At 39.1% G+C, this 72089-nt stretch overlaps 3 protein-coding genes across 3 annotated transcripts; 2 read left to right on the top strand and 1 right to left on the bottom strand.

Moving 5' to 3' along the window:
- Window positions 1–48092: 48092 nt before the first annotated feature.
- On the top strand, window positions 48093–51768 carry LOC142170416 (uncharacterized). Its single transcript, XM_075232321.1, has 6 exons — window positions 48093–48368; window positions 48426–48482; window positions 48726–48838; window positions 50024–50137; window positions 50319–50325; window positions 51094–51768. Exons 1-6 carry the CDS (start codon window positions 48093–48095, stop codon window positions 51766–51768), a joined length of 1242 nt encoding a protein of 413 aa, XP_075088422.1.
- Window positions 51769–55430: 3662 nt separating this feature from the next.
- On the top strand, window positions 55431–66098 carry LOC107789896 (putative late blight resistance protein homolog R1A-3). Its single transcript, XM_075232320.1, has 10 exons — window positions 55431–55451; window positions 55816–56124; window positions 56222–56358; window positions 56440–56552; window positions 61543–62557; window positions 62648–62793; window positions 62881–63738; window positions 63804–63814; window positions 64536–64632; window positions 65953–66098. The coding sequence occupies exons 1-10, from the start codon at window positions 55431–55433 to the stop codon at window positions 66096–66098; spliced, it is 2853 nt and encodes a 950-aa protein (XP_075088421.1).
- A 110-nt stretch (window positions 66099–66208) lies between these two features.
- Window positions 66209–66742, bottom strand: LOC107789897 (putative late blight resistance protein homolog R1A-3). The gene has a single exon (XM_016611779.1). It carries the CDS (start codon window positions 66740–66742, stop codon window positions 66209–66211), a length of 534 nt encoding a protein of 177 aa, XP_016467265.1.
- Window positions 66743–72089: the final 5347 nt, after the last annotated feature.

The raw sequence follows: 72089 nt of genomic DNA, 5'->3' as shown, positions 1-72089 counted from the left end.
TTCAAATTTCAAGCTACAAACTAAGAACTGTTCTTCCAAATTAAATTCCGATTTCCCTGAAAACCAAAACCAACGATTTACATAAGTCATAATGTATCACACGGCGCAAGTCATACCCGAGAACTGGCGAAAAAAGTGCAAAAGCTCAAAATGACTGGTCGGATTGTTACATTGTTAAGGAGATTTTTATTTGTATGTACTACATTAGAAACTTATTTACCCTTACTGTTTAGGTTTTAACTTAATTACAACTAGATATATAATTTATCAATTATATACATATTACTATAATGATTATCCCTTTTATATTAAGAATTGAATAGATAATATCATTTATTTCCTCTTTTCTCTCTCTCTCTGTTGTTTCCCCAACCCTATATTTCTTCCTTCGATTTCTTAGTTTTCTCTCTTTCTCGTCTATTTTATCCTTTTTTGTTACAACCCAAACCGATGGGCTACGATGGATACTCGATGTCTTATCCAACCGAGTACCAACGTAACATATTTTTTTCTTATCATACCGTCGTGGATAAATGGTCCAGAAGGGTCGTTATGAGATAACCAGAATAAAAATGGGAAACTACCGGCTATGTCCATTTATAAGTAGTTTATTACAAAAATTGACCAATTCTTAAAATATTACTAATATTAGCGAATTATTACGAATATTAGCCAACTAGCTATTTGTAACAAAAAAAGGTCAAAATTTTCCTTTATTTTGAGTGGATGTTATTAGAATAGATTGGGTACATTTTATGGAGCATGAATCTTAGTTTTGGGATGATTTGGTAAAATTTTGAGGTGGTTTGAATTGAAAATTCTAAGTAAAAACTGAACATGAAAAAACAATGATGTGTATCACACTATGTATCATATTTGTATCAATTGTGTATCACATGTATACCTGTGTGTGAGATACATGTGTGATGCATGTTTGATACATGTGTCGCAAAAAAAAAATTTGAACTCGATTTAATTACGATTTTTTATACAAAATTAGTCCAAATCACTTCTAATCTTTCTTAAATTTTGTATATTGACTTATTTATATATTTTCAATGAATATCAACTATATCCATTAAAAAAGTTCCCTTTTTGCTTAGATTTTTGAAATATTGTATTTATTTTTTTGTATTTCATCACCTTATTTGCCACCTCATCCATGGAATTTCTTTTCCGTCTTGCATCTAATGTTGCTAATCACACTTAAGAATATGGAAGGAGATTTTTGCATGTGATTCTTTGAGAGAAAGAATCTTATTTATTTGGTTTTTCAATTTTTATATGTGCTTGGCTAGTTTTGGTAAGTTTATGACTAATGGCTATAGGTTGGTAAGTTGAGACTTATTTGGGATACTAGTGAATTTGCCCGCGCTTCGCGCGGATAAACTTTATTTTCTATAAATTTACTAAATGCAGAAGAAATAAAAAAAATTAAAAATAAATATATATTGTGGGATATTCCCAGAAAATAATTAAAAATCAAATGTATAAGGCAAAAAAACATGTGAAAAGACATCACAAAAATAAATCAAAGTGAAAGCGTCACATACCTTTTTGTAGAACTTAAATAACAAAGTTCTTGAGGTAAAGTCCTCTCTCGGGAAAGAGTCAACAGTTAATTTAAAGAGAAAACAAATGTGTTACATGTGTGGAGAAAATTCTCACACATTTTATGCTCTACAAGGAAAAACCTAACTGAAATCCCTACCCTGTAAGCTGCATGTTGCCGCCGTGACTATATATCTCACCATGTGAAAGCTCTTCTCCACCTTCGCTGCTGCCTGTGACCGCCTGTGAACCCTCCTAAATTCCACCTCTATCTATCAACTAATGGTAAACTGGCACTCACAATTTCACAGAGAATAATATATAGAGTGATAATAGAGTTTCTGAATTAAAAGCAATATTTTGTAACTCCTACGTTACAATCTTTTGGTGTGGCCAATATAATAAGGAAAGAAATTAATTGGAACATTTAAGGATGATGTAAATAAGTTATATCTAAATTTCTGCATTTTTTCCCATGGGAAAACTAAGAGAAAAAAGGCCAAAAAATGAGAGAATAGATAAATAGGAATCCTAGCATTAGAGAGTGCCACATCACTTTTTCTATTTCCTAGCTTTATATATATATATATAGAGAGAGAGAGAGAGAGATTTTTATTTCTCTTTTTTCTAATATTTTTTTATTTTTTGCTATTTTCCTTCATGATATACAAACTTATGCATGTGAGATACGGGCGTATAAAACTGACATGATCATTTGTACACTCAAAACATAGGCCGACAAGTCCATAAAAGTATCCATATACAAGACATTTGTCTACAAGCCTCTAAGAGTACATAAACATCATAAAGGTCGGGACAAGGCCCCATCATACCAATCAATAAATGTCCAAATCATACTGACCAAATAGGCAACTCCGGAGCAAGTGGAGTGCACCAACACCTTCCGCTGAGTTGATAGCCTACTAGGAGGACTGTCAACCTGTCTATCAGAACTTGCGGGCATGAAACACAGCATATCCAAGGAAAAGGAACGTCAATACAAATAAAGTACCGAGTAGGTAAGACATGAAAAACAGTATATAATAGACATTAAAGAAACATGGAGTAAGGACTCAACCTGTAAATCTGAATAGCTCTGTGAATCATGAAACATTTATAATGTCATGCATATGCATATAAATGTCATATCATGGATAAGTATATGCGTACATAAAATCATCAAGCCTTTGAGGGAATCTCATCATATCATCTCGGCCTCTGTGGGCAAAATCATCAATGTATACCAGCTGATCAGGTGGTGGTGCATATATAACGTCATAACCTTTTTCCATATCCCATATATATATATACATAGATATACGTGTATATAACGCTATCTGGTCATGGGTCAATATGCATGTATAAATGAATGCAATGCATAATGAAGTAAGTCAATAAGATCTCTCGGAATGTCATGAGACCCATGAACAGATGTTATGATAGTAAGACACATGAGGAATCAAGAACATAGGCAAACCTAGTACTTCTAAGAATAGAATCATTTGTGAAAGTTACATGCTTGCTTGTTTTGTTGTATCATATGGATCATGCCAAACGAAAGAAGGGATAGCCTCAACATATCTCAAGTCGTCCATGCAACTCAACACCAAGATTATGAAAACTAGCGCACCAACCCTATAATAAGGAAATACATGTACAACTTAGATGGCACTAGTATATCACGTATCTCAAATGATAACTCGATTCTAAAATAAAACGGGCAGCATTTCCCTTGATTTTACTGCTCCCTCAAGCCTAATATAGGAGAGATACAAACACAATACAATCAGAAACTCAAATCCAACCTAATTACAATTCGGGACCTTCAATATAACAAAAATACCAAATATACCATAACACACCCAATCAACAAGTTATCAATTAGCCTGAAACTGCAACGACGAGCGACCAACCAACTACTCTATCATATGTGGAATTTTTACATGCCTTTTTATCCTTCCAAACTCCATAAATCTGCAGCACAATAGGCCAACATGAGTGGACTACAAAACAGTCCACTAAAAGTGAAAAAATCAAACTCGCGGCTTCCGATCACCGTCTCGTGAGTTCTAACTATTAGGAAACCAATTTATCAAACTTTTTTTTATATTTAAACACTTAAATACAGAATTTAGACATTTTCTTAACTATGAAGTACCTTCCAAAACTCAAACTACAATGAAAAAGAGAGGCGTTATAATGATACTTACGTCGTAGTGATCATTCTGATATTATTGCTTCTCAATTTCATATCCAGGATGTTAATCTTCTTTGAAATCCTAATAGAAAGCTTAAGGGTAATTTTATAGGTCTTATTATGGTCGTGGTATGTGGAAAAGTGAAGAAAGAAATGACATAAGGCCCATATATATCCATTTTTGAAAAGTCAAAGAGGTGCTAGTTTGGCACCCTATTATTGGCTCTTCTTCAGACGCTTATATATTTTTATCGGATGTCATATGAACGAATGATTAAGAGAATTGGAAACTAAATTCCAAGACCTTCAATTTGGTATATAATATGTTCATAGAAGACCTTATATAACACACGAAATGTATTGCTCAAAAAGCTTCAGTGCCACACCTACTTGTCACTTATGTAGTCTGCGCAGTCTCGCGAAACTACAACTATATCTCTACTCCAATGTCATATCGAAAAAAGATTTAATGAGTTAAAAACTAGACTCATATATATTCAATTTGATGTGTTGATCATCCCATAATTCCAAGTATATTGGGAGAAATGCTCTGCTACATTTGACCTAATTTTCAGCATATTTATGAATGTAACATGTAATGACCTTTGCTAACTTTTGTTCCACGACTTTCTTGACTTAAAAATATAATACACGACTATCATAAGACTAAAATAACTCATAACATAAAATCATTATCATATTAAGAACCCTAGTATCACCCCAAAGTGCATGTTATAACATTCTAAACTTATCGACTTTCGACAAAACATATTTTCTTCATTTCGTTTAGTTTCTAAGCCTTTCAACACTCTTGATGGTACTTGTTATTCATGATCTCAAATATTTGTAACCTCCAAGGTAACATGATTAAATTACTCTATGTACTTTCAAAGATGATCTCATTTTTGAGCTTGCATCAATTGACTTACAAATACTCTCACGTATGAAGATATGGGGTGTAACATCATTCCCTCCGTTGGAACATTCTTCCTTGAATGTTGATTGATGCGCTTATCATTCTCATAACCCATAGCTCTTACGAATATTTTAATACTTTCCTTGCCATCTAGGCAATTATTCTGTGAATAAATCCCAAGGCTAGAGCATTCCCTCCTTTAGGCCTCTTTCTCACACCACGACTTGTTGTTCGAATCCAATCTCATAACTGTTGCTACCTTCTGTCATGCAGCTTGTATGACTTTTTCCTTGTATATGTGCCTATGCAACTTTTCTCTTCTTTTTCCTCCAGCTTTTAGCCAATCTCTAGGCCTCACTTTGGGAAGATATACAGAACTTGACAAGTTGTCCCTCTAGGCATCTATAGGTGTACTGATGTTCTTTGCTCAGTACTTTTTCGAACTTACGACTATTGATCTATCTTGTTTCATAGCCTCGGTTATCTATGCCTATGGATTTACTACAACTAGGTAGGTCATACTATGCCATAACTCTTACTTCAGTTTATTATTACCGAGGTCTGCTACCTAACTCCAGGTTACTATCTCGCTACTTATCCTATATGTATAAATTTAAGTCCTTTAATGCTTCCTCATTACTGTTTATCTTAATAATGACGGTCTAATCTCCTTTCATACTTTGGAACTTTTATCCATCTATTGTTGATTCACCTTAATGTTGATCTATAATGTACCACTAATAACTTGAAACCTCTTACGTAATACATTATCCCTAGGGCTCATGTCTCATCGGGGAACAGCTGAATTGATTTTCTAGATCCCATAGGGGTGATACTATACTTCAATAACCGTATTTTATAGCATCCCAACGTGATTCATCATATGGTTTCTAATCCCGTACAATTCATGAAATCCATTTTCTCAAAATTGTTACTCCCTGGTAATTTATCAATATATTTCAATCGTTTTATTATACGGTTTTAACATAGCAATTTCCTTTCATGTTGTAAAATTGGTGTTCGAATTAAAATTGTCACCAATAAATTTTTAAGGTGTTTGACTCTCCACCATTCGAAGCTTTAAACTCGATTTTCAGTCCAGCTGGGCTACCTGAACCACTTTGAAATAAGTCTCATTTCTTTATATAATTTGGCCCTCCCTCTTCTAGAAGGATCATCTACAAATCTATTCATTTTATCTGTATTCCAGCGAGAAAAGAAGTATGCATTTTTCCCACTTAAGTTATTACGTAATCCCAAGACGAGGCGGCCTACTTATGTTGTCCTTATTACCACTCATCGGGTAGTTTTTCCGTAACACCACTAGTTGTTATAGCACTAGTACCTTTTGTTCGGCGTTAGGGGGCTCACGAGTCGTCGCTAACGTCATCAGTTGTTTTGAACACAGATCGGTCACAGTACTGGTTATTTGTAACGCTAAGGCCGAAAGACAGGCGGTCAGAATCTGGATTTTAAAATATATTATTTATTTGGATTGAATGTTGTTGCAAACGATTGAAAATATTATTTCGAGGACAAACATTTATTTTAGAGGTGGAGAATATCATGACCTGATAGGTAATTTGAGTTTTAACCTTCATTTCTGTGTTTCGAGACCTCAAATAGCTATGTTTAGCATTCTTCAATTTGTGTGCGCAGTCCGTGTCTTTTTCCAGGAAAATTTTTATGTGAAAATTAAAGAAAATATGAATTTTAACCTTAAAAATGATTTGAGTTGACTACGGTCAATATTTTGTGTAAATGTACTTGGATCAGTGTTTTGACGGTCCATGTAGGTTCGTATCGTGATTTGGGACTGGGGCATATGCTCGGAATTGAATCTGAAAGTCCTAACTTGATTTAATGTGATTTGTTAAAAACCAGTAATTTGAATGTTTAAAGGATTCCTAAGTTTGACCATAGATTGACTTTGTTGCTAGCGGGTTCGGATTTCGGTTATGGATTTGGACTTTTATTTCACTATTTATGACTTGTCTACAAAATTTGATACAAATCGGAGTTGATTAGACGTGATTCAGACGTCCGATTGTGAATTTGAAAGTTATTAAGTTTCTTTGAAAGTTTCATATAGTTTGGTGCCCAATTCGTAGTTCTAGGTGTTATTTAGTATTTTGATCGTGCGAGTAAGTTCTTATGATATTATTACACTTGAATTCATGTTTGGTTTGGAGCTCGAGGGGCTCAGGTGAGTTTTAGATAAGCTACAGAGCGATTTTTGGACTTAGGCATCTACTAGTTTTTCTTGGTATCTGGTGTCACGAACCAAATTCTACTAAGGGTCGTGATGGCGCCGGACACCACTGTCAGGCAAGCCAACCAAAATACTTGATTAAATTCTCGTTTTAATAATTTTGAAAACTATGATTTTCCTTCAATTTTACCAGTAAAAGATAACTGTTTAGAATCAAATATGAATGTTAAGAAGTTAATACAAGATACCTCATAACATCCCAGAACCTGGTGTCACAAGTGCATGAGCATTTACTAGGGAATGATATAAAATACAGTAACTGTCCGGAATACAAAGTGGACAGAAATGAAAAACACAGTAAAATACACTAAAGAGGACTCTGCTAGCTGCGGGTCGTCTCGATAAATGCAGCTCACCTAAGTCTTCGTATCAACCATGCCGCTATGCCACTAAGCCACAAGCCACATATGAACCTGTGCAACAAAAATGCACAGCAAGTGTAATATGAGTACGAAAACAATGTGTACCCAGTGAGTATCCCGTCTAATCTCGAAGAAAAAGAGACGAGAGGTCAACTTCGACACTTACTAATGGTCCAATAATAATATAGTAAAAATGTGAGGAATTCATGGATTTCATAAAGCAAAAAATTAACTCAAAAAGTCGGAACGCAGGTAAACAACTTCTCAAATAATAATGGATTTCCAAGATTTACTTTTCATCATCCTTATCAACTTATCTCCGGCCAGGAAAGGCAAATATCAACATTTATAAACCTCAGGCAAACAGTACAAGCATGCGCATATCATGCCGAGGTCGTACGGCCCGATCCAACATAAATATAAAATGTGCACTGCCGAGGGTCGAACAGTGTGAATCATAGATGCATCTGTTACCCCACTCGCGAATCATACATGCAACACGGTCAACATAAATAAACAAACAGCCCACTCGCGAATCATACATACGACGCGGGCACACATAGATACACACATTCTAACAGCCAATTAAGAATTTATCAGGAAATGTTTATCCAAATAAAAGCCATTTCTCTTTTACTGATTTAAGAAAAATCAAGTTTAGCCCTCTTAGAAATTTATTTACCAATTCGATCGGATTTAAGCAATTCAACTGTCAATAAGATTACAAATATTCCAAGTATAGCATGCTTTTGGGTTCTAGACTACCTGGACTTAAACATAATAGTGGCTACGCACAGACTCTCATCACCTCGTGCGTACGTAGCCCCCAAAAATAGGAGCACATAACCAATTATTTCACCTATGGGGACAATTTCCTCTTACAAGGTTAGAAAGGAGACTCACCTCGCTCCGAAGATCCATAACCGGCATTCCACGCCCTTCAGAAGACTCGAATCGATGCTAAACGCTCCAAAACTAGCCAATAATTATGAAAATCCATTAATATATGTTCAATTACTCATTACAATCCAATTTATAACAATTCCTAACCCCAATCAAAAAGTTAACAAAATTGCTCTCGGCCCCATGTGCCCGGATTTCGAAATATTTTGAAGATAAAGTTTACCCATGAACTCACGAACTCAAATATATGATTTTCTCTTAATTTCATACCCAAAATCGTGGTCAAAATCCAAGAATACAAATTTTCTAGGTTTTCCTCTAACCCCCAAATTTCTACCAATTTACATGCTAAAATCCATACATAATCAATATATTTAACTCAAGATAGGTGGGGTTAGCTTACCTTATCGTTGATGATGAAAAACCCCACTTGAAGCTCACTAAAATCGCCCACACAGAATGAAAATGGGAGAAAAATGACCGTCTCGCAATTTTAAAAAAGAATACACTGCCTCCACCCTTTCCGCACCTGTTGACTCCTCGCTGCTTCTGCGGAGGCCCCATCGCACTTGCGCGAATAACCGCTTTTATGGTCTTTGCAGATGCGGTCAATGCCCCACACCTGTGGCCCTTCACCTGGGTGGTCATGTTCCGCTTCTGCGCCTCCTAGGCCGCTTCTGCGGCTCCACACCTGCAGCCCAAGCCTCGCAGGTTACACCAAAAGGCAGCTGATCGTTTTTTCTTTAACTTCCAACTTTGATTCGTTAACCACTTGAAATCCACTCGAGGCCCTCGGGACCCCAACCAGTCCCGAAACACATTACGGACTTGCTCGAGGCCTTAAATCACATCCAACAACGCTAAAATCATGAATCGACCTCCATTCCAAGTTTAATGAACTTTAGAATTTCAAACTTCAACATTCGATGCCAGAACCTATCAAATCACATTCGATTGACCTCAAATTTTGCACATAAGTCATATTTGACGTTACAGACCTATTCCAATTTCTGGAATCAAATTCCGACCCTGATATCATAAAGTCCACTTCTGGTCAAACTTCTCAAAAACCTTCCAACTTCTATCTTTAGCTAAATGGCTCCAAAATGACTCATGGACCTCCGAATTCACTTCCGATCGCGCTCCCAACACCAGAATCACCATACAGAGCTATTCCAGACTCGGAATCCCAAACGGACATTGATAACACTGAAATGCACCTCAACTCAAACTTATGAAACTCTTCCAAAAATGCTAACTTCCACAATAGGTGCCAAAACGCTCCCGAGTCTTCCAAAACCCGATTCGGACATACGCCTATGTCCGAAATCATCATACGAACCTGCTGGAACCTTCGAATCCCGAATCCGAGGTCGTTTACACAAAAATTCAATCTTAGTTAATTCTTCCAACTTAAAGCTTCTGAAATGAGAATTCTCTTTCTAAATCAACTCCGAATTCCCCAGAATTCAATTTCGACCATGCGTACAAGTCATGATACCTGAAGTGAAGCTGCTCATGGCCTCAAACTACTGAACGACGTGCTAGAGCTCAAAACGACTAGTCGGGTAGTTACATTCTCTCCCACTTAAACATACGTTCGTCCTCGAACGTGCTAAGAACTGCGATAGAGCTGTCCAAAATCACTGCTTAATACCTCGTGCACCTACCCATGCTACCACAACTCGGTTGAGCACATTAGCCCGAGTGAATCTGAAGATGTTCTCTTTTATTCAAGCAAATAAGCTTAGAGCCCAATTCCAACATCCGGAATTCTCTGCCAGGACTATTTCCAACATACGATCCCTATATCAATCACTACACGCAGCACCAAAACATGACTGCATACCTTTGCTGAATTCACACCTTGCACCACTTTACTCATAGGGCCACAATAACATTCTCTGATCAAATTAGTCAAAATTCCATGAATCTGATGCTCCCATTGCACCTCTTGACATACATAGGTCTTGATCTAACTCTTACAATACCGCCGCAACAGAAAGATGTGTAGAAATTCATAACCAATTGCTGAATCAACGAATCATTGGGTTTATACTCCTGACAAGAACTATCACCTCATTTTGAACCAAATAATGGTCTTAGCTCCTTAATATACTTCATATAATCAGATTACACTGATCCTAAATCCAATGATCTCGTCTCACCCAGTATGAACTACTCAGGCAATAAGCCACCCAGACGTGACCAAAAGTCTTATATGATGCCACAATGAGCCAATGGGCTACCAACTCGAACACGATACAAAAGGAAAATGAACTCTGAAAAGGAAATCCAATTACCCCGCTCACGAATCATACATGCGACGTGGTCAACATAATTTAACAAACACCCCGCTCGCGAATCATACATGCAACGCGGGCACACAACTAATATGAGTTTTTCTCAGAAAGATAGGAAACAAAACACATAAAAATAGATATAGGAATCTGTACTCAACATCACACTGTTGCGGCACATAACCCGATCCAAACAATATACCCATGGCGGCGTGCCACCCTATCCACCAATAAAATTCACATAAGGAGATACACACCAAGCCAGATTGCTCATTACAACAAAATACCGAATGTCGGTCACAAGCACGCTAAGTGAACAATACCATCCCTGGGGAGACATATAGCGTTATAAGCTACAAACTAAAGTACAACTGAGGTGCGATATACGACCTGAATCTCAAGAGCCATTCTACTCATATAACATCATCTCTACGCGGAACCTCAACACATAAGAAATTCACCAAGCCGTCTCACAATTCAAACAGCGTAATATATCATTACATGAAATAGTTGACGATGAAATAACACCTCGACTACTCTTCCATAAGGAGCGCATTGCTGAAATGAACACATCTGGCCTGATATAGAGCCCATATTCACATTTAAATCCATCCACAGACCTCAAGCTAATTGTGATCGCACTGAACTAAGCTAATAACCTTTCAAAGGTCCATAATACCTCCTTTTTTCATAACACACAAGAACAATCATCATAACCGGAGTAATCCTCCACAATCGACAACCTAATAAACTGAGTGCCCTCCAGGCATCAATTCTCAATTTAACGACATCAACACAATCTTCATACTTTGTTTAACTCTTCAATCAATCAAGTGACTACATACCATACTTATATAACCTTCCCGTGGGGCACACTCCCACAACCTTCCATAACAGATAACAGGTATGTGCATCCAAACCACTGGTCATACTAACGCTGAAAAGTGATCAAGAATCCTTAACCAGGGTGCAAAGCCTTTTTCACACAACACTTATCTCAGTTGATGCTAAAGACAATACCAACTTACTTTAAACATCGAAACTCATTTCCTACTTGTCCAAGCCCGTGACATCCTTGTCAACACCGAACTGAAACCTTGACCCTCACTTCAAATTCCATACCACTCACTGCACCTAACATGCTAATATACGAACCACTAATAGATTAACAGTGCATCATATAAAAACTTTTCACTTAACTTATTTCAGGAGAACCATCGCAACACACAGGTGAATTCTCATAACCGGAGAATATGCAATCTTCAAGTAGTGGTCTAAGCTACCATAGACCTTCCGGTATCCGCCTACACATAATAGGCCATAACACTAGAATACTGCCAAATAAAATCAATCACGGCGGCTGATAAGCCTCACAAGTACCGTCACAAATCACATGCATAACTTGATCACACTGAAGGAACTGATCTTTACCACCAATATGCCAATTCAACTATGGCTAACCAATCTATCTTCGTCCAATTTACCCTTGATTGCCTTTGAAATTATAATAACACCATTCAACACATAGCACACTCCATCTGTACTCATACCGAGTGACCCTGAATCACGAGACCATGCTATCTCAAATCCCACGAACCGTTTCATACCTCCCTTAGGCGCACTGCCCATTCTGATAATCCCTCTAAGAATCCGAATTCTTTTCTCATTTTCCTCCCAAATGCTACACTGCAACTCAGAACATCATAGAACATTCTGGGCCTCTTCTTACAAGCTGCTACAAAAGCTTGATTCTTAACCGTACCTATAGGCATAAAATCATTAGGCACCACACTTTACCCTCTGAATCCACTAGGACCGTTGTTGAGAGCCACCCGCTCTGACTTGGCCCCAAATATAATCAACTCCATGAATCTTCTAGCACATGAATACCCTCTTGACGAAGCACCCGGCAGAATCACTTCCCGTGAAACCTGCATCTATACAAGGCACAAATCCTAAATCCTTCCCCAAATATGAACATGAGCCAATAAAGTCAACCATAGCACACCTTTGACAATCCCTTTGCTCAAATTACCACTTATGTTCTTTTCCCATAGCTGAAATAACTCATCAATATATTAATAACCAAAAACCTCGCAAGTAGTTAACCATGCAACCCAATCATAGGCAGTGGGACTCTCCCATTTATCTTGAAGCCACTATTACACAACTCTGGAATTCACCAGGATTCCTTATCCCTTATTGACATAACCTTGCGCAATCAACCGCCCAAATTCTCGGAATCTTTCTGTAAAACCCCTTTTTATACTCTGAATCATTAATCACATTCACACGACCTATCTCTTTGTTGTATAACCAATAGAATTCTTCGCAGAAGCTTCGCCAACCATGTGACCGTCGATCTGCTCACTGGAGATAACCCATATGTGGAATTTACGTGCCGACATCTTCCAACGCTGCTGCACGGGGTACAATCACTACGACATCACTAACCTATCCTGAGTTCGAGCTCACTCTCTAGCTGCCCAAGTCCATTCACCCCTCGTGGGCATCAATTAAATATGTGGAAACATCCGTCCAATTCAAAGTTATGTTGTATCCTTCTCCATTTCAAGCAGCGCATTTCCATTATATCAAATCTCCTACTGCATAATAGTCCGTACTTCAAATTAAACCCGTAGACCCCAATCACCAATCACTAAAATTCCCAAATCATTCCAAACTCTCTTTAAGGTGAGTAGTCATCTTACCACAAAGCCCATATGCAACTCTGCCACTCTCCCACTTTGGAGGAACTCACCCTTTAATCGACTACTCGACCTTTGCTTCTTATACTTGTCCTTCTAGAAATTTTAACAACCGTCTGACACTCCCCATATGTCATTCCTCATCCTTTGCTACTCAGCTGTTGCCTTAAATAAAATCCATCTTCTAGAACTTGAACCCACGAACCGCTACTAACTTTAAACCTTTCTGAAGATCATCCTTCTCGAGTCGTCAATATTAGAAACACAGATCCAATCCTGAACCACTGCACCCCGTGATCTCTAACAGTCGTTCCTCCAATATTATTTTACAATATCTTACCCCAAAGGCGAATTGCAGAAGACCATAACACCGGCGAACTTAACACATACAATCGAGGATGAAGACATTACATCGCAGATGAAAATTCCACCACGCTCGAAAATACCAAGTCTCGTTACTCCATCACCCCAAATCTGGACATTCATAGGCCAATTGTTTTTCCTTCGCTGGAAATGAAATATCAAATCTTTGAATCGTGCACTGAGTAGACTTCCTTTCAAATCATTCACCGCCTCAACACATAGGCAAGTATCCTACCATCAAGTCAATACTGTGTGATAACCAATCATGAGCATCATAGCAATCTGTGCATAGCCTCAAAGCTCTTAGGGATACTGTTACTGAGCTAAAATGACAAGATATCCTTCCGCAAGGCAATGACAATAGTCCAATCAACTATGAAGGGAGAAACATCCTGCACCACATCGGTAGTACCATTACAATTATTCAATTCTCGATTTACAACAAGCGGTTCGTGTCGCATAAGATCGAATAGGAAGGGAATAAAGGCATAATCCTCAAAGGAGTCAAACCGCATGATGAGGAATCAAGAAGGAAAGTGCTCCTAATAGCCCGTAACCTCTCGAAGATAAGTACAGACGTCTTTGTACCGATCCGCAAGACTCTACTAGGCCCGCTCATAACTCGTGAGACCTAAGGGAACCTAATGCTCTAATACCATGTTTTCACGACCCAAATTCCACTAAGGGTCGTGATGGCGCTGGACACTACTGTCAGGCAAGCCAACCAAAATACTTAATTAAATTCTCATTTTAATAGTTTTGAAAACTATGATTTTCCTTATATTTTACTAGTAAAAGATAATCGTTTCAAATCAAATATAAATGTTAAGAAGTTAACACAAGATACCCTATAATCATCCCAGAACACGGTGTCACAAGTGCATGAACATTTACTAGGGAATAAATAAAATATAGTAATTGTCTGGAATACAAAGTGGACAGAAATGAAAAACACAGTAAAATACTCTGAAGGGGACTCTGCTGGCTGTGGGTCGTCTCGATAAATGTATCTCACCTAAGTCTCCGTATCAACCATACTGCTATGCCACTAAGCCACTAGCCACATATGAACCTGTGCAACAAAAATGCACAGCAAGTGTAGTATGAGTACAAAAACAACGTGTACCTAGTAAGTATCCCATCTAATCTCGAAGAAGTAGAGATGAGAGGTCGACTTCGACTCTTACTAATGATCCAATGATAATATAGTAAAAGTGTGAGGAATTCATGGATTTCATAAAGAAAAATTTAACTCATAAAGTCGGAACGCAGGTAAACAACTTCTCAAATAATAATGATAAACAACTTCACGAATCATACATACGACGCGTGCACACATAGATACACACATTCAAACAGCCAATTAAGAATTTATCGGGGAATGTATATCCAAATAAAAGCCAATTCTCTTTAAATGATTTAATAAAAATGAACCCTCTTAGAAATACATTTGCCAATTCGATCGGATTTAAGCAACTCAATTGTCAATAAGATTACAAATATTCCAAGTACAGCATGCTTTTGGGTCCTAGACTACCCGGACTTAAATATAATTATAGCTACGCACAGACTCTCATCACCTGTGCATACGTATCCACCACAAATAGGAGCACATAACCAATTATTTCACCTATGGGGACAACTCCCTCTTACAAGGTTAGGAAGGAGACTCACCTTGCTCCGAAGATTCATAACCGACATTCCACGCTCTTCCGAAGACTCAAATCGATGCTAAATGCTTCCAAACTAGCCAATAATTATGCAAATCCATTATATATGTTCAATTACTCATTACAATCCAATTTATAACAATTCCTAATCCCGATCGAAAAGTTGACAAAATTGCCCTCGGGCCCACGTGCCCGAATCCGAATTTTTTTAAAGATAAAGTTTCCCCATGAACTCACGAACTCAAATATATGATTTTCTCGTAATTTCATACCCAAAAATCGTGGTCAAACTCCAAGAATACGAATTTTCTAGGTTTTCCTCAAACCCCCAAATTTCTGCCAATTTACATGCTAAAATCCATACATAATCAATATATTTAACTCAAGATAGGTGGGGTTAGATTACCTTGTCATTGATGATGAAAAACGCCATTTGAAGCTCTCCAAAATCACCCACACCAAATGAAAATGGGAGAAAAATGACCATCTCCCGACTTTAAAACAATACACTGCCTCCAGCCTTTCCACACATGCGGACTCCTTGCCGCTTCTGTGAATCCGCTTCCGCGGAGGCCTCATCGCACTTGCGCTAATAACTACTTCTGCGGTCTTCCATCTCGCTTCTGCGCTTGCGCAAATGCGGTCAATGCCCCACACTTGCAGCCTTTCACCTGGGAGGTCATGTTCCACTTCTGCGCCTCCTAGGCCGCTTATGCGGCTCCGCACCTGCAGCCCAAGCCTTGCAGGTGCGGTTACACCAGAAGGCAGCTGATCGTTTCTTCTTTAACTTCCAACTTTGATTCGTTAATCATCCAAAATTCACTCGAGGCCCCCGGGACCCCAACAAATCATCCCAACCAGTCCCGAAACACATTACGGACTTGCTCGAGGCCTCAAATCACATCCAACAATGCTAAAATCATGAATCGACCTCCAATACAAGCTTAATGAACTTTAGAATTTCAAACTTCAACATTCGATGCCGAAACCTATCAAATCACATCTGATTGACCTCAAATTTTGCACATAAGTCATATTTGACGTTACGGACCTATTCTAACTTCCGGAATCGGATTCCGGCCCTTATATCAAAAAGTCCACTTCCGGTCAAACTTCTCAAAAACCTTCCAACTTCTATCTTTAGCCAAATGGCTCCAACATGACCCAAGGACCTCCGAATTCACTTCCGATCGCGCTCCCAACACTAGAATCGCCATACAGAGCTATTCCCAGACTCAGAATCCTAAACGAACATTGATAACACTTAAATTCACCTCAACCCAAACTTATGAAATTCTTCCAAAAATGCTAACTTCCACAATAGGTGCCGAAACGCTCCCGGGTCTTCCAAAACCCGATCCGGACATACGCCCAATTCCGAAATCATCATACGAACTTGCTGGAACCTTCGAATCCCGAATCCAAGGCCGTTTACTCAAACATTCAATCTTAGTCAATTATTCCATCTTAAAGCTTCCAAAATGCAAATTCTCTTTCCAAATCAACTCCGAATTATCCGGAATTCAATTCCAACCATGCGTACAAGTCATAATACCTTAATTGAAGCTGATCATGGCCTCAAACTTCTGAACGATGTGCTAGAGCTCAAAACGACCGATCGGGTCGTTACATCTGGTGCTTGACAATTTGTTCTTCGTGATGCGAAGGGGAGACTAGGCTGGCGAGGAATTTACTCTTCGCGAAAGAGAGGATTTGGTTAGGAACGCAGACTAGTGGGGGATCTACCCTTTTGCGAATGTATAGTGTTAGGAGGAGGGACTGGGAAGTTGAGATGTTACTTTATGCAAATGCAAGCCCTTGTTCGTGAACGCGAAGGCTAGGTGGGAGAACCCTTCGCGAACGGATGAGGAACATCGCGAACGCGTAGGCCAATAGGGATGCTATGCTTCGCGATCATGCCAGGTCCTTCGCGAACATAATGAAGACCTGACGCTCAGTCAATTAATTATCCCAAAGTCGGGATTTTGTTCATTTTTCACCATCTCCACATTTGAGCCCGGCTTAGAGGCGGTTTTGAAGAGAAATTTCATCTCCACTTCATAGGTTCATAGATTTTAACTCGTTTTTTTTCATTTCCATTAACACCCATTGATTTCTAGCTTTTAATCTATGCTTCTTCATGGTATAAATTAGGGATTTAGTAGAAATTGAGAATTTTAAAAAAATTGAGATTTTAACTTCAAATTGAGGTCGAATTTTGAAACTAACCACATAATCGAGCTCGGGGGTAAACGGGTAATTGGGTTTAATCTTGGGTTCTGACCAAGTGGGCCCGGGGTTGACTTTTCCAAAATCATTAAAGATGGTTTCACTCATGGGTAGTTTCTAAATCTTATTTTAAATTTTTTGAACTATATTTAGTTAGATTTGATTGGTTTGGAGGCGAATTTTAGAGGAAATGCCCCGGTTTAGCTTTGATTTGATTGCGGAGCAAGGTAATTGTCTTGGTTAACCTTGACTTTAAGGATTAAGACTTGTTAATGTACTTTCTACGTGTTTTGTGTGTGGGAACAATGCATATGTGAGGTGATGAGTACTTATACATTGTAAATGATTTAAAATCATGGGGGTGGAACTTGTTTATTTGTATTTTATTACATTGTTAATTATGATATTCATGCTTAGGTTAGGTTATTACTTCTTTGATTATTTGTTTCATAATTATTGCATATTTCATAGTTATTGAATATTTTTGGAAGTTGAAGCTCGACATCTCGTCACTATATTTGACGTTAAATATATTCTCCGCATTATTTACTTCTTGAATTTATTTATTCATTATTACATGGTAAGGATGAGAGTAAAAGCACGAAGGATGATGTCGTGCCATTTATTTCATTTTGTTCATTATCACTTGGTGAGGAAGAGAGTAAAAGCACGAAGGGTGATGTCGCGCCATTTATCTCATTTATTTATTATTACATGGTGAGGAAGTGAGTAAAAGCACGAAGGGTAATGTCGTGACATTCATATCATTTATTTATTATTACATGGTAAGGATTAGAGTAAAACCACGAAGGGTGATGTCGTGCTATTTTCATTTCCTTGGTTTATCTGATTTCATATTTCGTGGTTTCATACCTGTCGTAGCTGTTACATTTGCCCCATTTTTGTAAGTCCCCTCCCAGTTTGTATGTTATCATTATCTATTATTATTGATGCCTGTACATGTTTATTTACGTAGGTGTCCTGTCAATCCACGTCATTACCTCATCGAGGTTAGGCTCGACACTTACGGAATATATTGGGTCGGTTGTACTCATGCTACACTTTTGCACTTCTTGTGCAAATACTAGTAGTGGTCCCAGCGGTGCGTGAGGTGCGTCAGTTCAGATCATTGCATATGGAGACTTGAGGTAGATCTGCTGGCGTCCGTAAACCTTGAAGTCCCTTTCCTTTTCCCACTTTTACTGTTCATTTCCTTCGAAACAACTGTATTTATTCCAGACTCTGTTTGTAGACTTTTAGGGGCGGCCTAAGAAGTATTGGGAGGAGGTGATCAGGAAGGATATGGCAAGCCTTCAGATTTCCGAGGACATGACACTTGATAGGAACATGTGGAGGTCAAGTATTACGGTTTTAGGTTAGGAGATAGTGGGTCTTGCCTTATGTCATAACTTTGTGGGATTAGTTTGGTAGAGATACTATTTCGCTTTTGTTGCGTATCTTTCTTTTAGATTTCATGTTGTTCCTATTTTTCCTATTTTCCTATTTTTCTTATTATTTTTGTGGCATTACTGATTTTGTCTTCGTTTGTCTTTTTGTCCTCTTGAGTCGCGAGGGTCTTTCGGAAATAATCTATCTACTCCTTCGGGGTAGTGGTAAGGTCTGCGTAAACACTATCCTCCCCAGACCCCACTAGTGGGATTTCACTGGATCGTTGTTGTTGTGGTTGCTCGTGTACTCGTGACTCCGAATTTTTGGGAGTAGGTATTATTTCATAACTTATGATTGGTACTGTATCAGTTTGGGTTATATTTTCATTGTATCCATCATTGTGTTTTAACTGTTAAAAATTGACTAATTAATCATCTCAAGTCGGCTTGTCTAGCAAGTGGATGTTAGGCGCTATCACGACTACGAGGGTGGAATTCTGGGCCAACACATGTTCTGGCCTAATTATCTAGAAACATTCCATCAATGAAAGTTGTATAATTAATAAGTTGCAATTTTAAATGTTAAACTGGTTTATCGATGATACATGGGCATTATACCGTAGGAATAAGTTATATAGTGATTAGTAATATAGAGATTATTTCTTGTTGGGTGTTTGGTTTATTGCATTAAAACTGAATATGCAAAATACCATTTATGATATTTGCCTATTTTTTAAACTAAAATGTACTAAGCTTACAATTATATCTTTGGATGCTTGATCTTCATCGTCTTCTAGGGAAAAAAAAGAGGTAATTTTATCCTTTGGGTGTTGATAGTATAAAATAATACACCAATTGGTATGTTAAGTTACACAAAATTAATTATACATAATTTAAAATACAAACCAAACATTGAATAATATTATACCATAATTATTTTTTACCGATCATTCCAACCAAATGATAAAAATTTCAAACTTTATGCATATATAGGAACTTGAAATTGCTACATGTCCTTGAAGTTAGTTAGAATAAAAATGAAATAAAAACGATACTTTATTAACATTAAAACTTGAGAAAGCTATGGAATTCGAATATTTCTATAACTAATAGTCTAAAATATATGGAATTTGCCTAATTCGACAAGACGCCTCATAGTGTGTGGTACTATATTCTTTCTTCGATGTTTGAATTCAATTTTTTGCCACCTGTCTGAATATATATGTGAGCTGGTCCAAGGGGGTTGACCTGTTGGTCAGGTACTGGTTCGGGTCCGACCCGATTTAGTGGGTCAAAATATTATAGCCCGGCCCAGACCCCTTAAATTAATGGGTTGGTCCAGTTAGGGTTTTGTGGATCATGAGCCGGTTAAGTGGTCAATTTTAATGGGTCATGTGGGCTGGTTCGTGGGTCGACCCGGCCTATTTGACAGGTCTAATTAAGTGTCACGACCCGGATTTTCCACCCTCGGGAGTCGTGATGGCGCCTACTAATGTGATCTAGGCAAGCCAATCCTTAACTACTTACTTCTTTATCCAAATATTTCTTTTTTTAACAAATATAAGGCGTTAACATGATAACAGCGAAAATCCAAATTTAAGCGGAAGACAACAATAAAATATATAAAATCTGTATCTATTACAAATACTTAAGCCTTAACCACCCAAAACCTGGTGTCACAGTGTCACAGACTGTCTAAGATTGCTACATACAATGTCTGAAGAAATAACAGTACACTATTTCTAAATAAAAGGGAAATGAAACAAGAAATAGGGATAGAGGGAGACGCCAGGGCCTACGGACGATTGCAGGATTACCTCGGGCCGCCTGATGAGCAACAATCAGCAATTCTACTGTGGTTAGAAGTTTACAACACTAGGTCTGCACAAAAGAGTGCAGAGTGTAATATCAGCACAACCGACCCCATGTGCTGGTAAGTGTCTAGCCTAACCACAGCAAAGTAGTGACGAGGCTAGGACCAGACTACCAAATAAACTTGTGCAGTTATATAATATACAACGAAAAATAAAGCAGGAATAAGCAAGTAAAAGTGGGATTGAGAAACATGTTGTGGGGGTATACCAGTATAAAAAGTAAATCTAGAGTAACAGTCTAAAAGCAAATTAGAATTCACAGCAAAACAAAGAAAACTAATATCCAAACTAAACACACTTGTATCAATAATTGTTGCGGCGAGCAACCCGATCCCAATATATAACAACACTATTGTGGCATACAACCCGATCCAAATCATTTATTATTATTTCTGCGTGCAACCCAATCCACATATATCATTGTTGCGGCATGCAACCCGATCTACATATAATATTGTTGCGGCGCGCAAACCGATCCACATATAATATTGTTGCGGCGTGCAACCCGATCCACATATAATACTGTTGCGGCGTGCAACCTGATCCACATATAATATTTACAATTATAATGAGAGTCCCGACAAGGGATCAATAACGTCTACACTATCCCGGCAAGGGATTCGACAGCATAAGTAATTACGTCCCGGCAAGGGAGAAACATCTATAACCAAACTTGTTACAACATCTAACTACATCAGCTATAAACAAACTTGTTACAACATCTTACTACCTTAGCTATAACCAAACTTGTTCCAACATCTAACTACCTTAGCTATAATCAAACTTGTTCCAACATCTAACTACCTCAGCTATAATCAAACTTGTTTCACAAGAATAACCATGACCCTTACCCAACACAAAGAATCATCAACCTAAGCATCTGTAATACCAATTAAGAACACAATGCAAGGGAACCACAACTCAACAATAGCCCGGTAAGGGGGCAATATAATGATCTCTTCTCTTTCTCACTCTTACTTCACAATTCACTTCACAACTCGAGCCGATGCTCTAGAGGTTCAATTATCACTTATACTTTCACAATTCGTTATACAACTTGAGCCAACGCTCCTCAATGTTCATAGGTCACAATTCTTTATACAAACTTTACACAACAATAGAAACCTTCACCAAGGCAAGAATAATACAACGAAGTCATGAAAATCACAATATAAGACTCACGGTCATACTCGACACCGGCGCATAGATACTAGTCACATGCATATACGTCGTACTCAACAAGAAACAAATAGCAAATAGGATACAACTCCTAATCCCTTAAGATAAGGTTAGACCAAACACTTACCTCGATGCCACGAACACAACTCAAGTTTCAATTATGGCTTTTCCCCTTATTCCACCGCCAATTCGCCCGTATCTAGTCACAAGTTACTTAATTACATCAATAAACGCTAAATGAATCAATTTGAATGCATGAAAATGAATTCCCCAAAGTTTTGCCCAAAAAGTCAAAAATCGCCCCCGGGACCACAGGGTCAAAACCCGAGGTTCGAACCAAAACCTGATTGCCCATTCCCCCACGAACCCAAATATATAATTTATTTTGAAATCGGACCTCAAATCAAGGTCCAAATTCCCAATTTTTGAAAAACCTAGGTTCTACCCAAAACACCCAATTTCCCCCATAATTGATTTTAAGTTGAAATCATGTTAAAAGTTGTTAATGATTGAATAAAACTAGTTAAAAACGACTTACAATTGATTTGGAGAAGAAGAAGCCTTTGAAAGATTGCCCTAGTGTGTTTATATTTTGAGAGGATATGAAAAATGAGTTTAAAATCGTCTAAGTATAAAAGTTGCAGGTCTCAGGTATGGGAATTGCGAACCCCGACCTCTACCAAGCTGGAAAATGCGAAACAAGGCTCGCATTTGTGAACCCTTCAGAAATGCTGGACTTTCGCATTTGCAAAAACAATGTCGCATTTGCGACTTCGCATTTGCGACACATATGTCGCATTTGCGCAAAGGGCACTCGCATTTGCGAGACAAGGCAGGCCTGGGCTGGTTTCACATTTGTGATCCAGCCTTCGCATTTGCGAGCCAGGCTTCGCAAATGCGAAACTTGCAGGCCTGGACACACCAGCTAAAATCTGCAACTTTCTAAGTTCAAAAATGCACCTCGTAGCCTATCCAAAACTCACCCGATCCCTCGGGACTCCAAACCAAATATACACACATCCTCAAAAACATCCTACGGACTTATTCGTGTAATTAAATCACGAAAATAACATCATAAACATCGAATTAAACCTCAAAGTCAATGAAATTTCTCAAAACTTCGTTAAACACCAAATTTTGCATTTAAGGTCCGAATCACATCAAACGGACTTCGTTTCTCACCACACTTCACAGAATTATGTCAAATCATATATAAGACATGTACCAGGCGCTAGAACCAAAATACGGGCCCGATACCAATATATTCTAATCAAAATTCATTTCCAAATCCTTTAAAGAATTTCAGAAAATAATTTTTTTAAAAATTTCATTTCTTCGGCTTGGGACCTCAGAATTCGATTCCGGACATACGCCTAAGTCCCATATTTTCCTACGGACCCTACGGGACCGTCAAATCACGAGTCCGGGTCCGTTTACCCAAAATGTTGACCGAAGTCAAATTAATTTATTTTATAGTCAAATTTATTATTTTCACAGATTTTCACATATAAGCTTTCCGGTTACGCGCCCGGACTATGCACGCAAATCGAGGTGATGCTAAAAGAGGTTTTTAAGGCCTTAGAACGCAGAATTTCATTTTAAAACAAGTGATGACCCTTTTGGAAGTACCTGAGTCGGGGAAAAGATGGGGATAACGGCTCCGCATATCGGACTCAGACTCCCAAGTCGATGCATCAGGAGGCTGACATCTCCACTGAACACGAACAGAAGGAAAACTCTTTGATCTCAACTGACGAACCTGTCGGTCTAGGATAGCTACCGGCTCCTCCTCATAAGACAGGTCCTTGTCCAACTGGACAGTGGTAAAATCTAACACGTAGGATGGATCGTCGTGATACTTCCGAAGCATGGACACATAAAACACTGGATGCACGACTGATAAGCTCGGCGGCAATGCAAGTCTATAAGCCACCTCTCCCACTCGATCGAAAATCTCAAACGGGCCAATGAACCTAGGGCTAAGCTTGCCCTTCTTCCCAAATCTCATCACGCCCTTCATAGGTGACACTCGAAGCAATACCCGCTCACCGAACCTGAATGCCAAATCACGAACCTTACGGTCAGCATAACTCTTTTGCCTGGACCGAGCTGTACGAAGCCTATCCTGAATGATCTTAACCTTGTCCAAGTCATCCTGAACCAGATCCGTACCCAACAACCGAGCCTCTCCTGGCTCAAACCATCCAACCGAAGACCGACATCGCCTACCATATAAAGCCTCATAAGGAGCCATCTGGATACTCGACTGGTAGCTGTTGTTGTAGGCAAACTCTGCTAAAGGCAAAAACCGATCCCACGAGCCCCCAAAGTCAATGACACAAGCTCGGAGCATATCCTCCAAAATTTGAATAATCCGCTCAGACTGCCCATCCGTATGAGGATGAAATGTTGTGCTCAACTTAACCCGTGTGCCCAACTCTCGCTGAACTGCTCTCCAGAAATGTGAGGTAAACTGCGTACCTCGGTCCGAAATAATAGACTCGGGCACACCATGAAGACGAACAATCTCCCGGATATAGATCTCAGCCAACCTCTCGGAAGAATAGGAGACTGCCACAGGAATGAAATGCGCTGACTTGGTTAGCCTATCAACAATAACTCACACTACATCGAACTTCTTATGAGACCGTAGGAGTCCAACAACGAAGTCCATAGTGATACTCTCCCACTTCCACTCAGGAATCTAAATCTTTTGGAACAAACCACCAGGCCTCTGATGCTCGTACTTAACCTGCTGACAATTCAAACACTGAGCCACATATGCAACGATATCCTTCTTCATTCTCTGCCACCAATAATGTTGCCGCAAATCCTGATACATCTTCGCGACGCCCGGATAAATAGAGTACCGGGAACTATGGGCCTCCTCTAAAATCAACTCTCAGAGCCCATCCACATTAGGCACACAAACTTGACCCTGCAATCTCAAAACTCCATCATCACCTAAGGTAACCTGCTTGGTACCTCTGTGTTGCACCATGTCTCTGTGGACACACAAATGGGGATCATCATACTGCCGATCTCGGGTATGCTCCAATAATGAAGAACGAGCGATTGTGCAAGCTAACACATGTCTGGGCTCTGAAACATCTAATCTCATGAACTGATTGGCCAAAGCTTGAACATCCAAAGCAAGCAGTCTCTCACCGACCGGAATATAAGCAAGACTGCCCATACTAGCTTACTTCCTACTCAAAGCATCGGTCACCACATTGGCCTTTCCCAGATGATATAAGATAGTGATATCATAGTCCTTTAATAGCTCTAACCACCTTCTCTGCCTCAAATTCAACTCCTTTTACTTGAACAAGTACTGAAAACTCTTGCGATCCGTAAACACCTCACATGCCACGCCATACAGATAATACCTCCAAATCTTCAATGCATGAACGATGGCTGCCAAATCCAAATCATGAACCGGATAGTTCTTCTCATGAATCTTCAACTACCGCAAAATATAGGCAATGACCTTGCCATCCTGCATCAACATTGCACCAAGTTTGATACGAGATTCATCACAATAAAATGTATAAGGCCCTGAACCTGTAGGCAAAACCAACACCAGTGTCGTAGTCAGAGCTGCCTTAAGCTTCTAAAAGCTCGCCTTACACTCGTCCGATCATCTGAACTAGGCACCCTTTTGGGTTAACCTGGTCATCAGGACTGTGATAGATGAGAACCTCTCCATGAACCAATGATAGTATCTTGCCAATCCCAAGAAACTCCGAATCTCTATAGCTGATGCTGGTCTAGGCCAGTTCTTGACTGCCTCAATCTTCTTCGGATCAACCTGAATACCCTCTGCTGATACAACATGACCCAGGAATGCAACTGAACTCAACCAGAACTCATACTTAGAAAACTTAGCATACAACTGACTATCCCTCAAGGTCTGAAGAACCACTCTAAGATGTTGCTCGTGCTCCTCCCGGCTACGGGAATATATCAAAATATTATCAATGAATACTATCACGAACGAATCCAAATAAGGCCTGAACACTCGGTTCATCAAATCCATAAAAGCTACTGGGGCATTTGTCAACCCGAATGACATCACTAAGAACTCATAATGCCCATACCGAGTGTGGAAAGCTGTCTTAGGGACATCGGATTCCCTAATCCTCAACTAATGGTAGCCAGATCTCAAGTCAATTTTTCGAAAATACCTTGGCACCCTGAAGCTGATCAAACAAATCATCAATCCTCGGTAATGGATAATTATTCTTGATTGTAACCTTGTTCAACTACCGGTAATCAATACACATCCTCATCGATCCGTCCTTCTCCTTAACAAACAACACTGGCGCACCCCAAGGCGAAACACTGGGTCTAATGAAACCCTTCTCAAGCAAGTCTTACAACTGCTCCTTCAACTCTTTCAACTCAGGCGGGGCCATACGATACGGCGGGAAAGAAATGGGCTGAGTGCCCGGAGCCAAATTAATGTAAAAATCAATATCCCTATCGGGTGGCATACCCTGCAGGTCTGAAGGGAATACCTCAGGAAACTCCCGAACAATGGGCACCGAATCAACAGCTGATCGTTTCTTCTTTAACTTCCAACTTTGATTCGTTAATCATCCAAAATTCACTCGAGGCCCCCGGGACCCCAACAAATCATCCAAACCAGTCCCGAAACACATTACGGACTTGATCGAGGCCTCAAATCACATCCAACAATGCTAAAATCATGAATCGACCTCCAATGCAAGCTTAATGAACTTTAGAATTTCAAACTTCAACATTCGATGCCGAAACCTATCAAATCACATCTGATTGACCTCAAATTTTGCACATAAGTCATATTTGACGTTACGGACCTATTCTAACTTCCGGAATCGGATTCCGACTCTTATATCAATAAGTCCACTCCCGGTCAAACTTCTCAAAAACCTTCCAACTTCTATCTTTAGCCAAATGGCTCCAACATGACCCAAGGACCTCCGAATTCACTTCCGATCGCGCTCCCAACACTAGAATCGCCATATAGAGCTATTCCCAGACTCAAAATCCTAAACGAACATTGATAACACTTAAATGCACCTCAACCCAAGCTTATGAAATTCTTCCAAAAATGCTAACTTCCACAATAGGTGCCGAAACGCTCCCGGGTCTTCCAAAACCCGATCCGGACATACGCCCAATTCCGAAATCATCATACGAACTTGCTGGAACCTTCGAATCCCGAATCCAAGGCCGTTTACTCAAACATTCAATCTTAGTCAATTATTCCATCTCTAAAGCTTCCAAAATGCAAATTCTCTTTCCAAATCAACTCTGAATTCCCTAGAATTCAATTCCAACCATGCGTACAAGTCATAATACCTGAAGTGAAGCTGATCATGGCCTCAAACTGCTGAACGATGTGCTAGAGCTCAAAACGACCGATCGGGTCGTTACATCTGGTGCTTGACAATTTGTTCTTCGTGATGCGAAAGGGAGACTAGGCTAGGGAGGAATTTACTCTTCGTGAAAGAGAGGATTTGGTTAGGAACGCAGACTAGTGGGGGATCTACCCTTTTGCGAATGTATAGTGTTAGGAGGAGGGACTGGTAAGTTGAGATGTTACTTTATGCAAATGCAAGCCCTTGTTCGTGAACGCGAAGGCTAGGTGGGAGAACCCTTCGCGAACGGATAAGGAACATCGCGAACGCGTAGGCCAATAGGGATGCTATGCTTCGCGATCATGCCAGGTCCTTCGCGAACATAATGAAGACCTGACGCTCAGTCAATTAATTATCCCAAAGTCGGGATTTTCTTCATTTTTCACCATCTCCACATTTGAGCCCGGCTTAGAGGCGGTTTTGAAGAGAAATTTCATCTCCACTTCATAGGTTCATAGATTTTAACTCGTTTTTTTTCATTTCCATTAACACCCATTGATTTCTAGCTTTTAATCTATGCTTCTTCATGGTAGAAATTAGGGAATTAGTAGAAATTGAGAATTTTAAAAAAAATTGAGATTTTAACTTCAAATTGAGGTCGAATTTTGAAACTAACCACATAATCGAGCTCGGGGGTAAACGGGTAATTGGGTTTAATATTGGGTTCTGACCAAGTGGGCCCGAGGTTGACTTTTCCAAAATCATTAAAGATGGTTTCACTCATGGGTAGTTTCTAAAGCTTATTTTAAATTTTTTGAACTATATTTAGTTAGATTTGATTGGTTTGGAGGAGAATTTTAGAGGAAATGCCCCAGTTTAGCTTTGATTTGATTGTGGAGCAAGGTAATTGTCTTGGTTAACCTTGACTTGAGGGATTAAGACTTGTTAATGTACTTTCTACGTGTTTTGTATGTGGGAACAATGCATATGTGAGGTGATGAGTACTTATACATTGTAAATGATTTAAAATCATGGGGGTGGAACTTGTTTATTTGTATTTTATTACATTGTTAATTATGATATTCATGCTTAGGTTAGGTTATTACTTCTTTGATTATTTGTTTCATAATTATTGCATATTTCATAGTTATTGAATATTTTTGGAAGTTGAAGCTCGACATCTCGTCACTATATTTGACGTTAAATATATTCTCCGCATTATTTACTTCTTGAATTTATTTATTCATTATTACATGGTAAGGATGAGAGTAAAAGCACGAAGGATGATGTCGTGCCATTTATTTCATTTTGTTCATTATCACTTGGTGAGGAAGAGAGTAAAAGCACGAAGGGATTTATCTCATTTATTTATTATTACATGGTGAGGAAGTGAGTAAAAGCACGAAGGGTAATGTCGTGACATTCATATCATTTATTTATTATTACATGGTAAGGATTAGAGTAAAAACACGAAGGGTGATGCCGTGCCATTTTCATTTCCTTGGTTTATCTGATTTCATATTTCGTGGTTTCATACCTGTCGTAGCTGTTACATTTGCCCCATTTTTGTATGTCCCCTCCCAGTTTGTATGTTATCATTCTCTATTATTATTGATGCCTGTACATGTTTATTTACGTAGGTGTCCTGTCAATCCTCGTCATTACCTCATCGAGGTTAGGCTCGACACTTACGGAATATATTGGGTCGGTTGTACTCATGCTACACTTTTGCACTTCTCGTGCAAATACTGGTAGTGGTCCCAGCGGTGCGTGAGGTGCGTCAGTTCAGATCATTGCATATGGAGACTTGAGGTAGATCTGCTGGCGTCCGTAAACCTTGAAGTCCCTTTCCTTTTCCCACTTTTACTGTTCATTTCCTTCGAAACAACTGTATTTATTCCAGACTCTGTTTGTAGACTTTTAGGGGCGGCCTAAGAAGTATTGGGAGGAGGTGATCAGGAAGGATATGGCAAGCCTTCAGATTTCCGAGGACATGACACTTGATAGGAACATGTGGAGGTCAAGTATTACGGTTTTAGGTTAGGAGATAGTGGGTCTTGCCTTATGTCATAACTTTGTGGGATTAGTTTGGTAGAGATACTATTTCGCTTTTGTTGCGTATCTTTCTTTTAGATTTCATGTTGTTCCTATTTTTCCTATTTTCCTATTTTTCTTATTATTTTTGTGGCATTACTGATTTTGTCTTCGTTTGTCTTTTTGTCCTCTTGAGTCGCGAGGGTCTTTCGGAAATAATCTATCTACTCCTTCGGGGTAGTGGTAAGGTCTGCGTAAACACTATCCTCCCCAGACCCCACTAGTGGGATTTCACTGGATCGTTGTTGTTGTGGTTGCTCGTGTACTCGTGACTCCGAATTTTTGGGAGTAGGTATTATTTCATAACTTATGATTGGTACTGTATCAGTTTGGGTTATATTTTCATTGTATCCATCATTGTGTTTTAACTGTTAAAAATTGACTAATTAATCATCTCAAGTCGGCTTGTCTAGCAAGTGGATGTTAGGCGCTATCACGACTACGAGGGTGGAATTCTGGGCCAACACATGTTCTGGCCTAATTATCTAGAAACATTCCATCAATGAAAGTTGTATAATTAATAAGTTGCAATTTTAAATGTTAAACTGGTTTATCGATGATACATGGGCATTATACCGTAGGAATAAGTTATATAGTGATTAGTAATATAGAGATTATTTCTTGTTGGGTGTTTGGTTTATTGCATTAAAACTGAATATGCAAAATACCATTTATGATATTTGCCTATTTTTTAAACTAAAATGTACTAAGCTTACAATTATATCTTTGGATGCTTGATCTTCATCGTCTTCTAGGGAAAAAAAAGAGGTAATTTTATCCTTTGGGTGTTGATAGTATAAAATAATACACCAATTGGTATGTTAAGTTACACAAAATTAATTATACATAATTTAAAATAAAAACCAAACATTGAATAATATTATACCATAATTATTTTTTACCGATCATTCCAACCAAATGATAAAAATTTCAAACTTTATGCATATATAGGAACTTGAAATTGCTACATGTCCTTGAAGTTAGTTAGAATAAAAATGAAATAAAAACGATACTTTATTAACATTAAAACTTGAGAAAGCTATGGAATTCGAATATTTCTATAACTAATAGTCTAAAATATATGGAATTTGCCTAATTCGACAAGACGCCTCATAGTGTGTGGTACTATATTCTTTCTTCGATGTTTGAATTCAATTTTTTGCCACCTGTCTGAATATATATGTGAGCTGGTCCAAGGGGGTTGACCTGTTGGTCAGGTACTGGTTCGGGTCCGACCCGATTTAGTGGGTCAAAATATTATAGCCCGGCCCAGACCCCTTAAATTAATGGGTTGGTCCAGTTAGGATTTTGTGGATCATGAGCCGGTTAAGTGATCAATTTTAATGGGTCATGTGGGCTGGTTCGTGGGTCGACCCGCCCCATTTGACAGGTCTAATTAAGTGTCACGACCCGGATTTTCCACCCTCGGGAGTCGTGATGGCGCCTACTAATGTGATTTAGGCAAGCCAATCCTTAACTACTTACTTCTTTATCCAAATATTTCTTTTTTTAACAAATATAAGGCGTTAACATGATAACAGCGGAAATCCAAATTTAAGCGGAAGACAACAATAAAATATATAAAATTTGTATCTATTACAAATACTTAAGCCTTAACCACCCAAAACCTGGTGTCACAGTGTCACAGACTGTCTAAGATTGCTACATACAATGTCTGAAGAAATAACAGTACACTATTTCTAAATAAAAGGGAAATGAAACAAGAAATAGGGATAGAGGGAGACGCCAGGGCCTACGGACGATTGCAGGATTACCTCGGGCCGCCTGATGAGCAACAATCAGCAATTCTACTGCGGTTCGAAGTTTACAACACTAGGTCTGCACAAAAGAGTGCAGAGTGTAATATCAGCACAACCGACCCCATGTGCTGGTAAGTGTCTAGCCTAACCACAGCAAAGTAGTGACGAGGCTAGGACCAGACTACCAAATAAACTTGTGCAGTTATATAATATACAACGAAAAATAAAGCAGGAATAAGCAAGTAAAAGTGGGATTGAGAAACATGTTGTGGGGGTATACCAGTATAAAAAGTAAATCTAGAGTAACAGTCTAAAAGCAAATTAGAATTCACAGCAAAACAAAGAAAACTAATATCCAAACTAAACACACTTGTATCAATAATTGTTGCGGCGAGCAACCCGATCCCAATATATAACAACACTATTGTGGCGTACAACCCGATCCAAATCATTTATCATTATTTCTGCGTGCAACCCGATCAACATATATCATTGTTGCAGCATGCAACCCGATCTACATATAATATTGTTGGGGCGCACAAACCGATCCACATATAATATTGTTGCGGCGTGCAACCCGATCCACATATAATACTGTTGCGGCGTGCAACCTGATCCACATATAATATTTACAATTATAATGAGAGTCCCGACAAGGGATCAATAAGGTCTACACTATCCCGGCAAGGGATTCGACAGCATAAGTAATTACGTCCCGGCAAGGGAGAAACATCTATAACCAAACTTGTTACAACATCTAACTACATCAGCTATAAACAAACTTGTTACAACATCTTACTACCTTAGCTATAACCAAACTTGTTCCAACATCTAACTACCTTAGCTATAATCAAACTTGTTCCAACATCTAACTACCTCAGCTATAATCAAACTTGTTTCACAAGAATAACCATGACCCTTACCCAACACAAAGAATCATCAACCTAAGCATCTGTAATACCAATTAAGAACACAATGCAAGGGAACCACAACTCAACAATAGCCCGGTAAGGGGGCAACATAATGATCTCTTCTCTTTCTCACTCTTACTTCACAATTCACTTCACAACTCGAGCCGATGCTCTAGAGGTTCAATTTTCACTTATACTTTCACAATTCGTTATACAACTTGAGCCAACGCTCCTCAATGTTCATAGGTCACAATTCTTTATACAAACATTACACAACAATAGAAACCTACACCAAGGCAAGAATAATACAACGAAGTCATGAAAATCACAATATAAGACTCATGGTCATACTCGACACCAGCGCATAGATACTAGTCACATGTATATACGTCGTACTCAACAAGAAACAAATAGCAAATAGGATACAACTCCTAATCCCTTAAGATAAGGTTAGACCAAACACTTACCTCGATGCCACGAACACAACTCAAGTTACAATTATGGCTTTTCCCCTTATTCCACCGCCAATTCGCCCGTATATAGTCACAAGTTACTTAATTACATAAATAAACGCTAAATGAATCAATTTGAATGCATGAAAATGAATTCCCAAAGTTTTGCCCAAAAAGTCAAAAATCGCCCCCGGGACCACATGGTCAAAACCCGAGGTTCGAACCAAAACCTGATTGCCCATTCCCCCACGAACCCAAATATATAATTTATTTTGAAATCGGACCTCAAATCAAGGTCAAAATTCCCAATTTTTGAAAAACCTAGGTTCTACCCAAAACACCCAATTTCCCCCATGAAAATAATTGATTTTAAGTTGAAATCATGTTAAAAGTTGTTAATGATTGAATAAAACTAGTTAAAAATGACTTACAATTGATTTGGAGAAGAAGAAGCCTTTGAAAGATTGCCCTAGTGTGTTTATATTTTGAGAGGATATGAAAAATGAGTTTAAAATCGTCTTAGTATAAAAGTTGCAGGTCTCAGGTATGGGAATTGCGAACCCCGACCTCTACCAAGCTGGGAAATGCGAAACAAGGCTCGCATTTGCGAACCCTTCAGAAATGCTGGACTTTCGCATTTGCGAAAACAATGTCGCATTTGCGACTTCGCATTTGCGACACATATGTCGCATTTGCGCAAAGGGCACTCGCATTTGCGAGACAAGGCAGGCCCGGGCTGGTTTCACATTTGTGATCCAGCCTTCGCATTTGCGAGCCAGGCTTCGCAAATGCGAAACTTGCAGGCCTGGACACACCAGCTAAAATCTGCAACTTTCTAAGTTCAAAAATGCACCTCGTAGCCTATCCAAAACTCACCCGATCCCTCGGGGCTCCAAACCAAATATACACACATCCTCAAAAACATCCTACGGACTTATTCGTGTAACTAAATCACGAAAATAACATCATAAACATCGAATTAAACCTCAAAGTCAATGAAATTTCTCAAAACTTCGTTAAACACCAAATTTTGCATTTAAGGTCCGAATCACATCAAACGGACTTCGTTTCTCACCACACTTCACAGAATTATGTCAAATCATATATAAGACATGTACTAGGCGCTAGAACCAAAATACGGGCCCGATACCAATATGTTCTAATCAAAATTCATTTCCAAATCCTTTAAACAATTTCAGAAAATAATTTTTTAAAAATTTCATTTCTTCGGCTTGGGACCTCAGAATTCGATTCCGGACATACGCCCAAGTCCCATATTTTTCTACGGACCCTACGGGACCGTCAAATCACGAGTTCGGGTCCGTTTACCCAAAATGTTGACCGAAGTCAAATTAATTTATTTTATAGTCAAAATTTATTATTTTCATAGATTTTCACATATAAGCTTTCCGGTTACGTGGCCGGACTATGCACGCAAATCGAGGAGATGCTAAAAGAGGTTTTTAAGGCCTCAGAACGCAGAATTTCATTTTAAAACAAGTGATGACCCTTTTGGAAGTACCTGAGTCGGGAAAAAGATGGGGATAACGGCTCCGCATATCGGACTCAGACTCCCAAGTCGATGCCTCAGGAGGCTGACATCTCCACTGAACACAAACAGAAGGAAAACTCTTTGATCTCAACTGACGGACCTGCCGGTCTAGGATAGCTACCGGCTCCTCCTCATAAGACAGGTCCTTGTCCAACTAGACAGTGCTAAAATCTAACACGTGGGATGGATCGTCGTGATACTTCCGAAGCATGGACACATAAAACACTGGATGCACGACTGATAAGCTCGGCGGCAATGCAAGTCTATAAGCCACCTCTCCCACTCGATCGAAAATCTCAAACTGGCCAATGAACCTAGGGCTAAGCTTGCCCTTCTTCCCAAATCTCATCACGCCCTTCATAGGCGACACTCGAAGCAATACCCGCTCACCGACCCTAAATGCCAAATCACGAACCTTACGGTCAGCATAACTCTTTTGCCTGGACCGAGCTGTACGAAGCCTATCCTGAATGATCTTAACCTTGTCCAAGTCATCCTGAACCAGATCCGTACCCAACAACCGAGCCTCTCCTGGCTCAAACCATCCAACCGAAGACTGACATCGCCTACCATATAAAGCCTCATAAGGAGCCATCTGGATACTCGACTGGTAGTTGTTGTTGTAGGCAAACTCTACTAAAGGCAAAAACCGATCCCACGAGCCCCCAAAGTCAATGACACAAGCTCGGAGCATATCCTCCAAAATTTGAATAATCCGCTCAGACTGCCCATCCGTATGAGGATGAAATGTTGTGCTCAACTTAACCCGTGTGCCCAACTCTCGCTGAACTGCTCTCCAGAAATGTGAGGTAAACTGCGTACCTCGGTCCGAAATAATAGACTCGGGCATACCATGAAGACGAACAATCTCCCGGATATAGATCTCAGCCAACCTCTCGGAAGAATAGGAGACTGCCACAGGAATGAATGCGCTGACTTGGTTAGCCTATCAACAATAACTCACACTACATCGAACTTCTTCTGAAACCGTAGGAGTCCAACAACGAAGTCCATAGTGATACGCTCCCACTTCCACTCAGGAATCTAAATCTTTTGGAACAAACCACCAGGCCTCTGATGCTCGTACTTAACCTGCTGACAATTCAAACACTGAGCCACATATGCAACGATATCCTTCTTCATTCTCTGCCAACAATAATGTTGCCGCAAATCCTGATACATCTTCGCGACGCCCGGATGAATAGAGTACCGGGAACTATGGGCCTCCTCTAAAATCAACTCTCAGAGCCCATCCACATTAGGCACACAAACTTGACCCTGTAATCTCAAAACTCCATCATCACCTAAGGTAACCTGCTTGGTACCTCTGTGCTGCACCATGTCTCTGTGGACACACAAATGGGGATCATCATACTGTCGATCTCGGGTATGCTCCAATAATGAAGAACGAGCGATTGTGCAAGCTAACACATGTCTAGGCTCTGAAACATCTAATCTCATGAACTGATTGGCCAAAGCTTGAACATCCAAAGCAAGCAGTCTCTCACCGACTGGAATATAAGCAAGACTGCCCATACTAGCTGACTTCCTACTCAAAGCATCGGTCACCACATTAGCCTTTCCCAGATGATATAAGATAGTGATATCATATTCCTTTAATAGCTCTAACCACCTTCTTTGCCTCAAATTCAACTCCTTTTACTTGAACAAGTACTGCAAATTCTTGCGATCCGTAAACACCTCACATGTCACGCCATACAGATAATACCTCCAAATCTTCAATGCATGAACGATGGCTGCCAAATCCAAATCATGAACCGGATAGTTCTTCTCATGAATCTTCAACTACCGCAAAATATAGGCAATGACCTTGCCATCCTGCATCAACATTGCACCAAGTTTGATACGAGATTCATCACAATAAAATGTATAAGGCCCTGAACCTGTAGGCAAAACCAACACCAGTGTCGTAGTCAGAGCTGTCTTGAGCTTCTAAAAGCTCGCCTCACACTCGTCCGATCATCTGAACTAGGCACCCTTCTGGGTTAACCTGGTCATCAGGACTGTGATAGATGAGAACCTCTCCATGAACCAATGATAGTATCCTGCCAATCCCAAGAAACTCTGAATCTCTATAGCTGATGCTGGTCTAGGCCAGTTCTTGACTGCCTCAATCTTCTTCGGATCAACCTGAATACCCTCTGCTGATACAACATGACCCAGGAATGCAACTGAACTCAACCAGAACTCATACTTAGAAAACTTAGCATACAACTGACTATCCCTCAAGGTCTGAAGAACCACTCTAAGATGTTGCTCGTGCTCCTCCCAGCTACGGGAATATATCAAAATATTATCAATGAAGACTATCACGAACGAATCCAAATAAGGCCTGAACACTCGGTTCATCAAATCCATAAAAGCTACTGGGGCATTTGTCAACCCGAATGACATCACTAAGAACTAATAATGCTCATACCGAGTGTGGAAAGCTGTCTTAGGGACATCGGATTCCCTAATCCTCAACTAATGGTAGCCAGATCTCAAGTCAATTTTTCGAAAATACCTTGGCACCCTGAAGCTGATCAAACAAATCATCAATCCTCGGTAATGGATAATTATTCTTGATTGTAACCTTGTTCAACTACCGGTAATCAATACACATCCTCATCGATCCGTCCTTCTCCTTAACAAACAACACTGGCGCACCCCAAGGCGAAACACTGGGTCTAATGAAACCCTTCTCAAGCAAGTCTTGCAACTGCTCCTTCAACTCTTTCAACTCAGGCGGGGCCATACGATACGGCGGGATAGAAATGGTCTGAGTGCCCGGAGCCAAATTAATGTAAAAATCAATATCCCTATCGGGTGGCATACCCTGCAGGTCTGAAGGGAATACCTCAGGAAACTCCCGAACAACGGGCACCGAATCAATAGAAGGAACCTCAGCACTAAAATCACGAACATAGGCCAAATAGGCCAAACACCCCTTCTCGACCATATGCTGAGCCTTCACATAAAAGATAATACTGCGGGTAGAATGACCAGGAGTCCTTTTCCACTCTAAACGGTATAAACCCGGCAAGGCTAAGGTCACAGTCTTGGCATGACAGTCCAAGATAGCATGGTAAGGTGATAACCAGTCCATCCCTAATATGGTATCAAAATCAACCATGTCCAGAAGAAGCAAATCTACACGAGTCTCAAGACCTCCAATCACAACTATACATGAACGATGGACTCGATCTACCATAACAAAATCACCCACCGATGTAGACACATATATAGGAGCACCCAAAGAACCACTAGGCATGACCGGATGCGGCGCAAAATAAACCAAAACTTCTCTGCTACAAACCAGAATAGTACCTGCACCTCCAGCTCTAATACCTCTACATCTACCTCTAGCATCTCTACCTCCACCTTTAGCTAACTGAGCGGGCTGGACGAGTCCCTCAATGAACCTCCTTACTCTCTCTGTCTCTCTCAGTGGGAAGTATGATAAGAGCATGACGATCCAAGTCGATGAATCTGATCTCGTACTGAGTAACAGTCATAGAACCCTACTGGAGACACTCAAACTGCCTTCGATAGACCTCTCTCTGAGTGATAGGGAGAAACTCCTCTAGAAATAGCTGCGTGAACTGTTCTCAAGTCAAAGCTGATGACCTAACTGGTCTAGCCAAACAATAATCTCTCCAATAAGTCTTGGCGGATCTAGACAAGTAGAAAAGTAGCAAAATCAACCCCATTGGTCTCTACGATCCCCATGTTCCTGAGAACCTCATGACAATTGTCTTGATAATCTTGGGGATCCTCAAAAGATGCACCACTGAAAGTAGTAGTGAAGAGCTTGGTGAAACCTATCCAACCTCCACAAAGCCTCCGGAAACATAGTTGATCTATCACCGGTCTGTGCTGTTGTTCGGCTGAAGAAGCGGTACGTGACCTCGCCATTCGCGAATGGACAAGAGTAGGGGTTTCAATTTAGCATTGAGAGATCAAAATCGCATGATAGGAAAGAATAGATGTGAAGTTTTTCCTAACTCTGTCGCCTCTGGGGATAAATACAGACGCCTCTGTAACGATCCCTCAGACTCTACTAAGCTTGTCTGTGAACTTTGAGACCCATGTAACCTAGAGCTCTAATACCCACTTGTCACGACCCGGATTTTCCACTCTCGGGAGTCATGATGGCACCTACTAATGTGAGCTAGACAAGCCAATCCATAACTACTTACTTCTTTATCAAATTATTTATTTTTTTAACAAATATAAGGCGTTAGTGTGATAACAGCAAAAATTCAAATTTAAGAGGAAGACAACAATAAAATATATGAAATCTGTATCTATTACAAATATTTAAGCCTTAACCACCCAAAACCTGGTGTCACAGTGTCACAGTGTCACAGACGGTCTAAGATTGCTACATACAAAGTCTGAAGAAATAACAGTATACTATTTCTGAATAAAAGGGAAATGAAACAGGAAATAGGGATAGAGGGAGACACCAGGGCCTGCGGACGCCTGCAGGACTACCTCGGGCCACCTGGTAAACAAGAATCAGCAATTCCATTGCGGTCCAAAGTCTACAACACTGGGGTCTGCACAAAAGAATGCAGAGTGTAATATCAGCACAACCGACCCCATGTGTTGGTAAGTGCCTAACCTAACCCCGGCGAAGTAGTGATGAGGCTAGGACCAGACTACCAAATAAACCTGTGCAGTTATATAATATACAACGAAAAGTAAAGCAGGAATAAGCAAGTAAAGGTGGGAGGGGGAAACATGTTGTGGGGATATACCAGTATTAACAGTAAATCCAGAGTAATAGTCTAAGGGAAGCATAGAATTCACAGCAAAACAAAAGAAACTAATATCCAAACTAAACACACTTGTATCAATAATTGTTGTGGCACGCAACCCAATCCTAATATATAACAACACTGTTGCGGCGTGCAACCCGATCCATATCATTTATCATTGTAGCGGCGTGGAACCCGATCCACATATATCATTTTTGCGGCGTGCAACCCGATCCACATATAATATTGTTGCGGCGCGCAACCCGATCCATATATAATATTGTTGCGGCATGAAATAATACTGTTGTGGTGTGCAACCCAATCTATATATAATATTTACAATTTTAACGAGAGTCCCAACAAGGGATCAATAAAGTCTACTCTATCCCGGCAAGGGATTTGACAGCATAAGTAATTACGTCCCGGCAAGGGAGAAACATCTATAACCAAACTTGTTACAACATCTAACTACCTCAGCTATAATCAAACTTGTTACAACATCTAACTACCTAAGGTATAACCAAACTTGTTCCAATATCTAACTACCTCAGCTATAATCAAACTTGTTACAACATCTAACTACCTCAGCTATAACCAAACTTGTTACAACATCTAACTACCTCAGCTATAATCAAACTTGTTCCAACATCTAACTACCTCAGCTATAATCAAACTTGTTCCCTGAGAATAACCATAACCCTTACCCAACACAAAGAATCATCAATCTAAGCATCCATAATACCAATTAAGAACACAATGCAAGGGAACCGCAACTCAACAATAGCCCGACAAGGGGGCAACATAATGATCTCTTCTCTTTCTCACTTTTACTTCACAATTCACTTCACAACTCGAGTCGATGCTCTAGAGGTTCAATTATCACTTATACTTTTACAATTCGTTATACAACTTGAGCCAACGCTCCTCAATGTTCATAGGTCACAATTCTTTCCTCAAACTTTACACAACAATAGAAACCTTCACCAAGGCATGAATAATACAACGAAGTATGAAAATCACAATATAAGACTCATGGTCATGCTCGACACCAACGCATAGATACTCGTCACCATGCCTATACGTCATACTCAACAAGAAACAAATAGCAAATAGGACACAACTCCTAATCCCTCAAGCTAAGGTTAGACCAAACACTTACCTCGATACGAACACAACTCAAGTTTCAATTATGGCTTTACCCCTTAATTCCACCGCCAATTCGCTTGTATCTAGTCACACGTTACTTAATTACATCAATAAACGCTAAATGAATCAATTTGAATACATGAAAATGAATTCCCCAAAGTTTTGCCCAAAAAATCAAAAATCGCTCTCGGGCCCACATGGTCAAAACCCGAGGTTTGAACCAAAACCCGATTGCCCATTCCCCTATGAACCCAAATATATAATTTGTATTGAAATCGGACTTCAAATCGAGGTCCAAATCCCTAATTTTTGAAAAACTTAGGTTCTACCCAAAACACTCAATTTTTCCCATGAAAATCATTGATTTGAAGTTGAAATCATGTTAAAAGATGTTAATGATTGAAGAAAACTAGTTAAAAATGACTTACCATTGATTTGGAGAAGAAGAAGCCTTTGAAAAATCACCCTAGTGTGTTTATGTTTTGAGAGGATATGAAAAATGAGTTTAAAATCGTCTAAGTATAAAAGTTGCAGGTCTCGGGTATGGGAATTGCTTGCGAACCCCGACCTCTGCTAAGCTGGAAAATGCGAAATAGGGCTCGCATTTGCGAACCCTTCAGAAATGCTGGACTTTCGCATTTGCAAAAACAATGTCGCATTTGCGACTTCGCATTTGCGACACATATGTCGCATTTGTGGCGAAGGCATCGCATTTGCGGAAAGGGCACTCGAATTTGCGAGACAAGGCAGGCTTGGGCTGGTTTCGCATTTGCGATCCAGCCTTCGCATTTGCGAGCCAGGCTTCGTAAATGCGAAACCTGTAGGCCTGGACACACCAGCTAAAATCTGCAACTTTCTAAGTTCAAAAATGCACCCCGTGGCTTATCCAAAACTCACCCGAGCCCTCGGGGCTCCAAACCAAATATACACACAACCTCAAAAATATCCTACGGGCTTATTCATGTAGTTAAATCACCAAAATAACATCATGAACATCGAATTAAACCTCAAAATCAATGAAATTTCTCAAAACATCTTTAAACACCAAATTTCGCATTTAAGGTCCGAATCACGTCAAACAGACTCCGTTTCTTACCAAACTTTACAAAATTATCTTAAATCACATATGAGACCTGTACCGTGCGCCGGAACCAAAATACGGGCCCGATACCAACATGTTCTAATCAAAATTCATTTCCAAATCCTTTAAACAATTTCAGAAAATAATTTTCTTTAAAAATTTATTTCTCTGGCTTGGGACCTTGGAATTCGATTCCGGGCATATGCCCAAGTCCCATATTTTCCTACAGACCTTCTGGGACCGTTAAATCACGAGTCCAGGTCCGTTTACCCAAAACGTTGACCGAAGTCAAATTAATTCATTTTATAGTCAAAATTTATTATTTTTCACAGATTTTCACATATAAGCTTTCCGGTTACGTGTCCGGGCTGCACGTGCAAATCGAGAAGATGCTAAAAATGGTTTTTAAGGTCTCAGAACGCAGAATTTTATTTTAAAACAAGTGATGACCTAAATTACACAATAGTTAATTATACATAATTTTAAAATACAAACCAAACATTAAATAATATTATACCAAATTATATACCATAATTATTTACCTATCATTCAAACCAAAGGACTCCTCAGAGTTGAACCAAATAAAAACAATGGAAACAAAAGTAAGTGTACAACTGGCGGATCCAACAAACCGGCCGCAGAATAAGTAAATAGAAAAGATAAAAAGAGTAATTAAAATTGACGTGTGAATCAATAAAGAATGACAGAAGTGTTATAAATAGAATTTTATTTATGGTGAACGTTTATATTTAGAGAGATTTTAGGGTTCATTATTGGTGATTAAATCACTCTCTCTCTATAAATAGAGAGTTTTATTACATTGTAATTCATTCCAAAATTTAATAAGAATTCCCTCTCTCTCTCTCTTTCTCTGCAATATTGTTCTTGTTCTTTTATTGTTTCATAATACGTTATCAGCACGAGACTCTAACCTATTGAGTAGAAGCTTTGGGATTGAGCATAATGCTTGTCAACTATTCCATGAACTTCCTTCATGATTAAATTCTGAATTTAAGGTAAGTATTTTACTTTATTTCTCTCTTTTAAATTCTTGAATTCTATAATTTGATTTTAAATACAAGTAAAAAAAGAAAATAAATTTTGATTATAACTCTAATGGAGTTAGTAAGAAATTATAATCACTCGAAGTGGTAAAATTTTTATGTCTTGCCATGATCAAAGTCATGTATGATCGTGAGCACAAGAAGTGAAAACCCGTCCGATTGAATTTGCTTCATTCTCATTCCCTTAAGAGAATGTGATAGTAATATGTGATAAGTCTGAAAGTAGAAAAAATTATTACCGTAAAGGTATCAATGGATGTGGACGTGGCAATAGACGAAATTATAATTGTCATCATTATATTAATGAGAATAATAAGGATTCTCAAAATAATCCTTCACTCTGTGATAGTAATATTTGTCATCGATTTGACATGAGATTTTATAAAGCACATATAGATTATAGTCCATTCATGATGTGAATGTGACAACATCTGATTTATGAATACATATTCATTCTCGGAAGAATATGCACGTGCTAGTAGTAGTGAATATATCACTCTCACCTCTAGAAGGAGGTTTGAGATGATATAAGAAAATAATGTCATTATTATGGCATGAATGGTCATTGGTCACGAACCTATTGTACACCAAAAATTTTTGGTAATATGTTTATTAAAGAATAACATTAATGCAAGAAATATATTTTGCATATAATTTTGACCATAACTATAATGGTATAACTCTCTCTTTAAAAGAGATATTCACCATATGGATGTTGATGAATATGTGGTAGTACCAAATTAATTGAGAGCGCTGAAAGAGCCAATTATTACTTTTTGAAGGAATAAAATTGATTATCAATAAAACATTGTGTTGTAGTAAGTCTCAAAGAAACTTAATTGAATTTCTAAAATATTCGCGAAAGCGGTTGGTTATATTGAAAGCCTATTCCTTCTTTCCCGATTCGCAGAGTTGTATAAGTCAGTCAATGACTTTTCCTACTTTATCAGCTCTCGTCTTTCGTCGCACAGATCTAATTCAAGCATATATGCTCATGAAACCTATCTTTTAAATAAACTTCCAAGCTGGTCTAATTTGGAAAATTCGGGTGAGAATTATCTTTAACACAACGAAATTTATTCCTTAATTTACAAATCATATTTCTTTCTGCAAGTCAAAGAAGGGCATGCTTTTCACCCTGTAAAACTTACGAACGTCTGTTCCTAATTAGTATTATTTTGATTTAGCTTAATTAACACACCTACCACTTGATGCCTTCCGTGTTTTTTCCCCGTACCCCTAGTTTTCTGTTACTACTTGTTGTAGTAGTCTTGTGTTTCGATTTTCCGATTGCATTACCTTTTGTTAGTTTTATATTGATTGTCAGATGGGTTTGCTTGTTATTGCCCCTCCCCACCCCATTCCTGAGCCGAGGGTCTCCGTCTCTCTGCCTTTTTAAAGGCAGGAGTATATTGTTGTTGTTGATTTAGCTTAATTAGTATTAGTGTAAAAGAATTAGAAATCAATATAAGTAAAATGAAATCCAAAATTTGACATTATTGTAAGAAAAACAACTTTCATGCACAAGTGAAAGAACTCATTTTTCGTATGGATGAAACATTTTAAATGACTTTTTCCTGAAAAGTTTTTTGATTTTTAAAATTAATCGTGCCGTACTAAACTCACCCAAATCATTATGTTCCATGTTCTTGTACGGTTAGATGAACAAAGGATTTCAAAATTTGCTTGTCTTGACCCTAGAGTTTTTTTCCTTGCGTAGTTCTTCTTATTTATTACGAATCATTTCTTTTCTTAAGTTTTACAAAGGTGAGGCCGTGACAATAACAAGACAGAAGTATGCTCTAAACCAAAAAAAGGACTTTAGTAGGACGATGCTCGATGATATCGCTAATAATGTTCAAGAAAATTTAATGCTACGTCTATAGGTAGTGCAATTATCTAGTCAAAATAGAGTTATTGGGGTAAAATTTATGTGCATCGTTTTTTACACCAAACAAATAATTTGATCTTAATAGTTAAAAATTCAACTGAATATACATGTAACCTGACTATGGTTAATCAACGAATGTGTATACGAAAGATACATATTGTGTATTTATTGGTTTGATATATACGTCCATGTGGGGTTTTTACGGACTTATTTCTAAGACTTATAGTTTATGTTAATTATTATTGGTGTCTGGTGATTGGGCTATAAACATGTCATTGATTAAGCACAAAGTAACACAGGCGGCTTGAGCAGAAACAAAAGTGAAAGTGAATCTGAAATAAAATAGAAGAATCTTTTCTTTAACTTTAACCAATGATTAGAAACTTTTATGGCTTGAAAAGATTTCTGTAGGTGCAATTTTCTATATAAAACAACTAGTGATTCAGCGGAAGCAATAATAATAGTATTTAGTACGTGAAATTTTTCCAGAGAGAAAATAAAAGTATAGGAAGCTGGAAATTAAATATTTAACACCGATGGTTCCTGCCCCACCAGATATGTGTAACTTGGGGTATTTTCTTCCAGGGGCGGATGTAGCACTCCAGTGGCGGATTTAATTCAACCCATAACTTTTGACGCGTAGTATACATTAATGTATAAAAATCCATTAAAATTACACTAAAGAGTAGATTGAACCCATAATTTTAAAAATATAATAGGTTCAATGCTAAAAACCTTAAACATTGAGGTGTGGTTGTTGCACTGCTTAGGTTGTTCTTTCATAATGGCGGGTGTGACATAAACTGGGTAATGCATCGAACGATTAGGCCTAGAAGTGTGGTTCAACTTGCTCGAGGACGAGCAAAGATTTAAGTGTGGGGTGTTGATAATAAGTGAATTAGACTATAATTAGGCCCTAAAGAACCACCTTCTTGTATAGCTTTTATGGTAAAAAGTGATAACAAAATGCTCTGATTAGTGTTTTTCATGCTTTGCAGGCTATATACAATAAAAGAAATCTATGAAGTACTTTTGGGATCAATTACGGAGAAAAAGAGGCCAATCTTACAATATCCGCTAAGTGCACCACGCGAAGGCAACAAAACTAGAACTAGAGATGGACTGCCGCGGTCCCAGCGTAACCGCAGTCGGACCACGGCAGAAGGCTATTGCGGATTCTGAGAGGCTAGTTGGCCGCGGTCCTGGCGTGACCGCGGTAGGACCGCGATAGGAAGCGAAAAATTGAGGGACTGAAGTGCAAAACACGGGATTTTTAGCCCAAAACCCTATATTAAACAATAGAACTCGTCCAAGGGAGGCAGATAATGTTTTAGAAAGTACTTTGGCAAGAGAAACAAGTGTGAGAGATCACCCAAAACATCATATTTTCTTCTTATCTTTATTTTTCTTGCAATTTTGATCATGAATATTTTCATAGTTTATTTACGCATTGTCATGAGTAGCTAAATCCTTTGTCTAGGGTTTTGATGGAACCTATTGAAGGATGAACTTCTTGATTATGTTAATATAGTTTGTCAGTTTAATCTCTATTTGTTCAACTACGTGTTTGTTGTAGTTAATTGACAGGATCCTCAATTAGCTGTGCCTATTTAGTATACATAACTCGGGAGAGAGTGCATATTTAGGTAATTGTTGAACAACATCACTCCCAAAGTATAAGAGTGATCTATAACTGCGGGTTTAAAGGCGGGATTAGGGATAACGAAGTCTTGAGTGCAATCTAAAGTGAACTGTAATAAACAAAGTCAGCTAGCGTATCTCGGGAGAGTTCGTCTAGTAAATTATCATGATTACTCGGGAGAGATTCACGGTAAAAAGAGTGTTCATGGTTGATAGAGATGTGTTGGTAAATCTATATGAAACATAAACAGAAGGGATTCCATCAATAGGGGAAATCACTACCTTAGAACCTTCTCATTATTATTCACAACTTAAGCTTATTTAGTTTACAACTGTTTATTGACTTTCAATCTTAGTTATTAAATATAACTTCAACTGTTATTCACAACTTTTGGGGAAGTTGATTCTAAAGAATTTAGTAAGTCCAACGAAAGTAATTGATAGGTTAATTCTCTGTGGATTCGACTCTGGGCATAAATACTCAGGTTATATTTGTAACGTCCGTATTGCCCTTTTATAAGGCATAGTTGAGCGTGATCAAATTTTGGCGCCGTTGCCGGGGAATTAACGATGTTATCAATTACAATTGAAAGAATTACAAAAATTCTTATTGTAGTCATTTTTTTCTCTATACCCAATTTTTACATTGAAATTTTAACATTTGTTGACTTGGTTGCACAGGTGCATGCCTAGAAACTCATCGAGATCTGGTGAAGTATTTGAAGTATTATCAGATCCCGAGAAAGTTTTCAAGGCCTTGAATCGGGCTAATCGGAAAAACAAACAACAACCAACAACTGCACAATTCGAAATAGTCATGGGGGATCACGAGGAAAACCCAGCGTTACCAATAGTGCCAGAGGCTGCTCTCTATGACTGGGCACAACCCACAGCTGAAAATCTGTCCACAACCATTGTAGTTTCGCAGATACAGGCTGAGTCATTCCAAATTACGAATAACATGGTGCACTTGTTTCAGAACAAGGGACTATTTTCGGGGTCGCAAGTCGAAGATCCTCAGCAGCACTTGAAGAACTTCCTCTCTATCTGCAAAACCCAAAGGCAGCCTAACGTAACTCCTGAAGCAATCAAGCTGTTATTGTTTCCATTCTCAGTGACAGGAGCTGCCCAGACTTGGCTAAACTCACTTCCCATAAATTCTATAACAACATGGGATGAGTTAGTCAGACAATTCCATAACAAGTTCCACCCACCCAATAAGACTGCTCAACAAATTGATGAAATTTTGAGTTTTAAACAGAGACCAATGGAGACACTGCATGAAACATGGGAGCGCTTTAAAGGGATGCTGGTTATATGCCCGCACCAGGGTATTCCAGATCTGATGTTGGGGCAGCGGTTTTACATGGGATTGTCAGATAGCGTGAAGAACATTGTTGATGCTTCAGCTGGTGGAGCATTTTTGAGCAAAACATGGAGAGAAGGCCAGAGTCCGCTTGACAAGATGTCACAAATTCGGGATGGACAACCAGGAATGCACCTATCACTCCAGTGGTTCACTCAGTGCCCTTAGATCCATCCAACTCTATAGCTGAAAATATGGCCACCTTATTGACATAGATGAGTATACTCACCAAAAAGGTGGAAGAGTCAGGGCAGAAGCAGCAGGCACACATTGTAGATACTACCCATGGGGGCTTGTGCGCATCTTGCATTAGTCAGACAATCAGTAACCAATGGAATGCAGAACATGATCATCACCACTACCCTGAAGACATGAATTATGTGTCTAATTATGGAGGCCAGAGATAGGGTGGTCAGAATTGGGGCCAGCAAAATCAACAATACATGTCAGTCCATCCACAGTTCAACAATGGAAACATGCGAGGTATGAGACCCCCTAATAATATGGCACCTTACCCAAGGCCACAGGGATATAATAATCAGAATCAGCAGCAGGGGTATCACCCTCCTTAGCAGTAGCATGGTGGAAGGCAGGAAGATGGGTTTGCTAGACTTGAGGCAATGATGCAGCATGTTATTGGGTCTAATGTAAAGATTAATGAGAGAGTGGATGCACATGATGTATCAATCAAGAATATTGAAGTGCAGGTGGGACAAATTTCTATGTCTCTGAACAATCGTACTCATGGGACACTACCTACAGACACCCAGATAAATCCAAAAGATCAAGGCCCAAAGCAGCTTATGGATGTAAGTCTACGTAATGGCAGAGATCTGGATGTAGAGCAAGAGAGGGCTCGAGAAACTATACAAGCTGAGACACTTATACCAGTGCCCATTGAGCTGGATGAGTCAACGAAACTGACGGAGGTGCCAGTCCAGCCTACCCAGGGAGATAGTAGCATTCAGAATGCAATCGAGAAAGAAGCTGAGTTGATGTAGCAGCTGATAAGGATCAATCCCAGTTAATTGGGAAGAAGAGACCTCCTGCACCTTTCCCTCAGAGGTTGGCTAAGTACCAAAAGGAGGAGCAATACAAGAAGTTCTTCGAAATGCTGAAACAAATCCAGGTAAACATACCATTGATTGAAGCTTTGAAGGAGATGTCTGGGTATGAAAAAATGATGAATGACTTGATGTCCCGAAAGTTTGATTTCCAAGACTTTGTCACAGTTACTCTTACTCAGACATGTAGTGCAGTGGTGACTAGACCAATTGCAGAAAAGTTGTCTGACCTAGGGAGCTTTACAATTCCATGCACTATTGGTAATTTTGCTTTTGCTAAAGCACTGTGTGATCTAGGGGCCAGCATCAATCTTATGCTCCTGGCGATTTATAAGAGGCTAGGCATTGGAAGAGCTAGACTCACCTCTATGTTGTTGCAGCTGGCTGACAGGACAGTGAAACGACCCTCTGGTATACTAGATGATGTGCTAGTTCAGGTAGGGAAATTTGTGTTCCTTGCAGATTTTGTGATCTTAGACTGCAGAGTGGATGAAGAGATTCCCATAATTTTGGGAAGACCATTCTTGGCCACAGGGAGAGCTCTCATTGATTGTGAAACCGGGGAGCTCAAGATGAGATTGAACGATGAGGAGATAACATTCAATGTGCAGAAATCTATGAGGCGACCAAGTGAATTCGCCAATTGTTCTCTTATTGATGCCGTGGATGTAATCGTGGAGACTGATGATGAGGTGCTAACCATTGAGGACCCCCTTGCTGCATGTTTAGTGAATTTTGATGAGGTGAATGGAGAGGAACTGGCGGAATGGGTGTTGGCATTAGAGGGTAGAGGGTTCTGGGATAGAACTCTAGAATTTGAGCCCTTACACTTGGAAAATTGAGAGACTCCTCCAGCCAAGCCATCTATCGAAGAACCACCAAAGCTGGAGTTAAAGTCATTTCCCAACCATCTCAGGTATGAATTCCTTGGACCTAACTCCACATTACCTGTTATTATCTCATCTAGTTTGTTAGATGTGCAGGCGCAACAACTCTTGCAGGAACTTAAGAAGTGCAAGACTGCCATTGGGTGGACCATGGCAGACATAAAGGGGATCAACCCCGCCTACTGTATGCACAAAATTCTACTGGAAGAGGGACACAAACCTTCCAGGGAACACCAAAAAAGGCTGAACCCTAACATGAAGGAAGTGGTGAAGAAGGAAATAATAAAGTGGTTAGACGCGGGAATTATCTTCCCAATCTCTGACAGCAGTTGGGTTAGCCCAGTTCAATGTGTACCTAAAAAGGGTGGCATGACGGTAGTTAAGAATGAAAACAATGAACTGATCTCTACAAGAACAGTCACGGGCTGGAGAATTTGCATGGATTATAGAAAGCTAAATCTAGCCACCCAGAAAGACCACTTCCCACTTCCCTTCATTGATCAGATGTTAGACAGACTGGCATGGAGGTCACACTTCTGTTTTCTGGACGGGTACTCAGGATACAACCAGATTTCCATTGCACCGGAGGACAGAGAGAAGACCTCTTTCACTTGTCCTTATGGCATTTATGCCTTTCGGAGGATGCCCTTTGGCCTATGCAACGCACCCGCCACATTTCAACGGTGCATGATGGCCATATTCACTGACATGGTAGAGGACATAATGGAGGTGTTCATGGATGACTTCTCAGTGGTGGGGAATTCATTTGATGAGTGTCCGATAAATCTGACGCGTGTGCTGAAATGGTGTATCGAGACTAACTTGGTTCTGAACTGGGAGAAGTGTCACTTCATGGTACAAAAAGGCATAGTCTTGGGGCACCGGGTGTCAAGCAAAGGAATTGAGGTGGATCATGCTAAAGTGGATGTAATAGCAAAACTACATCCTCCAACTTCAGTCAAAGCAATCAGAAGCTTCCTTGGGCATGCCGGTTTCTACCGGAGATTCATAAAAGACTTCTCAAAAATTGCATCCCCTCTCTGTAAGTTGTTAGAAAAAGATCACCCTTTCTTGTTTTCTGATGATTGCAGGGTAGCATTCGAGGAGCTGAAAAAGAAACTGGTCACAACACCTATCATTATTACCCCCAACTGGGAGCAGCCATTCGAACTTATGTGTGATGCTAGTGACTACACAGTGGGGCAGTGCTGGGACAGCGGAATGACAAGCTAATGCATCCAATCTACTATGCTAGTAGAACGCTAAGTGGAGCCCAGCTAAACTATACTGTGACTGAGAAGGAGATGTTGGTTGTGGTGTTTGCTTTCGACAAGTTCAGATCATATCTGATTGGTTCTAAGGTAATTGTATACACTGATCATGCAGCTCTCAGGTACTTGATTGGGAATAAGGAGTCTAAGTCACGCCTGATTAGTTGGGCATTGCTGCTGCAAGAATTCGACCTTGAAATTCGTGACTATAAGGGCACAGAAAACCAAGTCGCTGATCATCTATCACGACTTGAGGGAGATAAAAATACAGTTGAAGTTGAAGATATTCTGGAAACCTTTCCAGATGAGCAGCTGCTCGCTACTAATCTTGAGAAAGCGCCATGGTATGCAGATTTTGCAAATTACCTGGCATGCGGTATAGTTCCCTATGACCTTTCATCTGTACAAAAGAAAAAGTTTTATCATGACTGCCGCATGTATTATTGGGATGAGCCTTACCTGTTTAGAATTTGTGTTGACAATATGATCCGAAGGTGTGTCCCCGAGATAGAACAATCTTCTGTTTTGCAGGCTTGTCACGCATCGGCTTATGGAGGACATTTTGGAGGGGTCAGGACAGCTGCGAAAGTGCTTGAGGCCGGATTCTCAAAAGTGTTTAAAGATGCGCACCAATGGGTGAAGGGCTGCAATGAATGTCAGCGGACCGGGAACATTTCCCGTCGCCATGAGATGCCCATGAACCCAATTCAAGAGGTGGAAGTGTTTGATGTCTGGGGGATTGACTTCATGGGTCCCTTCGTCAGCTCCTATGGCAATAAGTACATAATTGTTGCTGTGGATTACGTGTCTAAATGGGTAGAAGCTGCAGCGTTGCCCACTAATGATGCAAGAGTGGTGGTGGGGTTTTTGAAGAAGAACATATTCACCAGATTTGGGACACCAAGAGCGATATCAGTGACGGAGGCACTCACTTCTGTAATAGAGCTTTCAAGAAGTTGCTTGCAAAGTATGATGTACGCCACAAGGTGGCTACCCCTTATCATCCGCAAACTATTGGGCAGGTTGAAGTGTCCAACAGAGAGATAAAGAGTGTGCTAACCAAGACTGTGAACGCCATAAGAACTGATTGGGAGAAAAAGTTAGATGATGCACTCTGGGCCTATAGAACTGCTTTTAAAACACCGATTGGCATGTCACCATATAAGTTGGTGTTCGGGAAGGCCTTCCATTTGCAAGTGGAACTTGAACATAGAGCGTGGTGGGCACTGAAACAGCTGAATCTAGACATCGAGGCTACGGGCACAACGAGGATCATAGATTTTCATGAGCTCCACGAGTTCATACATCATGCTTTTAAGAGCATAAGGTTGTACAAGGAAAGAATGAAGAGGTTGCATGACAAGAACATTGTGGAGCGAAATTTCAATCCTGGAGATATGGTGTTGCTTTATAACTCACGATTAAGGCTATTTTTGGGTAAACTCAGGTCACGATGGTCTGGACCATTTAGAGTGGTCGAAGTTTTCCCTTCAGGTGCTGTCGAGATTGCCACAGAGAAAAACTCTCGTACATTTAGAGTCAATGGGCAGAGATTGAAACTATAGTGGGCATGAGCGAACCAAAGGAAGTGTCTGAGCTACACCTGACTGAACCACAGAGGTCGAGTGAGCCTTAAATGCGCTCATCTGCGTCATGATGCGACGTTAAATCAGGCGCTACGTGGGAGGCAACCCACGAATATGTTGTAAGTGTAATGCATAACTTCATAAAAAAATAAAAAAAAGTAGCAGGAACACGCCCAGACTGCGGTCTCAGCGTAACCGCGGTCGGACCGCGGTCAAGGCCCTCCTCTAAAAGAAGTCTACCGCGATCCCAGCATAACCACGGTGGGACCGCGGTCAAATACCCCCTCTAAAAGAGGTCTACCGCGGTCCCAGCTTAACCACGGTAGGACCGCGGCAGACCAGTGCGGGCCAGGTAAGTGCAGATTTATTTATTTTTATTTTTTCTTTTTTTCCCCCCTTTTTATAAACCTAACCCCCCACTATTCCCCCAAACCCTTCTTTTCTTCCCACCACCCGCATCCCCCATCCCATTCTCTCTTCTCTTCTCTCTTTCACACCATCTCCCATCCCTCAAACCCACATTGTTGCCCCTCCTTTCTTCTCCATCTTTCTCTCTCCACAATATATCCCTTCCATTACTTCTCATAGTAAGCTTCTCTATTCTTTTCTATTTCTTTTACATAACTTAGTGTAGTGTTTTAGTGTAAATTTTTTATCCATTATTTGCTTCTTTTGGCCATGATTGATGTTTAAATGGTTGGGTTTTCATTGTGCTTAACTTGGGGGCGATTTTTAGAAGGTTTGGAGGCCTAAACAAATTTTTTAGGGTGAAGCTTGGTAGAGGGGTCTAAATGGCCGAAAATTGGGGGTGTGTTGTAAAATTTTGGAGCAGTTTTGTGCCCTTCTTAGTTTGTGGTGGGGGTAGCATTTGACATGATTCACTTGTGGGAGATTATGTGGGGTATTATATGGCGAAATTGTAGAATTAATAGTGGTGTAAGGGCAATGGTGGAGGTTGTCAACTTTGGGCACCTTACTAATTGGGTATACTGGCATTGTTTGACAAAAGGAAACTGTTTGGTGTCATGGGGTGGCGAAGTATGAGTACCCATCCGACTGGCGCATGTTAGGATGCATCTGATTGTTACCCTGAATTGTTTGCAGGTAATATGGCCCGAAAAGGCGAAAGAGCTCGGCAAGCACTTCCCAAATGCCAACATATGATGCCACCAGGTTCCAGTCACAGGAGGCCGAGGACACGTTTCATGCTAAGGCCACCAAAGGCTTTATCCCTGAGATTCCTGTTGACAGGGCTGCCCTCCATATGGAAAAAGCAGACACGTATGAGGAAATCAGACAAAGAGAGATGGAGTTCTTGTTTGATGAACCTGAGACGGCAAACCCGATGATAGTCCGAGAGTTCTACGCGAACTGCCCGAAAAATTTGTGCCGATCTGTGATTTTCCGGGGCAGGGTGGTGGATGCCTCAATTCTGAAGATTCGCCAGGTCTTGCAGCTGCCCCAATTCACTGGTGACATTGATCATTACCACGACGCCCAAGGGGTCACTTAGGACACTATGATTGCAACAATCTGCGCAGGGGGTCGACCAATCTGGCTACATGAAAACATTACCCTTCACTCCAAGTCATTCATACATGAGGCTAAGTGCTGGTTCACCATTATTTGCAGCCAGTTATTGCCCACGGACAACACGACAGATGTGAACCACCTACGGGCTCTATTGGTGTGGTGCTTCGTCACCAAGAAAGACTTTGATGTGGCGAGAATTATTGGAGATAAAATGATCCTTCGGTCACCTCTGTTATCTAAGGGGTTTTACTTTCCCTCACTTGTAATGAGGTTGTGTCTGTTGGATGGTGTCCCCACCAATCCTACAGATGGAGCTTTGCCCGCAAAAGCGGCATTCAGAGCTTCAAAGATCACAGTGGGCCGAGATGCACCCACAACCATTGAGCTTGATGATGAGGATGACGCTCCAGCACCCATGACACCATCCAGGAGATCCTATGATGGAGCCGGATCCTCTCGGCGACCCCATCCTGGGGCAGGGTTCTCTAGATCACAGTCCAGCCGACCCATGTTGCATTCTTTGGAGGAAGAGGTGGCAGATCTTCGCTCCTCGGTGGATGTCCTGCATGTGCGTATGGATGTTCTTCAAATCAATGTTTTCGTCTTTCCTTGGAAATACCAAAAGGCCCAGGAACATCATCATGAAAGCTACCCGTCTGTGTTTGTCCCACTTCTGACGAACACCTTTGCTGCACAGTTTGTTGATTGGATTATTGAATCCCCCTCATGACCGTACCTATCATAAATGAAGCATGGAGTACAAAATCCGGCTGCCAGATCCGGGTTGTGGACTGTTCTGGGTATCTTCAATGAATCTAGGAACCGATGCACCGTGACAACTCTTGGGGCGATCAAGTATTTTTGCCTCAACGGAAGTTCAGCATTCCCGATGTACCCGGCCATTTCTTCCAAAGTCGGGGTGAGTTCGAAATCAGAGAAATGGAAAACATTGTGCGCTGGGTCCCAGTAGGTAACCAATAGAGAACGACATCTTTTGAGGGCACTACCCCAGCTTTGGATTCCTCTTTCTTTTCTGTATTTTGTGGGGTGGGTTTACTCTTCTTCTCCCCTTGTCTTCTTTTGCGACAACTTTTGGTTTCCTTTCCAGATAGGCTATGGCAATGATGGCTTTTAGAGCTGGGTCAAACTCTCTATCTTCACAAATTATTCCAATAATCGGCCCATTGTTATGAGCCGGTAATGGATTGTTGGTTACATTAGGAACGTCTTCTTCCTTTAACACTATTTGCTTTTATTCTATGAGGTTTTCCACAGCCCTTTTCAGGGTCCAACAGTTGTCTGTATCATGCCCTTCCACCCCTGAGTGGTAAGCACATCGAGTATCGGCTCTGTAGGAGGGCGATTCTAGGTTCTGCCTAGTTGGAGGTACGGGCTATAATAGAACCATCTGGACAAGTTTGGGGAAAAGGCTGGAGTATGACTCACCAATAGGTATGCAGTTTGCCATTCTAGGTGGTTCCGGGGCACGGGCATTATATGGGAAGTTGTTTTGTGGAGGTCGGGGATTATATTGAGATTGGCGAGGAGGTTGATTTCTAGGAAATGGAGCTCGGTTTTGATTGAATTGTTGTTGTGGCCAGACGTAGGGTTGAGCATTCATCACTACATATGGCTGAGGAACCATATCATAAGCCATATCCTGGTGAAAGTAATGTGTTGGGGTTCTTGCAGGGAAGTAAGGTCTGGATAGATAGGGTTTTCTTTCACTTGAAGTTGCCATTGCCGCTTCTTCCTTCTTCTTTCGATTTGCTACACCTCCAGACCCTCCTTGAATTGCTTGGGAGGTAGCCCTTATAGCGGATTGACTCAAGATTCGCCCTGTTTTTAAACCATTCTCGACCATTTCACCAATTTTGATGGCCTCAGCAAACAGTTTCCCCATCGCAGACATCATATTCTGATAATAACCAGCCTCTTGGGCTTGAAGAAAGACACTAACCATTTAAAGGTGGGATTGGGGATAACGAAGTCTTGGGTGCAATCTAAAGTGAACTGTAATAAACAAAGCCAGCTAGCGTATCTCGGGAGAGTGCGTCTAGTAAATTATCGTGATTACTTGGGAGAGATTCACGGTAAAAAGAGTGTTCATGGTTGATAGAGATGTGTTGGTAAATCTATATGAAACATAAACAGAAGGGATTCCATCAATAGGGGAAATCACTACCTTAGAACCTTCTCATTATTGTTCACAACTTAAGCTTATTTAGTTTACAACTGTTTATTTTATTTAGTTTACAACTGTTTATTGACTTTCAATCTTAGTTATTAAATATACCATCAACTGTTATTCACAACGTTTGGGGAAATTGATTCTAAAGAATTTAGTAAGTCCAACGAAAGTAATTGATAGGTTAATTCTCTGTGGATTCGACTCTGGGCATAAATACTCAGGTTATATTTGCAACGTCCGTATTGCCCTTTTATAAGGCATAGTTGGGCGTGATCACTAACTGCTCTGATGTGCTGGCAAAGATTCAGCATTACAAGCAGAGTAGACAAGCTGATATTTCAAATCTAGAAATTTCAAACGCTAGTCCGCTGTCTTACGAACTTCTAATGAAGTTCATAGACAACGTTATTCAGAATCTCAAGGATCTGCTAATTGTTCGCCTTTGCGAGCCACCTTCCTTGCATTCTGAGTTACTGGGCATGTATTCTCTAGTCAAGGATCAAATGGAAGTGGTCGAAAAGGAGTTGAGAGCACTCAGGAGCTTTGTCGTCTTTGTGGGGAAAATATGCAATTCAGAGCTCCAAAGCTGCGGGCAAATTTTCTTGCATCATGTGAATTTTATAACTTCCCTCGCAGCAATTATTTTCTTCTTGTATATGCCTAGCCTCAACGAAAGCGAATTCGCGGCTTTGCTTTCTGATTTGTAAGATTAAGCCTATTGAGCCACATGTCAGAGTCATTTACACTGATGTCTTGAGAGATTTAAGGTTATCAGGAGCTCGTAACATGTCACATATTGAAGCTGCTATTGGATTCAGCGAGACTCTACTACACATGTCGGTGAGGTTAACTAGGTTTTCCTCCTTGAATATGGATCAAACCGAGAAACTTCATAAGCAGCTTAACTCGTTGAGAATTTTTTACAGTGAGTTGCCATTGAGTAACGATATTCAGGATGAGATGAGGATCCGTTTTTTCAGACAACTTGAGAATATAGTGATTCATGCTGGATTTGTTGTCTATGTTGCGGAAGCCAAATGTATAGAGTGTGAATAAGTCACAACTACTATACCAAAAATTATGACAGCCACCAAATAATAAATAAGACAATAAAGCAATAATAAAGGGAACACCAGAATTTACGAGGTTCGGCTAATTTTGCCTACTCCTCGGACACAACCAATATTTTATTCCACTCCAAAAATACAAGTGAAATAATACTAAAGAGAGAAGATACAAATGCCTTAAACAGATGAGAAGGCAAATGAGAGGTGTGTTTCAATCCTAAACATTAGGCCTTCTTTTATAGGGGAAAAATCCCCCCAAACTTAACTCCCAACCAATGTGGGACTTTGGCATTTTGCCAAACTTCAACAAATCTCCACCTTGGCAAAATTCCACATTTTCAATTCTCTCTCAATAACAAATTTTGGTTGTGTCTTCATCTTCAATCTTCAGTGTTCAACAATGTTGATCAAATCCAAACAATGTTGAAACTTGACCGCAGTCACCACCTTTGTCAGCATATCAGCAGGATTCTCTGTAGTATGAATTTTCTTCACCGTGACTCCACCTTCTTCTATGATTTCTCGTACGAAATGATACCGAACATCAATGTGCTTCGTCCTTGCATGATAAACTTGGTTCTTCGCTAATTGAATAGCACTTTGACTATCACAAAAAATTGTGATACCTTTTTGTTCAACACCAAGCTCCTTTAGCAATCCTTGAAGCCAAATTGCCTCTTTCACAGCATCTGTAATAGCCATGTACTCTGCCTCTGTTGTAGACAAAGCAATTGTTGACTGCAAAGTAGACTTCCAACTAACTGGTGCCTTTGCAAAAGTAAACACATAACCAGTAGTTGATCTTCGTTTGTCCATATCACCCGCAAAATCTGAGTCACAATATCCAACTACAAACTGATTGTCTTCCTGCTCAAAAACTAACCCGACATCTACAGTATTATGAATATACCGTAGAATCCACTTCGCAGCTTGCCAATGCTCCTTCCCTGGATTGTGCATATATCTGCTAATAACTCCAACAGCTTGTGAAATGTTAGGCCTTGTGCAAACCATTGCATACATCAAGCTACCAACATCATTTGCGTATGGTACCTTTGACATATACTCTCGTTCAGCTTCATCCATTGGCGACATAGTAGTACTTAGCTTAAAATGGGAAGCAAGTGGAGTACTAACTGGCTTAGTCTTGTCATCTATGCCAAAACGTTGAAGTACTCTCTTCAAATATTCCTTTTGAGATAAACAGAGTTTCTTTGAACGTCTATCTCTAATTATCTCCATGCCAAGAATTTTCTTTGCCTCACCCAAATCCTTCATCTCGAACTCATTCTTCAGTTGAATCTTCAACTTATCAATTTCTTCCAAATTCTTGGAAGCTATCAACATATCATCAACATATAGGAGAAGATATACAAAGGAACCATTTTTAAGCTTGTGCAAATACACACAATGATCGTATTTGCTTCTCTTGTACCCTTGCCGCAACATAAACTCGTCAAATCGCTTGTACCATTGTCTAGAAGATTGTTTCAATCCGTACAACGATTTTTCAAGTTTGCACACCATATTTTCTTTTCCAGCAACTTTGAATCCTTCTGGCTGAGTCATGTAGATTTCCTCCTCCAAGTTTCCATGTAAAAACGCAGTTTTTACATCCATCTGAACTAGTTCCAAATCCAATTGTGCTACCAAAGCCAACATAATTCTAATGGAGGAATGTTTTACAACTGGAGAAAACACTTCATTGTAATCAATTCCCTCCTTTTGAGCATATCCTTTGGCCACCAATCTTGCTTTGTAGCGAACATCTACTTGGTTAGGAAATCCTTCCTTCTTTGCAAATACCCATTTGCACCCAATTGCTTTCTTTCCCTTCGGGAGATTGGCCAATCTCCATGTATGATTCTGATGAAGGGACTGTATCTCATCATTCATGGCAATCCTCCACTTATCTTCTTCTGAACTTTGAACAGCGTCTTTATAAGTAGTAGGAACATCATCAGCTACAATTGAGGTTGCACAAGCAACCGTCTCTATGAAACGAACAGGTTTCGTTATTGTTGTTTTTGGCCTGCTGGTTGCTATTGATTCAAGTTGTTGTTGAGATTCCTGAGTTGGAATCTCCTCTACTGGCTCTCCTTCCAGAGGGTAATCTTCATTTGTTTCCTCCTCTGCTTCTTGTGTAGGAAAAATAAATTTTCCCTCAAACTCCACCTGCTTAGAAGCACCTTCATTTTGTTTGGTATCTTCTGTTACCTTATTTACCATAGCAAATTCATCAAAGGTAACATCTCTGCTGAATATTACTTTCTTTGTCATAGGACACCATAAGCGATATCCTTTGACTCCAGAAGTAATTCCCATAAAAATAGCCTTCTTTGCCCTTGGATCCAATTTTGACTCCGTCACATGATAATATGCAGTTGAGCCAAACACGTGCAAAGAGTTATAATCTACAGCAGGTTTTCCGTACCATTTTTCAAATGGTGTTTTGCCATCAATAGCAGCAGATGGTAGACGATTAATGAGGTGGCATGCATATGTAATTGCCTCAGCCCAAAATTCTTTGCCCAAGCCAGCATTGGACAACATACACCGTACCTTCTCCAGCAAGGTCCGGTTCATACGTTCTGCCACTCCATTCTGTTGTGGTGTATGTCTAACAGTGAAGTGTCGGACGATGCCATCATTTTCACAGACCTTATTGAAATGATCATTTTTGTATTCACCTTCATTGTCTGTGCGAATACACTTGATCCTCCTGCCTGTTTGATTCTCCACCATCGTCTTCCATTTGAGAAAAATTCCCAGCACTTCATCTTTGTTTTTCATTGTATACACCCACACTCTTCGAGAAAAATCATCAACAAAGGTTACAAAATAGTGCTTCCCACCCAATGAAGGTGTTTTGGAAGGACCCCAAACATCAGAGTGTACATAATCCAAAATGCCTTTAGTATTATGGATCGCTGTACCAAATTTAACCCTTGTCTGTTTCCCTTTGACACAATGCTCACAAAACTCCAAGTTGCAAGCCTTTACTCCTTTTAACAATCCTTGATCTGATAGAGTTTTCAAGGATTTTCCTCCAGCATGTCCCAAGCGCATGTGCCATAGCTTGGTTGCTTCTGCCTCTTTGTCGTCACTGGATGTCACTGTCGCTGTCCCAATAACTGTACTGCCACGATAGCGATACATATTATTATTCTTCCGATTAGCCTTCATTACCACTAGTGCACCGGAGCATACTCTCATCACTCCATTTTCTGCAATGATTTTGAACCCTTTTGATTCTAGGGCTCCCACAGAGATGAGATTCTTCTTCAAATCCGGTACATATCGAACATCTATCAATGTTCTGATCATTCCATCATGGTTCCTTAATCGTATTGAACCAATGCCATATGAGGTAAGAGGGCTGTTATCCGCTGTGTGGACGACTCCATATTCTCCTTCTTGAAATTCCACGAACCAGTCCCTGTTGGGACACATATGATAGCTACAAGCCGAGTCCATCAACCATATGTCTGAAGATGTTGATGACTCTGTTGTAACTAATGAGAAGTCTGAATCATCACAATCAGCTACATTTGAATCCATAATGGCCTTTCCATTGTTATGTTTGGCCTTATTCTTCAACTTCGGACATTCTTTCTTCCAGTGCCCTTTTTCTCGACAAAAGGCACATTCATCTTTGCTGGGTCTGGATCTTGACTTGGATCTTCCCTTCTTTGTCCTCGTTTGATTTTGAGGACGACCCCTCACAAATAGTGCTTCTCCTTCTCCGCCCTTCTGTTTTTCTCGCTTTCTTTGTTCATAGCTGTACAAAGCCGAACAAACTTCTCTGAGAGAAACTTCGTCATTTCCATGGAGTAGAGTAGTTTCAAGGTGCTCGTACTCATCAGGAAGTGACGCCAACAACATCAAGGCCAAGTCACCATCATCATAAGTTGTATCCATATTTTGCAAATCTGTAACCAACTTATTGAAACTGGTGATATGTTCATTCATCGTGGTACCAGGAACATAGGTGAAGTGAAACAGTCTCTTCTTCATGTACAATTTATTTTGACTGTTTTTCTTCAAAAATTTATCCTCCAGTGCTTTCCATAATTTACTTGCAGAAGTTTCCTTTGTGTATGGATATTTCTGCTCTCTAGCAAGGTAGGATCGAATTGTACCGCAAGCAACACGGTTGATAATTCTCCAATCTTCTTCTCCAATAACATCTGGTTTCTTTTCTTCAATTGCCAGATCTAGCCCTTGTTGAAAAAGGACATCTAGAATCTCGCCTTGCCACATCCCAAAATGTCCGGACCCGTCAAATATTTCGACCGCAAATTTCGCATTTGACACAATTCTTGTCATAAGCGAAGATGCCAATGATGACGTATTGTTGACACTTGATGTAGATTCTTCTTGTTTATTGTCTCCCATCTTTGACACAAATATTATTTAATAGCTGACGACACAAATCAAGATTATTTCCTTTCTGGTGTGGAAGATCAGACTAAGCTGCAACCACAGAGCATACTCAGACAGAACCTTGACTCAGTTACCAAGATAAATCTTTTCTGATGTGGAAGATCAGACTATGCTGCAACCACAGAGCATACTTAGACAGTACCTTGGCTCTGATACCAATTGTTGCGGAAGCCAAATGTATAGAGTGTGAATAAGTCACAACTACTATACCAAAAATTATGACAGCCACCAAATAATAAATAAGACAATAAAGCAATAATAAAGGGAACACCAGAATTTACGAGGTTCGGCTAATTTTGCCTACTCCTCGGACACAACCAATATTTTATTCCACTCCAAAAATACAAGTGAAATAATACTAAAGAGAGAAGATACAAATGCCTTAAACAGATGAGAAGGCAAATGAGAGGTGTATTTCAATCCTAAACATTAGGCCTTCTTTTATAGATGAAAAATCCCCCCCAAACTTAACTCCCAACCAATGCGGGACTTTGGCATTTTGCCAAACTTCAACAGTCTACACGTTACCTGATAGCAGCAAGAAAGATTGGGAACAAGAACTGACAGTTCTCTCTGACAAGATTCAGCATGTCAAGACACTGATTTATCAGGAAGTCCGAAAGTGGGTGCGATCCTATTTGCCCAAGAATGATGGATTGGGATTTTCCAATTCCCTTCTAGACAGCTTGAAAGAGCTTATCTCTTGCCATTCTGGTTCAGTTTTATCTCTGAAGAACAAGCTTGAAGTAGTCCATGAGGAGCTTGAATCTTTCCAAAAGAATATTGCAAAACAAAGCAACAATAAACACGACGAACAGCAACATCTTGTGGCAAGAGTCGTTGATAAGGCATATGAGGTTGAGTACATAGTTGATTCTTTTGCAGTTAGAGATGCTCCTCTTACTTATCTTACAGAGTGGTTCTCAGATCTCGTAAGGGAGATTGTGCTCCTTAAGACAAAACCTGCATACCTAAATTCGTTCGACGAGAAAGACAGCTGGCACTTATTAGAGAGGAAGGTATTTGGGGAACAAATCTGCCCCCAGCAGCTAAGGGAAGTGGGGCAAGCAATAGCCAAGAAGTGTAAAGGAGTACCAATTTGCATTGTTTTAGTGGCTGGTCTTCTAGCAAAGATAGATAAGACAGAACAATGCTGGAAGCTAGTGGAATTGAGTTTTGGTGAGGGAATCCAGGTTGACGCAAAGGATTTACTAAAACTAGCTTACAATGATTTACCTGATAAACTGAGACCATGCTTTTTATATTTTGGGGCATTTGTAGAAGACAGGGAGATTTTTGTCTCTAAGTTAATAAATCTATGGATCGCCGGGGGATTCATAGAAAATGATAAGGAGAAGTGTTTGGAGGATATTGCAGAAGATTACCTAGAAGATCTTATTGAAAGAGAGCTCGTCATCGTCACTAAGAAGAAATCAAATGAGAAGTTAAAAGCATGTCGTCTGCACGACCAAGTGCTCGAGTTCTGCCTGGCAAAAGCTAAGGAAAATAATTTCCTACTGTGCCTTAAAAGGTATTTTACTTCTTTCTATGCTGCTTTCAGTTTTGATTAATTCTGACTTTTCTTCTTGTTCTTTAACCTACTTAAAATTTTCATTGCCAGAGATTATGATGCCAAGCCTCCACAGTTTTATTCTGAAAAGCCTTCACATCGCCGCTTATCATTTTGCTCTAATGGGGATTATCTTGCTGGGTGGAGGCCATCATGCTCACATGCTCGTTCAGTATTATTCAGGGAGGTCAATGATGGTACATTATCTTCAATGGGACATGCCTCTATCATCTTTGGCAGCTTCAAGTTTCTTAGGGTGTTGGATTTGTAGTTCGTGGTTGTAGATTCTTTTTCCACTGAACTTAATCATCTAAGGTACCTTGCTGTTCAAACTACTCGGAGTTCTATCCCATCATCTATTGAAAATCTTTACAATCTTCAGACCTTCATAATCAAAAGAACTGGAGGAAAGCAGGTACATTTGCCAGATATTTTGTGGAGGCTGATTAATTTGAGACATATAAGCATCAGTTACAGAGCTTTGTTTAACTTGCATGATGCACAAGAATCCCTTGATGAGAGCCCCTCAAAACTTTACGATTTGGCTACACTTTCCTCACCATATGTTTCCAGTGCGGAAGATATGGAGATAATAGTGAGAAAAGTACCCAATCTTCGAAAGCTAAAATGTGAATTTGCGGATTCATGGGGTTGGGAAAAGAATGAAAATGGATTCCCTGTATTAGACTCCTTACATCGACTTGAAACGCTAAAGGTTCACTTCTTCAATTTTCCAAAAGTAGGTCCTTCAAGATTAAATTTCCCATTGAATCTCAAGAAACTGACATTATGCAAATTTTATCTACCGCATGCTGAAATTTCAATCATGGCCAAACTTGTCAACCTTGAGATACTTAAACTGCAACAAGTTGTTTTTGAAAGGGAGGAATGGGAAGTGGCGGATGAAGAGTTCCCTAAGCTCAAGTTGTTGAAGCTAGAAAATCTTGAACTCTCACAATGGAGAGCATCAGATGACGCGTTTTATAACCTTAGGCGATTGGTTTTAAGAGGATGTTCACATCTCGAAGCAATCCCTTATTGCTTTGAGGACATTCCTTATTTGGAATACATTGAAGTAAAATCATGCAGTGAAGATGTCATCAACTCAGCCAGGGATATCACAGAAATGCGAGTTGATATGGGTTTCAATTATTGTGAATTTAAAGTCTTTACTTAGCATTGGAATAATGCTTCAGTTTCTTTGCAGTACGATTACAGGTACAATCTTAAGCAAATACTGGCATTTGTATTGTTCACTTATACTCCCTTGATTATATTTCTTTACTGACTAGCTCATTTATTTATTTAATAAATTGCTTTCACACTTTAATTAGTTGTCCTTGAAAACTCTTTCAAATAAACTTTCTTTACACGCATCCAGTTCTTGTTTATAGTGATTGATTGTAATAGACTTCAATGCCAGCTCAAGGGTAAGGCATCCCAAGGCTTTAGGCCCCCAAAGTTTAGAAGCCCCATTTTTTACTAGTAGTACTTCTAAGAAGTAATTATATTCTTTAAAATATTGAATATTTTGAAGTAAAAGTTTATAATTTTTTAATAGAATACAAAAAAAAAAAAAAAAAAACTTTGATTTGTTACTAATGTCGACCGTAGAGTTTTGAATAATCTGAAGCGTGAAAAGTAACTATAATTTTTATAAATAAAAATACTATAAGTAGAAATTATACCCTAGTCGATATACTCAATAATCTAACAAGACTTGAAAAGGTAAGACTTGATTCTTTTTCAAATACCTATATTCCCTATCGAATAATGTGCCTATAGCAGTTGCATTTACGGGAAGAAGTTTATTAAATTTTAACGTAATAAAATCTTACCTAGGATCAACAAAATTGTGCCTCCCCTAATAGACTTCTTACCTAGTTCTTTCTTTAATGATCTTATGTTTTTTTTCTTTTACTTTATTTGATTACTGCAGCTATTCTTTGTCGCAGGTGCTGATTGGCGTTACTTATTAGTCGCTGACGTGATGGTTATTGAGTGCATTAGTGTACTTCGTTTTTCCATTCCTTGTTGTACTTCTGGGGCCATGGCAATATTAGTTCTATGTTCATTTTACCAGATGCACATAAATACCACCAGCAGTGCTGATGTGACATAGAGAGTGCATTTGTTCAACCCAACACGCGTGGGGAATAATACAAACAAGACAAAAAGGTTTTGATGGACCCACCATCTTCATTCTCATTTTGACTCCTTATCCACTCATTTTCTTCTTCCACCCTACTAATAGCCAATAGCCATTAAAGGCAAAACACTTCCCACCATTTTTGGAGCCATAAGAAAGCGCACACAAAAAAAAAAATTGCTTTCGAATTTCTACAATTAGATATGTAGACATATAAAATTTATTAAAATTAAATCCATATAATATTTTAGATTATATTTTAAATTCAAGATATATTAGTTCAAATTAATTTATTGGGCTCATATAATTAGATTAATTATATAAGTCCAAATGCATATGGGTTAAATAAAGAGTCCAAACCATTTGGGGGTCATAGGATCCCCACAGAGATAAAAGGTGCATTTGAAAAAGTGATTAAACCCCAGGGGTAATTATGTATTATGCCTTTTATAGAACCCAACGTATGATTAAACATTAGGCCGGTAAATAAAGGAAAGTTCCAAAATGATATTACTGTTTCCCAAAAGCCAAATCAAAGTAAACTAAATAAGGGACATACCTTATTCTATGTTCATAATGCAATTATAAGATGAATACTATACCAAAATATCAAGCTTCTAATACAGTAAAACTGCATCAAGGTGACAGAATCTAATGGTGTGCCAATTTTGCATCAGCTACTGAAGTTTTGGTATCCAGACAGCTGAATGAGTGAAACTAATCTAAAGATTGTGAATTTGTGATAACAATAATGAATCGTGTTGATAACGTATTGTAATTGAGAGCAAATAGAATAATATAAAACAAGAAATTAGACAAGAAATGTGAGGGATAATGTAATAATATTTCTCATTCAAGTGTGTACTGTAATTCAAAAGGTAGAACACCTTTAATAGGATGAAAAATCATCCATGCGTTACAAATGTTAAGCCTAATATTAATTAGGTACATAATAAGTAAACCATTCATTGAATAGACATCTATCAAATGCATTGGATTTCTTATAACAATAATCGATTTTTTATATTGGTTAATATGTGCAACTCTCATCTTTAAATTTTCATTATTTTCTGTACACCTGCGCACATATCGAGTGACTAGTTTGTAAAATAGTGTAACGAAAATTTTTTATGAACCATCAACAATGTTCAACCAATCCATAACGTTAAAAAGAAATAAAGTCATAATTTATCTTTTTTTTTAAAAGGTCATAAGATTAGGTACATTCACATGTTACAAAAGTACAACGAAGTAGTTAAACTGAGTAGCATTAAGCAGCAGCAACTGAACCCCGAGACCGGGACAGCCAACACTAAACAAGTAAACAGCGAAAACAAAGAAAAGCTGCAATAACAATTCAACAGACTAGAAATGACTAAGAGAAATATCAGTAGTTGCTTAAGATTGTACCTGCCATTGGACTGGAAATAAAGTTAAGGCTGCAGATCTGTAGCCTCATAACTTCAAAGCTCAATAGAGACTTTGGTATAATCTATCCCATATACTTCACCCTGTGTATTTCGGATATCCATGGCTGAGTCAGCAACAGATTGATTGCATGACTTTACCTCAATCCTCTCCAAACTACACAAATCCGCGAAACAAAGAGGGATTGCTTCGAGTTTTAAACATCTTGTTACAACCAATCGCCTAAGGTTCTGGAAGGCTTCATCAGATGCTCTCCATTGTGAGAGTTTGAGATTTTCTAGCTTCAACAACTTGAGCTTAGGGAACTCTTCATCTGCCACTTCCCATTCCTCCCTTTCAAAAACAACTTGTTGCAGTTTAAGTATCTCAAGTTTGACAAGTTTGGCAATGATTGAAATTTCAGCAGGCGGCAGATAAAATTTGCATAAAGTCAGTTTCTTGAGATTCAATGGGAAATTTAATCTTGAAGGACCTATTTTTGGAGAATTGAAGAAGTGCACCTTTAGCGTTTCAAGTCGATGTAAGGAGTCTAATACAGGGAATCCATTTTCATTCTTTCCCAACCCCATGAATCCGCAAATTCACATTTTAGCTTTCGAAGATTGGGTACTTTGCTCACTATCCTCTCCATATCTTCCGCACTGGAAACATATAGCGAGGAAAGTGTTGCCAAATCGTCCAGTTTTGAGGGAATCGCGTCAAGGGATTCTTGTATTCGTCCGGATCTCCATATTCAAAAGGAATCCTCTTATCCTGAAAATGACAAAAACAGAGTTGGTAAATACATCTCTTCTATTCGTCCGGCCAACATTCCTGTTATAAAAGAGGATCTCTTCAATATGGCAAAAGGTGGCTTGTCTTCAATTCTTGTATTCCCCGGCTGGTGAAACCATTACTCTTGCTCATATGATCAATCTCTATGCCCCTAAGATTTTCTGTGGAGGCATGATCAAACTCAGCAAATGCGGTCACCATGTCATTGTCGCCAGTGTTGATGATGATATAACCGTGGCTGGATGGAGAGGTTTGTTGTCGTCGCTCCCAGGGATATTTTACCGGCGTCAACTTTTTCTATTCTCGAATCCTGGAACTACACTTGCAAGCTTTCTAAATATCCCTCTTTTACTGTGTGTAAAGGAAATTCCCCTTTTTTACTAACTTTCACTTTTCTTATTTCAGCTACTAGTTGGGTTCATCCCATGGTTAAGTTTATTAAACCATGTTTATCCAAATGCCTAGTTATTATATGATTGTTGGCTTGTTTGGCAAGTAATGTTAGACGTCGTCACGACTCCGATGGGAGTTGAGCCGTGACAGTGATAACAATGTTGCACCAATAGATACATTTAAAATTAAGAAAGAACTTAATTATCATATTATATTATAATTGTGAAGCACAAGGTGAGAATTTGAAAGACTAAAATACCCATGTAAAATTCATAGACAATTATGCCCTTTAACAACTATTTATTCCTTAATATACAAACCTGCAAAACTAAAAGTAGGTCCTCTCCTATTCGGTACTCTTAAAAAGGGAAGAAGATGAGAAGTCACATTTAAAGATTTAGTAAAGACCAAATTCATGTTGATAATTGTACAGAAACTAACATGAAAATATGCAAAAAATAAATAAAATGGATACTAATTAACAGAGATATACGTGATGATTCATGCAAAAGACATACAAAAGTCTAAATAAAAACCAGATACTCCTCACATCATCCATCAGATATCTTAGAAATACGTAACATTGTACTAAATTTGTGTCTTTTATATCTAATAACTCCTAAATGTTTTAAAGAAAAAATATATATATGCAGTGAAGAAATCACTACTTTTAGATAGCAAATTTTGTTATATCATTTGGGGTTACACGTGTAATGCAAACTAGTTTATTTAAAAAAGAACATAAAACTTATATTGCCAAGGGCCCCTGAAGTACAAGGAGCGGAAAAACGAAGTAACACAAATCAGCAATGATTACGCCAATGAGCACCCTGCGACAAAGAATAGCTGCACTAATCAAATAAGGAAAAAGAATTAAAAAAACACAAGATCATTAAAGAAAGAAGAAAGAACGAAGTAAGAGGTATATTACAATTAATCAGTATAAACAAGAACTGGATGAGTGTAAAGAAAGTTTATTTGAAATAGTTTTCAAAGACAACTAATTAAAGTGTGAAAGCAATTTAAATTAATAAAAGAGCTAGTCAGTAAAGAAATATAATCAAGGGAGTATAAGTGAGCAATATAAATGCCCGTATTTGTTTAAGAGTGTACCTGTAATCGAACTGCAAAGAAACTGAAGCATTATTCCAATGCTAAGTAAAGACTTTAATGTCACATTTGAACCCCATATCAACTCGCATTTCTATGATATACCTGGCTGAGTTGATGACATCTTCACTGCATGATTTTACTTCGATGTATTTAAAATTAGATTTGATTTTGTGGTTCTAAAAATATGTGATCTATTTTTGTTTTAGTTGTTAGGCAATTGATGCTAAGTGAAAGACTTGGAAACAAGATAAGAGCTTGAAAACAAGGTGATAACCAAACCGAATGGGTGATAATCGGGGCCTCGAGCTTGCTTATTCAGGGCCTCGAGGTCGAATCTGATGTCCTGCCGAGGGTAGTCGATGGATGACTAACAGTTATGAGAAAATAAATGACGGCTCTTTATGACCAATAATAAGCAATAAATGAAGAACAAGAAATAGAACACCTTGAATATAAGCAATAAATGAAAGCAATGAGATCAAGAGAATATGTTAGAAAGCAGAGAGAATGTTCTTGTATATTTAATATTGAGCATCGGGTCCCTTGCAAAATGACAAGGATCTGTGAGCATGTGATTTTTGCCCTATATGAATTATTCCTATAAAATCCAAGAAAATAGATTTTTTTCAATTATTTGCCATTTTATAGGATTTTTGTAGGATTTTATTAATTGTTTGTATTTTTTGTGCACGTTTAGTTTTTATTAAAAATCATGAAAAATATCAAAAATTTCATGCATTGCATTTAGGTTTTGTTTTTACATTTTTAGGATTAATTAGTTAATTATTTGTTTTATTAAAAAATGAAAATCACAATAAAATGGCTCATTTTACATTTTACCTTTTAATTTTTAGATTATTGAATTTTCTCTTTTAATTTAGGATCAAGTAATTTTTATAATTAGGTAATTAGCTTAATTTTACAATTTAAATTAATTTAGAAAATTAACTTAGGTTTTTAATTAATTAAAAGAAAAGGAAAATGAAAAAGAAAACAAGAGCAAAATAGGAGAAATTGAAGAAAAAAAAAGAGAAGCCCATTTTTAGAATGGAAATTGGGCCAGGCTAGACCCAAGTTCTCTCCGACCCAGACCCAGCCCAAAATCGGCTTACTCGGTCCAGGATCCCCTACCACTAAACGACCTTGTTTTGGTCTCTATTTCTTCACAGCCGTTGATCTTGTATTATGATCCAACGGCTGTGAACTTGGCATCGATTTTATATTTAATTGTCTGAGCGAGACCCCCCTCCCCAAACCCTTGAGTTCCTTCAGTTCTTCATCTCCAAATAAGCCCTAGCCACCGGAAATCGCATTCCGGCGGCGCCACCCTAAATCACTGCCCTAAACACCTCCAAATTAGCCCAAATTTTCACCAGTCAATCCTTTCCTCTCTCCTTTCCAAATTCCTGAACCAACTCCTTCAAATCTTTCTCAAATCGCTCTAATTTCAGATCTAAACACCAACCCCAAAAACCCTAACTCACTCAAACCAACCCAAGTTCACATCCTGCAATCATCAGGCTTCCCCAAACCCAAAACGCCCAACAATTTCCCCTAATGACCTTTGAAGCTCGTCGAATTTTGGATCTAGGGTTTGACCTTTTCTGTTTTTGGGGATTTTCTCGAGGTTTTGCTCGTTTTGGCTGGAAGTTTTCCCAACTAGGTTACTCTTGACCAGAGTAACTATTTGGGTCAACTTCGGGCCTTTCGAAGCATCTTGAAGCTTGGCCAGTCCTCCGCCTTGTTTTCTCGGTCATTTTGCTAAAATTCAGCCGGTAAATCATTCACCTCCATTCTTCGTTTCTGTTTTATTTTGTTTCTGTGTTCTCCTCTATTTTTTTTTCTTTCTTTCTCTTCTTCTCCATAGGTTTTGCTTGCATGATAGTTTAGAATGATCATCAAGCGAGTTTCATTCACTTTTAATTAATCAATTGTGTTTAAATCACCGTTAGCATATTTAAATTTCTAGTTAATTACAATTTGCTTTAGGTTAATTCAGAATGAGCTCGATTAGTCACTTTAGGGTAATTCAAATAAGCTAATTAGTTAATTGAATGCTTGTTTATGATTTGCACCATTTTTCTTTTTTTTCTTTTACTTGAGTGTTTGGATTATGTGATGGCTGGATATTAATGGTATTCAGCCTAGGCCTGAGTTAAATGTCACACTTGGGCCTATTTGAAGCCATTTGGCCATGGCTTGGGTCTTTGTTGGGCCATTTGGCCATGGTAATTGGCCCAGACTTAAGGGGGTTAACCAAGCAATCAGAGTTTAGATCAAAATTGTTGAAAATTGCAATAAGCAGAATTTAGAAGGGTAAAATTGGGAGTTCTAAATGAGAAAATATCAGAATGTTCTAGTATAGGACAGATGCCCCATTTTAGCAAAAGATGCTGAAATTTAGGTGGGAAAGAGGACAGACAACTGGAAAAAATGTTGTACTATTCTGAATTTCAGAATTTTAGGTTAGAATATTCCCTTTTGATGCCATTTTTTATACACTTTATAAAAGGAAAAACATTAACTCACTCTCACATACATTCATCATCATTCTCTGCACAAAAATTTTCTAAAAAACACATCAGATTTCAAAAACACTAAAACATACTCTTGAAGTTCAGCTACTGTTTTTCTCTAAAAAGAGTTGATTCCTTTTCTTTTGGATTCGAACAAAAATACTCAAAATCTCTCCTTGATATTCCTAGTCTTCATGAGTTGAGAAATGAATTGAAGAGTAAAAATTCATGGCTTCCTTGGGGATTTACTGTTGTTAGCTGTTTTTAGCTTTGGAGGTTTTGATTTGATTTTGGGCTGCTGTATTGATTTCTGTTCTTTTAAGCTTCAGCCAACTTCCTTCTTTTCTTTCACCTGTTATTTGATGGTCTTGTTGTTGTTTATAGGTATTTAACCTCAGCTTTCTCTATGTAATGATTTGTTTAAATGATATAAAATTACATTTGTAAATGGCATGTGTAGAAATGAAAGCCTTTCATGATAGCAATTAGTTTACCTTGATATGCATTTGATTGGTTTTGGTTATGTGTGTTTAAAGTTTGAAATGAATTAGCATATAACTTAGCCAATACATGAGTGCTTTTTCTGGCTTTATTTTGTAAAAGTAGCTTTGTCTTATAGCCAAACTTTTTGGTTATTAATGTTGATTATGAAGTGTTTTGGTTATGTTTTTCCTTCTTCTTTCATCTGATGGCTTTCTCTTTACTTAAAGACACTTGTTTTCTTTCTTTGTTTGTTCGGCTATGAGCTGCTGCCTGCAGATTTGGCCACTGGTTGGCTAAATCAGCAGGTTCAAAGCTGGAAAGTGGGAATCATGCTATTTTAACAAGAGGAGACCAAGCTCTAATGGACAAATCATGTCCAAAAGAGACAGGAATTCTTCATAATATCAGTTATACAAATTTGTAATAGTTTAGCTTTTAATATAGTTAGTTTATGTAACAAGTCTTAATGTAAGGTATTAATTTTGAAAGTTGTTTAGTCTACTTTGGAAGACTGTAATGAATCAGGTATTAATGTCATGTGCCAAGGATTCAGAACAGATACATTTGGAGCTTAATTATGTATTTTTCATGTTTTGCAAAACAGTAGTGGTGTAAAGGAGCTGGTCTTTGAGCCCAC

Source organism: Nicotiana tabacum, chromosome 16, assembly GCF_000715075.1.
Source record: "Nicotiana tabacum cultivar K326 chromosome 16, ASM71507v2, whole genome shotgun sequence".
NCBI lineage: Eukaryota > Viridiplantae > Streptophyta > Magnoliopsida > Solanales > Solanaceae > Nicotiana > Nicotiana tabacum.
This window is presented reverse-complemented; position numbering and strand designations above follow the sequence as displayed.

Bases quoted from the DNA above. Each gene is read 5' to 3' on its own strand.
- LOC107789896 (XM_075232320.1), top strand. From the start codon at position 55,431: ATGGTTGATAGAGATGTGTTG. The intron at 56,359-56,439 runs GTTAACTAGGTT...AATTTTTTACAG, and splicing joins CTACTACACATGTCGGTGAG to TGAGTTGCCATTGAGTAACG. The intron at 56,553-61,542 runs GTATAGAGTGTG...AAACTTCAACAG, and splicing joins CTATGTTGCGGAAGCCAAAT to TCTACACGTTACCTGATAGC.
- LOC142170416 (XM_075232321.1), top strand. From the start codon at position 48,093: ATGCTGAAACAAATCCAGGTAAACATACCATTGATTGAAGCTTTGAAG. The intron at 48,369-48,425 runs GCGATTTATAAG...ATGTTGTTGCAG, and splicing joins GCATCAATCTTATGCTCCTG to CTGGCTGACAGGACAGTGAA. The intron at 48,839-50,023 runs GTTCTGGGATAG...TGATGATTGCAG, and splicing joins TTGGCATTAGAGGGTAGAGG to GGTAGCATTCGAGGAGCTGA.
- LOC107789897 (XM_016611779.1), bottom strand. From the start codon at position 66,742: ATGGGGTTGGGAAAGAATGAAAATGGATTCCCTGTATTAGACTCCTTA.